At 46.8% G+C, this 69,885-nt stretch overlaps 5 protein-coding genes and 1 pseudogene across 19 annotated transcripts in view; 2 read left to right on the plus strand and 4 right to left on the minus strand.

Moving 5' to 3' along the window:
• The window catches only part of LOC120641809 (disease resistance protein RGA2-like), an 11,187-nt gene extending 10,412 nt beyond the window's left edge, over window positions 1-775 (minus strand). For 5 of the 8 annotated variants that reach the window (XM_039918059.1, XM_039918058.1, XM_039918054.1 and 2 more), the window contains exons 1-2: window positions 624-770; window positions 213-439 (exon numbers count right to left, since the gene is read on the minus strand). In XM_039918059.1, the coding sequence (XP_039773993.1) occupies window positions 213-224 (12 nt within the window). In that variant the 5' untranslated portion in view covers window positions 225-439; window positions 624-770. Of the gene's footprint in view, window positions 1-212; window positions 440-623 lie in introns of all 8 variants that reach the window. The other 3 variants (XM_039918060.1, XM_039918057.1, XM_039918056.1) reach the window with 2 other exon arrangements.
• An 8,263-nt stretch (window positions 776-9,038) lies between these two features.
• On the minus strand, window positions 9,039-13,191 carry LOC120640338 (annotated as a pseudogene).
• A 1,567-nt stretch (window positions 13,192-14,758) lies between these two features.
• LOC120641810 (probable receptor-like protein kinase At1g30570) lies at window positions 14,759-18,562 on the minus strand. Its single transcript, XM_039918061.1, has 3 exons — window positions 17,984-18,562; window positions 17,830-17,879; window positions 14,759-17,709 (listed from the first exon to the last, which is right to left on the minus strand). Exon 3 carries the CDS (start codon window positions 17,670-17,672, stop codon window positions 15,120-15,122), a length of 2,553 nt encoding a protein of 850 aa, XP_039773995.1. The 5' UTR covers window positions 17,673-17,709; window positions 17,830-17,879; window positions 17,984-18,562; the 3' UTR covers window positions 14,759-15,119.
• Window positions 18,563-24,227: 5,665 nt separating this feature from the next.
• Window positions 24,228-25,558, plus strand: LOC120641811. The gene is made up of 2 exons (XM_039918062.1): window positions 24,228-24,394; window positions 24,731-25,558. The coding sequence occupies exon 2, from the start codon at window positions 24,751-24,753 to the stop codon at window positions 25,189-25,191; it is 441 nt and encodes a 146-aa protein (XP_039773996.1). The 5' UTR covers window positions 24,228-24,394; window positions 24,731-24,750; the 3' UTR covers window positions 25,192-25,558.
• Window positions 25,559-38,710: 13,152 nt separating this feature from the next.
• LOC120641814 (BAG family molecular chaperone regulator 1-like) lies at window positions 38,711-43,272 on the plus strand. The gene is made up of 4 exons (XM_039918072.1): window positions 38,711-39,264; window positions 41,107-41,363; window positions 41,954-42,100; window positions 42,864-43,272. Exons 1-4 carry the CDS (start codon window positions 39,006-39,008, stop codon window positions 42,999-43,001), a joined length of 801 nt encoding a protein of 266 aa, XP_039774006.1. The 5' UTR covers window positions 38,711-39,005; the 3' UTR covers window positions 43,002-43,272.
• A 210-nt stretch (window positions 43,273-43,482) lies between these two features.
• LOC120641812 (ABC transporter C family member 2-like) lies at window positions 43,483-56,250 on the minus strand. Of its 8 annotated transcripts, none has more exons than XM_039918063.1 (29): window positions 56,093-56,250; window positions 54,785-55,168; window positions 54,354-54,535; window positions 54,196-54,235; window positions 53,952-54,111; window positions 53,738-53,852; window positions 53,585-53,665; window positions 53,480-53,504; window positions 53,301-53,357; window positions 53,020-53,085; window positions 52,849-52,923; window positions 52,358-52,465; window positions 52,095-52,229; window positions 51,001-51,107; window positions 50,820-50,913; window positions 50,504-50,671; window positions 50,056-50,196; window positions 49,564-49,770; window positions 49,389-49,487; window positions 49,029-49,181; window positions 48,108-48,502; window positions 47,783-47,963; window positions 47,372-47,695; window positions 46,314-47,070; window positions 46,093-46,214; window positions 45,463-45,708; window positions 44,790-44,891; window positions 44,285-44,606; window positions 43,483-43,927 (listed from the first exon to the last, which is right to left on the minus strand). In XM_039918063.1, the coding sequence occupies exons 2-29, from the start codon at window positions 55,115-55,117 to the stop codon at window positions 43,833-43,835; spliced, it is 4,890 nt and encodes a 1,629-aa protein (XP_039773997.1). In that variant the 5' UTR covers window positions 55,118-55,168; window positions 56,093-56,250; the 3' UTR covers window positions 43,483-43,832. The 8 variants fall into 8 exon arrangements, with proteins under 8 accessions (XP_039773997.1, XP_039774005.1, XP_039774003.1 ...); XM_039918071.1 differs by having other exon boundaries at window positions 54,785-55,165; window positions 56,093-56,242; XM_039918069.1 differs by lacking the exon at window positions 56,093-56,250 and adding an exon at window positions 55,820-55,893.
• Window positions 56,251-69,885: the final 13,635 nt, after the last annotated feature.

Below are 69,885 nucleotides of genomic sequence, written 5' to 3' on the forward strand. Positions count from 1 at the left end.
CGTACTTGTAGCTAGAGGGACTAACATATGTGGGCATATGCCACATGAAGCAACGCCAAAACTGAGATGAAACATGTGAAAGGCGATTTTGTATGTCCCAAATCCAATTCAGAAGTGGATTATAATTCATCACTCTGGAAATCGTGTTTGGCAATTGGCATTTGGCAGTGATTCCTATGTCTCAAATCGTGTTATAAGCTAGAGGAACTAACATATATGGGCATATGGCACACGAAGCAACGCCAAAACTGGGATGAAACATGTGAGAGGAGATTTTATGTCCCAAATCCAATTCAAAAGTGGACTCAGAGGACGACGGCAATTCATCACTCTGGAAAGCCAATCCCAGGCAAAGAACAGACGACCGGTGATGCCAAGGTAGTGCTGCATCGACTTTGCAGAGTCGATTTCATGAACCCCTACGTGACACGATTCTGAGCTGCAATGAATAAATAAACGATTGAAGTCCAAAAATGGAACATGAAATCCCTCAAACAAACCCCCAAATGAAGCGGACCCAGTGAAGCCAAACCACCCTGAGAAGAAATCCCCAGCTGCCCAGCGCCACCAATCCAGAGACAAGAGCTACTGCATATCAGTACATCACAGAGCGCAAGAATCACCTGCAGGTAGCAGCGGAGACGCAGCGGCAGGTCCCCGACCGGTACGGCGCGCTCAACCAGCCTAGCGAGACGCCCCCAGGTGGGTGGGTAACCGGAGAGGGGGAGAGAGAGAGAGAGAGGAGGAGGAGGAGCGCTCGGCTGGACTGCACGAACAGGCGGCGGCGGGCGCACTTAAAAGGCGAGCGCTCGGCTGGACTGCACGAACAGGCGGCGGCGGCGGTGGGCGCAATTAGGGTTTGTTTAGTTCGCGAATTTTTTTTATCAATTTTTACAACACTAATTAGAAGTATTAAATATAGATTAATTATAAAATTAATTACACGGATGGACGGAAAATCGTGAGATGAATCTATTAAGCCTAATTCATCCATCATTAGAGGTTATTTACTGTAGCACTACATTATCTAATTATGGTCCAATTAGGCTTAAAAGATTCATCTCGCAATTTCACCTGGGGGTTATGGAATGAATTTTATTAATTATCCACATTTAATACTCCTAATTAGTAGTTAAAGGTTTGAAGTTACTGTAGAACTGGGAAATTTTTGGAAACTAAACAAGGCCTTATAAGGCAAAATTTGCAATCGGACACATTTAAAAAGGTAATTTTTGCTACATGCTATTAAAAAAGCTTGTTTTTGTAAAAACACTATTATTTTAGAGTAATTTGCTGCTGGACATCATACATATTATTATATTTTATTTAAATGCAAATCAATTTAAAAGAATTACTTTACCCTTAAGGCTGAACAGACTGTTTGCAACTAAAAAATAATGGGATCGCCATTTGGCAAAGGATAAGTCCACTTTTGACCATCCAACTATCGCCTCAGTTTGGTTTTGACTATTGAACCGCAAAATCAGAAATTTTTGGCCACCCAACTCTTAAAACGGTTCATATTTAGCCATCAGGTTGTTTTGGTAGTGGTTTTGGTGGTGGTTTTGCTGACGTGGATGCCACATAACGGTGGGGCCCATCTGTCAGCCCTCCTCTCTTCTCTTTCTCTCTCCGTCTACCTCTCTTTTGTCCTATCCAACTCCGCTGACCCTGCGTTGGTAGCCACCTTCCTGTGCATGCTTCTCTAGCTCGCCCCGCCGGTAGCGCGGGTTCGCAGCGGAGCTCGAGCTCGCCCGGCCAGCGGCGTTAGCCCTCGGCGGAGCTCCAGCTCGCCCGACCGGCGGGTCAGGCTCATGGCGGAGCTCGCCCGGCGTGTTCCCGTCGGTGGCGAGACGTGCGGCGATGGGGAGTTGCACCTACAGCATGTACCTAGCGAGGCGAGTTCAACGGTGGATGATGTGCGTGAGAAGCAATAGCCGAACATGGCCGGTGGCGAGGAGGGGGTTTCGGCTGGCGGCGAGCTCCATAGATGAGCGCGGAAATCGGTGGAACATGGTGGAACGTGGAGGGCATGAGCTTTAGGAGGTGGATTTGAGCCGTTGGACAAGGATCTTCCGGAATATAAGATCTTGTTTAGTTTGCGAAAAAATTTGAGTTTTGGTACTGTATCATTTTTGTTGTTATTTGATGATTAATGTCTATATTAGACTAATTATATCTAAAATATTCGTCTCATCATTTACAGTTAAACTGCGTAATTAGTTATTTTTTCAACTGCATTTAATGCTCTATGCGTATATCCGAATCTAAAAATTTTAGGAACTAAATATAGCCTAAATCTGTCATCAGCTTATCTGTTCCTTCTAGCGGATCAGTTCCTTGTTTAAGTAGAGGCAAATCTTCAGGTGGTGGTTCGTTTTCCCCTGACACGTCGCGGATACAATTCCTCTTGGATGGGCCTTTTTCTCACTGCTCTCGGGCTTTACATGGGCATCTGCCTCTCATCAGCACCATCTTTCTGTTCTCTTCCAGGACGCCGAACCCTGACTGCTCAGTCACGAACTCCTGCGCGTTGGCGGTGGTCCGTGGTCGTTGCCTGCCGCCGCCGCGCGGAAGTCGATGCCATGATCCAAGATCGGCTCGTCGTCGGATGGTTCTGTTCAGCGGCGGCTTAACCACCACTCGTACTCCACTTCAGCCTCCCTGATCTGCCTGGCGCGGCCGCCTTCCCGCCGGACGACCACGCCGGAGCAGGTTAAGGTTGATCGGCGTGCAGGATTTCGGTCTCAGTCAGAGCGCTGCAGCTTTTCAGTCTAGCGCTGCCGGTTTTGTGCACTCTCTGAATCCTGGAAGATGTATGCCCGTCTGTCTGAGAATCATAACGACCACCGGCTGGTGACGCCGGCAATCCGTTCTCCGTCTGACGATCGCGGAAGGCATTGATCGGGCTCAGACCTCGCCGGCGAGCCTTACCTGTCACCTTTTCGTTCACGCGTCACACCTGTTTAGTTCCCACTCTATAAACCCCATAAACACAAAAAAACCGTCACATCGAATGTTTCGACACATACATGGAGTACTAAATGAAGTCTATTTACAAAATTTTTTGCATGGATGGGCTGTAAACCGCGAGACGAATCTAATGAGCCTACTTAATCCATGATTTGCAACAGTAATGCTACAGTAACCATTCACTAATTATTGATTAGTCATGGATTAATTAGCACCATTAGATTCGTATCGCGATTTACAACCCATCTGTGCAAAAAGTTTTATAAATAGACTTCATTTAGTACTTCAAATTAGCAAAATTCCAACGCAAAAATTTTTTGCGCCGGAACTAAACACGGCCTAATCTAATCAGAATTAATATTGCAGTGCAGTGATAATAACTGTGACACCCTAGGTGTTCAAAAGACCAAAGTATTCAAAATGGAGCAACAAGTGAAATAAAGTGAGTCAAATAATCATAAAAAGCATCCAGATTGGTAAATTAAATTAAGTTCAAATTATTGAACTCACTTTGTAATGGGAAAAGAAAACATATTCAACTCTCATTCATGTCAAAAACACCTCACAAAAATGTTGTACAGCAAAAACTAGTACCGTTAGTAACATGTGCCTAATTGAAAGTAGTCCAAATTTCAGCTCAAAAATACAAATATTACAAAGCCTTTTGCTGAAGTTATGAAAATTTAAAATAGTTTACATACCATAGCTCAGATGAAAAAGTATATGAAACAAAAATTGTAGATCTTGAAAAACAGAAGAAAATTGGTATTAAATTTTTTTTCATTTGAGACCAGGAAGATGGAGGAAATTTTAGATTACAGACCGATCTCTGAGTTTTCTTATATTTGCAACTAAGTCCCTATCTTCTCTCTCCCTCCACTCCCTGTCTCTCCCTCCCGGCGTCCGTACGCCGGCGGATGACGGGGACGGTGCCCACCTCCTGAACGGCCAAGTGGGCCATCTCGCCCATGGTTTTGCACCAAACCGCTCCACCCTAGCCCCTCCTCCACGCGTCACGTGCCCCAGACAGCGCGGAAGGGCGCCACGCCGCTGACGGCGTCGCGTCGCGCCGCCACCTCGCCATCAAGCTCCCCTGGCCAAATCCACCTCCCCCAGGCGCACATTCTCGATGTGTCACACCCCCAGGACCCCCACTCGCCTATAAATAGGACCCCAGGCCGTCAGAGTCGCGTGTGCCCCTCTTTCCCCTCCGCCGCCCGCCATTACTCTGACGAGCTCGAGCTCGCCGTGGCCAGCCCTCCCTCGACCCACATTGCCCACCCAGACCTTGCCAACACCTTCACCTCACTCTGCTATAGCTCGAGCGCCCGAAGCTCGATGCCCAGAGCCACTACAGCGACCTCGCCGCTGACGACCATACCCGTTCCGTCGCTGCTCGCCGACGACACCCCCTTCCCGACCACCCCTGCTTCGACCCCGTACACCAAAAGGTGCGCACGGACCTCCTCTACCTCCTCCACCGCCCCAGGAACCGCCGCCGGCAAGCCCCTTCACCGGAACACCACCGGCGAGCTAGCCCCTGTTTGGGGAAAACCGGCGAAGAACCCGGTTGTAATTTCAAAACTTGATTTCAGGGTTAAAAACGCAAAAAGAACATGAATTATTAAATCCATTTTAGTGAAATTTGAAAATGCATAACAAATTATAGAAAAATCATAAAAATACAAACTCAACAGTTCTGAAATCTGTGAACTAAAATCTACAACTTTGTTCACATAGCCAAGAACTGAATCTGAATATATTGAGCTCTAGGTTTAAATCCAGTTTTAATTGGGAATAAATGTTCTAGGAGTTACACTCATCAAATCAGGTTGATTTTTGGTAGGTAGGTACACTACACCGTGACTAGCTTTGTGTAGAAGTTTGGGAACTAGAAGATGACTGAAACTAGAAGAAATTCTATTTTTGGCTAGATCTAGCATAGAACTTCACATATTATTTCTGGATGTTTTGCTAGGATAATTTGCTTAAAACTTTTTCCACAAGTTTTAGGCACTAAATGAACACCAATGCGCAAGTTTGACTATTTTTAAATCTGTCTAGCTATATATGTGATTTAATCCTCATGAAGTAGCACTATGTCATGATAAATAGTTGTAGTATCTGGAAAAATCTAAAATTTGTACCATTACTTGTTCTTGAGTATATGAAACTTCATGCAAAGTTTGAGAGTCAAATGCTGAGTAGAAACAGAGATACATTTGGTTCATGTTATTTCTATGTATAGCTTGTTTATTTTGCACTGGTCCTTATACTTGATATTATTCTGTGAAACTTGCGCATAGTCATGATAGATGTATTTTTAAGCTACAGAAAAAGTTTGGGATTTATTACTTAACAAAAACTAGCTCGATTAAATATGCACATGCTAAGCTAAGAAAATACAGTACTCAATATTCTGTAGGAGAAGTCTGATGATATTTTTACTAGAGCACTTGCATATTTAGAATAGGCTCTGGTAAAATTTTGAGACTCACAAACTCTCTGGAAATCTCTGTAGAAATAAAAAAAAATTATTGTAAATCTAGATTGAATAATTAATAACCTCTGGAACTTACATGAGAAAAAGCTAAAACATTCACAGTAGGCTTATATTGGATTCTGTAATGTTCAGAAAAAAAATTTAGCATCAGCACTTGCATACTTTGTTCTGAGTAATTAGATCTTGCTTCCAATGGTATTGGTTTGTTTTATTTTGCATGATTAATCTACTCAATAAAATTGGCTGAAAATTTTACAGTACACTTTTTAGTATATTCGCAGTCATCTGTAAAATTGTGAGCACCAGCACTGTTATACATTGTTCTGGATAAATTGACCTTGATATTAGACTAATCTGGTTAATGTATTTTTCATGCCTAGATGCTTTATTGTTTTTAGCTGAAATTTTTACTATAAGTTCATGCTTCAATTTTCTACCCTATGTAAAGTTTGTAACACCAACAACTGTTCCTAACTCATGAAGTAAAATTGTTCAATATCTTTATGAATGTTAACTTAAACTAAAACCATCCCCACACTTATCCTATGAAGTTAAGTTAATAACTACTCGATAAACGATTGCCCAGTAAATAAGAATAATTAAGTTCACTCCACAAAGTAATTGTTTGTTGAACTACAACTTTATAGTGAAGGAAAGAAATGTAATTCATCCAGTGTTGTAATAAAGATCATCTTGCATTCATATAAAATCTGCACATCTCGCTGACGGTGTCTACGAGTTGGTGCCCACGAATGAGAACAATCCTGCCAATGCGCAAGTGAACTCCTTTGAAGTGATTCAAGATCCGAACCAAAGTCCGGAAGAGCCCAAGGCTAACAGTGCCCAAGAGGGCAAGCCCCAGTGCATTTAAATACATATTATTTTCCCATATATGCAATCTATGTTGTAATTTATTTTATTTATGCATTTAAGTTTCCAGGAGTTGTTTGTAACCCTATATGCATGTTTCTAGGTACCCATGTACTGATTACCAAGTAGCTAAGCTCGACTAGATGCTTTGCTAATTAAGACTGGTAAAAGTCGAGTGGTTTTCTGCCATTCGTGAGAAAATAGGATCTAACTGAATTATTATATACTGCAATCATAAGGTTTACGAACGGAGTCATGAAATGATATGGATGGTTGAGGCCCCATATCGGTGTAGCGGAAAGATACTAAGGTCGCAGTGTGTGGTAGTGGTGTTAACCGTTTGAAAGTACTAACCACATACCGAGAAATATGATAATCGGTAAGCATAAGTACCTAATTGGATCTGCGAGTGGACTTTACTTTCACCCTCTTTGAACGTAGTTCTCATGCGGCCAACATGCGGGTGCAGAGTAGCCGTACTCTGTAGTCGAGAGGGGTGACCCTAATCCACAACCGGAAAAGAAATGGGAAATGTTGTGTGTGTGGGGGGGGGGGGGACTTCATTCTCCATACGTGTATGTTAGGTTTGCCTTGCAAGGCTAATAAACTCGATTCTAATCGTCCGCTTTTTATGGTTTGGGACTGCTTAACACTTCTGATCACATAGAGTAACAAGTGGAATATGATGATGATAATATGGATGTATATTAAATATTTTATCTACCATGCTTGTTTAGTGTAGATGCTCATCTAGAATGGTTAATCAACCTAGAATCTTGAAGATAAAATCTGAATATAAGGATTTACTTTTTGTTGCTTTTAAGCAAAAGAAAGCCCAGAGCTTTATAGTCTTACATGTTTAGTTAAGTGGAGTAAATATATCCGTTGACGGGTAAGCCTTGCTGAGTATTAGAATACTCAGTCTTGCTTGTGGTATTATTTTTAGGTGAGGTGTTTGAAGAAATGATTGCTTGTTTGACTTGTCCGTGTACTTTACCACCGGGTTGGTCTGTAGAGTGAAATGGATCCTCAGCTGGTGCTGATGTTTCTCTTTCTGATTGATGCCTTGTATGGGTTTTATCAGGACACCATGCTACTGTTAGTTACCGTGTTTTTACCCTTTCGCTGAATAAATGAACTCTGAAAAATTGTTGTAGTTGGAACTTGCTGTAGTACTTGTCTTACTTTCAGAACTGGTTTGTAATAAATTCCGCCGCAAAACTCTGAGATGTAAGAAATGCGTGTTGTTGTAATCTCTGGACTCGTCTTCGTGTGAGTCGTTGCTTGTTTGATCCCGGTTATCGTGGCTTTACTCAATAATTTACTCGAGGAACTGCCAAGTTTTGTGCGAGTTGGATCATAGTTGCTTTGCAACCATGATTAACGTATTCAAATCCGATTATTTCGGATGGTTCCGCCATAGCTTATTCTCTGAGCTCGCATTCGTGTGAGTCGTTGCTTGTTTGATCCTGGTTATCATTGTTTTAATCGAGAATTTACTCAAGAAATTGTCGAATTTTATGCGAGTTGGATCATAATTGACTTACAATCGTGATTAGCGCACTCAAATCCGATTATTTCGGATGGTTCCGCCGTAATAACATTGGCTACCACTGCTTATATACAAATAAACTAGTGCTTACTACTAGTTTCGCTACTGATCCCCTGATCTGCCTGCCTATAATTTCCCGATTAAACTAGCGTGCCTTCTCCTCGACGAAATCCTCGTCGTCGACCAGGACATCCTCCTCGGCGTAGCCCTTGGCCTCGAACTGCTCGAGGATGTCCATCTCCCTGTCGTACGCCGCCTTGGACAGGGCTGCCATCTCGACGATGCAGGCTCGCAGGTCCGCTTCCTCCTGCGACTCGGGCGGCCGCTGGAGCATCTCCTCCGAGAGGCCGCGGCACTTGAGCGGGAGGCGCTGCTCCGAAACCCTCACCTTCACCAACTTCGTCCTCCTTGCGGGTTCGCCGCCGCTGACCACCCCCTCCGCCTGGCTCGCCGCTCCAGGCCTCTCCACCGCTGCCATCCCACGCTCAGCACCGGGAAGCTAGCTGCTTGGTGACGCCGAGCTCGCCACTGAAATCTCCTTCAACTTCAGGGGTTTGGTCGGTGCTTTCGCCTCGATCGGAAAGAGCCAACCGGAACCAGGCGCCGCCACCAGCGGCGTAGTGTATATATGTATATATGGCCTCGCATGGGGGACCTTCGTCTCGGTCTTGTTCTCGTGGAGACCTACCTGGACTCTGCCTCCGAATCCAACTCCGTTGCGATCCCCGCGCCGTTGATCGATGCGGACGCGGATCCATCCAGCACCGCACTGGCAACGGCCATCCCCGTTGATGAGACGGCTGGCGGCCGGTTCGAGTGGTTACACACATCTGTTCGTGCTTGAAGTTCGTCCCCATGGCTACTTCTCCTACCGTACATCATCACACGGAACTCCCCCTGTTCTAAATGCCCAGTAGTAACATGTTGCATGAACGTTCTTATTTAACGATAAATCTCAAGTTACCCGCAATGTAAGCACGACGGTACAAGCCAGCACAAATCCAGATGCTAGTTCCCTACATGGTTTTAATTTGGAGTCTTGTCGTCACGTCGTGTCGACAGACACATTCCTCCACCACACCCTTATTTTTCATACTCACAGCGCATAGAGCATACTCGTAGGAGGCCGGCAGGAGGACCTTACTTCACGTACTCGATCCTGACGCCGCCGACGGTGACCGTGTCCCCGGCGCACCTCGGCACGAGCGACACGACGATAGTCTTGTCCCCGTCGGCGCCGATGTCGTCCAGCAGGTCGCAGATGCCGAACCTCGCCGCGGTCTTCACGGCCTTCCCGGGCCGACGTTGCCGTGGTGCGCGAAAAAGACGGGGTCGCGCCCCGCCGAGTAGAAGATGCCCATGTCCTCGCCGTTGGGCTGCCTCGGGTCGCCGCTCCAGAGGTGCACGGGGTTGTGCGGCACGCTCTCGATGCTGCCCGCGCCAGGGTCGGGCTGGTCACCCTGCCGGTACGGCTGCCCGAAGAAGAGTTCCGTCTTCTTGGCACTCGAGATCATCTGATGTATTTATACGAGTTTATTAATTGCGTTGTCATGGTGCACAACTACATAGTACTCCCTCCATTCACTTATAATAGATATATTACCAAAATTGAAAAATTCATATATGATCGATATATTTAGGCTCCACCTCGAGTTTCCACGGCGCCGTCTGTTCCGCTTCGTCTTCGCAATAACTCCGGCGCCTCGAATGGAGAGACAACGGTGTCATCCCTCCGCTTTGGCGCCGTCTGTTCCGCTTCGTCTTCGCAATAACTCCGGCGCCTCGAATGAAGAGACAACGGTGTCATCCCTCCGCTTTGGCTCCGTGATGTTTAAAATCAGTTGCCCACATCCCTCCGGACCCATTCAGGAGTGCACCGGCGACTCGCGGCCGTCGCTGCCGCTGCCTTCGTCCCCGCCGCTGCTGTGTCGCCACCGCTGCCTTCCCGCCACCGCCGCGTCGCTGCCGTCGCCGTCGCCGTCGCTGCCGATCCTAATGAATCAGCGAGTTGCCACTGGAATTAAGTTACCTGCTGCAGCTATTCCATCGTCAGTAGCTCCATCATGTCCAGTAGGTCCTCCATCAGCTCTTGCATGTCCAACAGCCCCGGCAGCTTCGTCAGATCGTTGTTGTCCAGCAGACCCATCACCAGCAGCTACGTTGGCTCTCCGTTGTCCAGCAGCTCTTGCACGTCCACCACCTTCTCCATTACCACCAGACTGCTCTTCTTGCGAGGCACCTACGGCAAGAAATCATCAGATGTCATTAGAAACATGAACGAAACTAGAATCTACCAAATCCTAACAAGCAAGAACCAATACCTTCATCAGTCCACACCAAGTCGAGTTCATATGCAGGCCCTTCCCACTCGCTAATTTCATCCCAGTCTATAGGAGGCTCGGCATTGAGGTCTAACCCATCGGGCATCATTGCTACTGAAATTGGTCGAGGCTAGAAGAAGGCAGGGGAAAAGTTGCAGACTGCTTCTAATGCATCGGGTATTTATAGATGCATTGCTCAAGTTTTGAAGGGAAGCCAGGGCATTAGGGCGCGTCGTTTTCATCTTGCGATGCCAAAAAAATCAAACGGAGAGGAGAAGGATTTGGCGCGGGTGGAAGAGAAAAAATAGGCGGAAGACAGAAATTGAAAGCCTAGGCATAGGGCGCGTCGTTTTGATCGGGAGATGGCAAAAAAATTGAGCTGCGGAGGAAAGGAATTGGCGCCGGCGAGGAAAAAACATGGCGCGCAGAAAAACTTTTTGGCGTGGAAGAGAATTGGCGGCAGCAGAGTCCGTTCGTTGGCGGCAGCGTTCGTTGGCGGCAGCAGTCCGTTGGTTTTCACGGTGGGCTACAGAAACGAGGAGTCCTTGGTTTTGAACGTGGGCTGAGATGGCTAATGTGATTAATTAGATTGATAAGCACACTTGGTGTCCTCGGTCATTGTGCCATGTGCAAATATATCTATAATAAGTGAATGGAGGGAGTATATATTAGGGAAAAGTCCTATTTTCAACCCTCAACTATCACGATCGTCCGATTTTCAACCCTGAACTCCAAAACCAGACATCATGCGCCCTCCAACTATCGAAACCGTGCAAAATACCCCCCCTAAACCAAATCCACCCCGGTTTTCAGCCACGTCACCCGTCCACGTGGCGCCAATGGCCACGTCAGCTACCCTCTCCTCTCTCTTTCTCTCACAGACAGGTGGGCCACCACCTCTCCTCTCACTACTCGTTGCCGTCACCTGCTCTGTCTTCCTCCTCCGCCATCGCAACCACCGTTGGCGAGGAGGGGGGAGAGGGAGAGGGAGGAAGGAGGGAAGAGGAGGGGGCGGTGCGCTCCATGGCCTCCGCGAGCTCGAGCCCGCCGCCGCGCTCGGCGCGTGCCCGCCGCGGGAGGGGAGGGAGGATGGAGGTGCGAGCCGCCGCACCGGAGCTGAGCTCGAGCTTGCGGCCCGCCGAGGCCCCCATGGGACTGCCTCTGCCGGGCCCGCCATGGTCCTCCGCCGCGTGCCTCCGCCCCCGGCATGGCCGCCACCGCGCGTCTCCGCCTCGCCATGGTGCTCGAGCTTGCGGCCCGCCGAGGCCCCCATGGGACTGCCGCCGCCGCGCCCGCCATGGTCCTCCGCTGCGTTCCTCCGCCCCCGCCATGGCCGCCGCCGCGCATCTCCGCCTCGCCATGCCGGAGCTCTGTGCGCCCCTCCGCGTGGCAAGGAGGTGGCGGCGGCGGCGGGCCAGATCTGGCCGCCGCGCCCGGCTGTCTCCCGCGCCCGGGCCGGCGAACCAGCTTCGCCACGCCTGGCGTTGCGCCTGGCCGCCACCGGCACGCAGGCCGGCGAACCAGCTCCGCCACGGCCCGCGGCCGGCACGCGAGCCAGCTCTGCCGCCTGCGCAGGGAGGAGAGGAGAGTGAGGACGGCGCCTGGCGCCGTCGACGGGGGTGCGAGGAGCGGCGCCGGCGAGAGGGGGTGCGAGGAGCGGCGCCGGTGAGAGGCGGGGCGAGGAGCGGCGCCGCGACGGCGTGCGTCGGGAGAGCAGGGGGTGCGAGGAGAAAGACAGAAGAGAGAGGAGTGGTGGTGGCCCACCTGTCTGTGAGAGAAAGAGAGAGGAGAGGGTAGTTGACGTGGCCATTGGCGCCACATGGACGGGTGACGTGGCTGAAAACCGGAGTGGATTTGGTTTAGGGGGGTATTTTGCACGGTTTCGATAGTTGGAGGGCGCAGGATGTCTGGTTTTGAAGTTCAGGGTTGAAAATCGGACGATCGTGATAGTTGAGGGTTGAAAATAGGACTTTTCCCTATATATTATTATCAGCAAACTGCAATATATATATGTTATGACCTGACGGTACATGATCCTGAGGTTCTGATCGATCGGCTGATCTGTTGGGATGGTCGTGTCGTCGGTGCCATTGTAGTCGAGGTCCAGCGTGAACGGTGGCTGGTGAGCAGGGTTGCACCTCTCGTCGTACAGCGGCGAGGACTGGGCGGCGTAGATCGCCGGCAGCGTCATGCCGCCGGGCGCGTCCCAGTTCCAGAACGGCAGCGCGAACGTGTCGTCGCCGATGAGCTTGCCGAGGATCCTCTCGTCGAAGTAGAGGTAGAACCTGCATGCGTCCAGTAGTACGTTTCGTCAGATCATCATCAAGCATGTAGGCGCAGTGGATGCGTGCAAGCACTGTGTACCTGTGCCACGGGAAGAAGAGCCAGCAGTTGTGGATCTGGAGGTCCAGGCCCGGGAACCCGACCTGGTCGTACGCGGCGTCGCAGTAGGCGCAGTGCACGCGCCACTGCTGCGCGAAGCTGCGCGGGTCGTCGTCCGGCAGCGCCTTCATCAGCGCCACGGCCCGCTCGTACTTGGCCAGGTACTCCTTGTCCACCAGGTGCGCGGCGGGTCGCACGCGGAGCGGCGAGGACGCCGGCGGCGGCGTGAAGTCGGTGATCGCCGTGCCGGAGCGGTACGGGAGGCAGCAGCTGACGTCGGCAGCCGTGCTGGGGATGTCGGGAGGGTTGCAGTTGGCGAGGTCTGGCGCCTGGATCGGCGCCGCGAGCGCGCCGTGCGACGTCGTCGTCGCGAGGCCGGCAGCCGCCGCGGCCCCGCCGAGGCCGAGGAGCACGTCGCGGCGATCGACGCTGCTTCCGCCGGCAGCCTTGCAGCAGGAGAGGCGCCGCGGGTTGCTCGCGTCCTTGGTGCGGAGGAGGAGGCCGAGGGGGTGGCTGCCCCGGAGCCTCTGGAGGATGGACGGCGTGCGACGTGCGGCGGCACCTCGCGGTGGCATGGCGGCGCTCTCCATGGCTCCGGGCCGCTCGAGGTAAACGTGCTAGCTCGTGCTGCTGCGTGAACACTGAACTTGCGATGGGCACCGTGGCATGCATGATGGTTCAGGGGGTATATGTAGAGCGTGTGGGTGTAGTGGCTGCTGGCTGTTTGGTTTGACTGTTTGTTACGTGATGAAATGTGCCGTCGTGTCGAGGTTTGGTTCGTTGGCAAGCACGTACTGCTACTTACATACATACATCTCGCTCCTCCCAAGACGAAGACAAAGTAATGCGATGCACGCTACATCCTGTAAATAAACCGAGAAAACTTTTAACCTACTGCACACACCAGGCAAATCGTGACGACACACTCAAGTGCTCAACTGTCATATCAGATCCGATCCGCAGAGAATTTTGGCAGTAGTAAGTACAGTGTGCATCATGCAGTAGAGGTAAAGCAAAAGGTTAGCGCTCCATGTCAAAGAGGGAAAGCGCGCGGTAAGTGGTGAGTGGTGGCGACAACACACATTCTCTTTTCCTGATCCGTGAGGTTATCTCCCGATCGTAAGGTCTCTTTAGCAGCTCTAGGCTCTAGCTAGCTGCTGTCTTTTCATCCTGCGCGTAAACGTAACAGTCGAGGCACGCCGCTGGACTGGTAAGTGGCGACGGTGCCCTTTTCCCGATCCGTGCGGTTAGCTTAGCTCCCGGCCGGAGTCGGAAGGATCAGATTCGTTTGCAGCTAGCTAGCTGCTCTCGCTCTTCGCATCGCATCCCACGCGTAACAGTAGTCGAGATGGAGAGCATCTGCAGACTGCAGTAGAGGGTAAAAGCTAGCGAAAGGTATTGGACGGTGTCGAACCAGATCGATCATGGCTACTACTACCTGCTACGGGAGCGGCCGATTGATCTGGTGGGCGATGCTCCACCACGGTTGCAGTGCCTGCTCGCCTTGTGTTCTTAGTTCTCACCCTGCGAGAGCGCCGAGAGCGACCCGCCGCCGGTGGCCCCGGTCGCCGTGTGGCCACCAATCCTTGCCATGGATGGCGCGTGCAGAGGCAGACCTCGCGCCATCCCGGTTCAGGCGGCCTTCGTCTACATCGGGCAGGCGGACAGCGACGGCTGCCAAAGGGCGCGCCGAGCCACCTACCCTCTACTGGCCAGTCCAGTTGCAATCCAATCCAAGCGTCCAGCAACTGGCATGTGTGCTTTATCCTTTTCTGAGTCCTAGCTCGATCGCTTGGTGGTACTGGTACCTTGTTAACTTGTTCTGTGAAAATGCGGTCATGCGTCTTGAATTTAAGGTACAGAGGTGGTTACGCTCGAGGGAGACATCAATGTACTGTCAAGAATGGAGGCAATTTTGTCGTTTCACAAGAACAAGCATTATATAGACCTGAAACTGAGTTCTAACACCTGGAGACAGTCCATTCGGTTACATCGAACTTCAAGCAGTCCAACAGCCGTTGCAACATAACTCGCGCTATGGCCCAGGCTGCAATTGAAGAAACAACTGGTTATAACATCCAAGTGATTGTTCACTGAAATCATGTGAAGCAAGAAACAGAAACAAAATGGTACTAAATCAGAATTTACCGCACAGCATTTGATACAAAGAAGCCGGGTCAACAATGTATTCAGCAAGTCCAAAGATAAATCAATAATATCAGTGCCATTTATACAGGTCACACAGGCAGAAGTACACACGGCGGTTATGCAAACTGCATCATACATATGTTAAGGAAAACCCTGGCACTGCTGTGTCCTTTTTTCCCGGTTTGGTAATCTACACACACACACACAAAAAATCCTATTATTCTACACTTGTCAAGCAGGTGAACGCCCAAAAGAATTAGAAGCAACTTACACCTAAAAACCTAAGAGAACGATACGACACAACTTTACATCAAGACCATGGCTAATACAAAGCAAGATTTCTCGGTGGGTTGCCAGGATTCAGAAAATCTCAAGTGTCCGGTTCCTCCCTGATACTTGATGGCTTTGAGTGATGTTCCTCTTCTCCCTCTCTGATGTGAGGAAGGCTGAAGGATATGTCATCAAATCCCATTTCGCCGCTTCCAAATGATTCAGAATCTGCATTTCGCTTGTAAGCTTCATGAAGCTGCAGCACATACTCAAGATGCCACAGGACCTCGCCCATTGATGGCCTGCTTCTCCCATCATCAGCTAGACATTTCTCCGCGATTTCACCAAACTTCTTCAAGGATTCTGATGAAAAATCACCGTCCAGCCGAGGATCCATGATTGCTTCCAGCGAACGCTGGCGCTGCCATCTCATCGCCCATTCTGCCAAGTTAATTTGATCCTTTGGCAATGTGGGGTCTATCACCGGCCGTGCACAAGCAACTTCAAAGAGCACAACTCCAAAAGAATACACATCGGATTTTTGCGTGAGTTGTTGCCTCCGAAAGTACTCAGGATCTAGGTATCCAAAGCTTCCCCTGACTGCAGTACTAACATGGGTCTGATCAAGTGTCGGCCCGGTTTTTGACAACCCAAAATCTGCTATTTTTGCAACAAAATTGTCATCCAACAGAATGTTAGTAGTTTTTACATCTCGGTGGATTATACCTCGGTCTGCTCCTGTGTGGAGGTAGTGAAGCCCACGGGCCGCACCAATGCACACATCAATCCGTTGCTTCCATGTCAGAGGAGGGAGGCCACTCCCATAGAGATGGCTTCTCAATGTCCCCTTAGCCATGTATTCATAAACCAGAATCATCTCCTTCTGCTCTTCACAATAGCCAATCATTGCAACAAGGTGCCGGTGCCTAAGCTTGGAGAGCATCTCAATCTCCGTTTCAAATTCTTTCAGACCCTGACCACATAATGTATTAGCTCGTTTGATTGCCACAGTAGTGCCCTCATCGATCTCGCCTTTGTAGACCTTACCAAATCCCCCAGTACCAATGACTAAGGACTCATCGAAGTTCTTTGTGGCAGCCCTAATCTCAGCAATGCTGAATCTTCTTCCCATCCTATGACCAATGGAAGAGGTATTTCGTGTCAAGGATGATTTACTGGCTGCACGGGCATCTGTAGTGCTTTTCATAGCCTCATGGAGGACCAACGGATGCCAACCGGGAGGAGCCTCCTTCTTCACAGCTTTTCGTTTCTTTCTTATATAACACCATGAGAACAGAGCAACACTTGTAACTGCCACGGCAGATGCTGAACCAATACCAACTTCTTCCCATAACTCTTTTCTCTTCCCCCATTTTGAAGAACCCCTTTGGTTGCCCATGTCAATATGACCAAGCACATAAGCGAGTGTACCATTCCTGCTGAGCTTGAATATCTCCAAACCATTCAGAAGTGCATCAGTACCTGAAGCACTGGTCATGGAATCAGCGCCTAGCTGAAGCCAAAGTGAGTCTGCCTGCTGTGCCAAATAGTCAAAAAAGTCCTCATGATATGCTTTGTTAATTCCCCCAGCCCTGGCATACACGTCATAGTTCTCCGCAGCAGTCTTGTTATTGATGTAGATCTTGAAGATCCTCTGGCTAGGCTTGTCATAGACAAGCTCACAGAAATGAAGGCGGATCAAGTAATCAAAGTTTGGGTGGACATAGAATCGCCATGACACGTTGAACCTCTTGTCCACAACCATGTTATTGCCCATGATTCTTGCAGTCTCATAGACATCAATAGGTGCAATGGTGGAGTCATTGCCTGAGACATACATTATGCTTGAAGTATTGGAAACAGTCTGAGCAGCATTTGTAGAAAACATGAATGCTTCATCAGTGTACCATGGCCTATGGAGATACTGATCACTTGCCGATTTAAGTGCAGGACCTCCAATGTTCAGCCGGTACATTGTCTCGACACCTCTGTCGCTCAAGCCAAGAGGAAGCTGCCCGCCTGCAGCACCAACTTTGCTCACTGTATCGTTGAACAAATTATCTGGGGTGAGCATGACCTCAATTGCATTCACAAAGGCAAATGACCCAGGGCTTGGATCAAACTCAATCTGCAGGCCACGAGAACCAACCACAAGAAAGTATTCCTTAACAACTGCATTGATGACTGAATTGCTCGCAGAGTTTCTCCAAACAATCTCCTCTGATACATTGAACTTTGAAGCAAGCTTGAAATCATGTGCAGTGACATCAAACACGGAATTGTTTGCACTGAAATTCCCATATGTCGAAGGGAAGAAATGCAATCTGACACAGTAACTTCCTGGCAGCACACTAATGGTGTACCAAGTCGTCGTTTTGAAGACACGGGCAGAACTGTAAACCGGTCGGAAGATTTCATCAGAAGTGCTCTTTCCAGCCAGTGGGGTGGCAAGCCCAGGGCTACTCAAGGTAAAATTGCCCCCAGGACCCATGTCCCCGATCCATCTCCGACCATCAGCATCAAAAGTGCCGTTTGAGCCACAGCTCAGAAGCAGTTCACTTCCATGAGCTCGTAGGAACTGCAAGCTGAAAAATGCAATGCTTACTACTGCTAGCACAACTGGACTCATCTGAACAGCAGCGACTGCCACCATTTAGCTCTTGCAGGTGTCATCTAGTCCAAAGAGCAACCTAAAATTAAACAAAAAGAAACTTAAATACAAAAATTTCGAGAGGTGGAGCTACTGCAATATGGGGAGAGTTCATCATTTCCCCTTCAGATCCAAATCGCCAAAGAATCAAGATTCTTACCAGAATATAAGCAGAATTCACCATCTCCCGGTACTCCACGGCCGCTCAAACTGAGATCCCAAGCAAGAACGCGCACACTACATCAGCTCGGATCCCACAAGATCTCAAGAAAATGACAGGTTAAAAAGAATAAACCGAGCTACAGCCTTCTTACCTGCATTTGGCTAAACACGGAGAAGAGGAACCAGCAGCGCCCGAATGCTGCCTTCGTCGGATCGAGGAGAGCAAGAAAGGCGGGATCTTCCCTTCAAAATCTGCTGATTTCTGGCGTCTTTCACTCCGGCTTCTCGCAAGAATCTTTTTCTCGCAAGAATCGAGGGGAGACGACACCGCAAGGATAAGGCCTACCGAGGATCCAAGTGGATCGCTTTGTCTTCTGGGGATGGTCGATTTCTGGGCGGATGGATTGATCTGCTGGGCTTGGGCTGGGGAGCACAGGGGCGCCAACTATTGTGGAGCAGACGCTGCTGGAGCACAGTAGCTGACGCTAGCGATCGAGCCCAAGAGGAGGAGGAGACGAAGAAAAGGCTGGAAAGGTGCCGTGGCCGTCCTCTACAGCTGACGCATTCCGCGGCCCCAAGCAGGCGGCGCAGATGTCGGCGAAGCAGCGCACGGGTGTGCGGTACCTGGCTATGGTTGCCACGCGTCGCCCTTGGCGGCGGCGCCGCTCCGGGCGAAAGGCGACGGGGGCGGAGGATCGAGCCGGCGGCGAGCCGGGATCGATTGCTGGGCGGGCGGGCGGGCGGATGGACGGATTGGTTTCTTGGAGAGCACAAGAGAGACAAAAGCGCAGCCAGAAAGAGGAGGGAAAACGCGAGGGAAAAAAAATGGTAGAGCAACTGGTGCGGAGCAAGCGCCACTGGAGCACTGCACTCCCCTGTCTCCTCAGTCCTCACCCGTGCTCGCTCGCTGACGTGCGCGCGAGGAGCAGTGTCCTGTGTGATGATGTCGATTTTTGGTCAAGTAGTATCATGCAGCTGTTGTGATGCGATGCGTTTAACAAACGATTTCGCAAAGCCAACCCAAGTGCTTTGGTTAGTTCAGAGTTTTCCTTTTTTGAAGCAAATGATTAGTTCAGAGTTTTCAGATTTGTAGAAGACTACAACTAGAAGTAGCAGCAAAAATGCAAACAACCACACTGACAGTTACTCCCAACAAAATTTACCGTGAGATGGCTGAAGTAGAAGTAACCATTTCGAGAGCTATGTTTTCTGCAGCAATTGTCTCATGGCATCCAAAGCAGAGTTCGGATTGTGAGAAGTCCAACAATTGTGCACTGATGAAAATGCTAGATAGTTTTTCTCATCCTCCCTACAGCTCCTACTCCGCTTTCTGCTCAGTGGGCCCTCTCTGGTTCAGCTAAACTGTTAGCTCCCTTTTCCTATCCTGAAAAGTGGGGATCGCTGCACACTTGGAGAGAGCGGTGGTTTCATGGTTTGAGAGAGGGGAAGTGAGCCAGAATCCAATTACATTCCATTGGGTGGGATGGTGGTGGTGGGTCACATGGATGGAGAGTGCAGCAACACATGGCCCTGTTCCTTCCTCCTCTCGTACCGTGCCTCCCACGCGGATGCAGATGATGATACCTCTCTTGCTCCTCGTCATGTTCACATGAACGGCAAGGCAGATCACATCACTGGCCTGTGATCGCCATTACAGGATTCCCCCCACGCTGCTTCACTTTCCTTAGTTGCACGGCAGAGAAGTTACAGTACCGATCAATTCGTTGCATCGACATGCTGGACGTTGGCATCTTACTGTTACTAATTGGAGGCTCCTTTTGAAGTCTTCAAGTGATACCACCTAGAATTCTATGTGGACAGTCTAAAAAAATAGAGAAATTCTACAAATTCTCACAAAAATTCAGAAACATCTAGCCATCAATTCGGCAACTCTAATTATAATAGCCATTAGATCTATTATCTGTTTCTAATAAATTACCCACATTTGCCATTATGAAAATAAACTAAGTAACCCTTACACATGTATCTAAATTACCCACCTCTGCCATTACAAAAATAATATAAAGTAACCCCCTAATCTTCATGTAAATTACCCACTTATGTCATTATAAAATAATATATAATAACCCCCTAAATTTTCGTATATATTATCCAGTGATATCATTATAAAAAATTAAAATAAACCCCAAATTTGAATCAATATTATATTATTATAATAAAATCTTAAAGTTCATCAATACAAAATTCTAAATTACTATTTTTATCATCATTAGTACATTATCAATGTTATTATTTATATAAAAATACTAACCATAATATGTGTGTCACCATATATTCATATATAAGAGAAGAGATAAGAATACCAATTTTCATATTGTTCATATAGCTCAAACAAAGTGTTCAATTAAATACATATGAAACATATATGGAGGTATGATGCAAAGTGAGAAAAAAATTGTTAGTAACTAAACCTATCACATTTATTACAATTACATAATAATAAATATATTATCTTTATAATATTGGATTATTATAATATTTAATTGGTTAAAAAGAACGAGAGATAGATAATTATTAGATATCTCTAACTAGCACGCACGAGTTGACAGACTAGTGTCACTAATTGATACCGATGTTCAGAAGCATAGTCAGGCAGAGTCTGATCGCGAAGGCAGTGACAATTGTTGACCGACACTTCATAGTTACAGTTAAATAATACGTCACAGAAAAGAAAGCACGACGTCGAGAATCGAGATTCTAAGCGCCGACGCGTAGGGAACAAGATTTGCCAACCTCTCACATCAACGCTGCACTTTCATCTCCAACGAAAGGCAATAGCTGCATGGATTGTTTTTTTTTCTTTTCAAGTGGAACTCAGCCCTGATTTGACCCATGAGAAGAAAATAAACAGGCACACCAATCACAATCCGAGCCCGGCTTCCTCATCAGATCATGATCCCGCCGTTCAAATGATCACAGTCCTGTAAACGAGCAACGGAAAAGGATATCTGAGAGTCAATTCGGGAAGGAAGCATCGAGGAAGCTTCTTGGGCGAGAACAATGCAAAACTCCCCTGCCCTGAAAATCCCCAGTTCCTGATAAAAACCAGCGGCATGTGGCAACTGCATGGCCTGTCAGATGCAAGCATTTGTTTATCACACAAACAATGGAGGTGTAGGGCGCTGAATTGTTTTATGGCTGTGTTTCTGCTAAAATAATAGCAATAATTCAGACAAAGCATAAGTTGACAGGCATTGAAAATTGGTGCGTCCTGACAGCTCCAATGATTCATGCCCTGTTTAGTTGTCTTCAAAATTTCAAAACTTTACAAGATTTTCCATCACATCAAATATTTCAACGCATGCATAAAATATTAAATATAGCTAAATAAAATAACTAATTATACAGTTTGTCTATAATTTGCGAAACGAATCTTTTGAGCCTAATTAACCCATGACAGAATAATAATTACCAAATACAAACGAAAGTTTACACCCAAAAGTTTACACATCTAAACAAAGCCTCAGAACGTTGGGTTGGATTGCAGCCCGGAGAGGCAGAGATTACTGTCAACAGTCCACCCATCACAGGGACTGCTAGAGGGTAGTCTCACTGTCTCAGCATTCATCACCACGAAAAAACAAAACAAAAGGCAGCAACCGATTCGTTTTGAGGCATTGACAAAGCTCTGAAAATCTACGGCACCTAAGCAAACACTAGTATTTTCATGTATCATTCGTGTACCAAAACCACGTTTAGCGAAAACTAAATTCCTGGACCGCCAGGAGAACAGAGCATGCATAAAAGTTAAATTGCATCAGCATGCAGAAGGTGGTGGTCGCCCTCGGTCGGGGATCTCCAGTTTCCACCGCCAGCGCGGAAGCCGCCGCCCGCTGGTCCTTGCGTCCTCGTCAGGACACGGTGCTCGTCGCCGGCACCGGCGCACCGCCGTGGTCACTCGCGCTGGCCGTGCCCTTCTTCGCGGGCGCCGTGGCCTCACCGGCGCGCTGCTCAGCTGCACGGCCACAATGCTGCTGCTGCCGTCAGGAGTCAGGACCAGGGAAAAGGTCGCCGCCTCGGCGGGCCGTCCGAGAAGGGCGTGGCTGGAGACGGCGGCCTGCGCAGTGCGCACGGGCGGCGCGGCCTGGAGACGTTTTGTGGGCTGGGCTTTCTGAGAGACTTTCCTTTTCTTTTCAGGAGTTAAATGTACAATGGGTTGGGCTGTTAACGCAACGATCCGCTAGCTTCTTTTTGCTGGGCCGACATAGTCTGAATTCTTCGATCAAATTGGGCTTATGGGCTTCTCCAAGGCTGCAAATTCGCAATTCTCAAGATCCGCTGGCACACCAGGGCAAAAAAAAAAAGGAGGTTCAGCGCCATCGTCACTGGCTTCAGATCACTGGCCGGTAGTCGTAGTGGCTTTTTGGTTGGGCGTGGTGCTGCTAATTCCTCTTGAGGAGGCCAAACTTTAGCCAGCACATTTCGTTCCCCAAAAGCTTCTTATTAAGGTGACAGACAGGCCGCATCTCTGAAAAATCACACTTGGCGCGGTAGATTCCAGCTACGAGTTTCCCATGCTGGTGACTGTTTTACCGAATTACCCATGGTTATTACTGCATGCAAGGGGAGAGGGCGGCAAAAAGCAGAGAGGCAACTGAAAAAAAAAGGAGCAGCAACGGCAACTAGTTGCAACCAAAAGAGGCTCGACACCATGTACTCAACACCAAGTACAAGCTTACAGCTACAGCACGTGTGTTTCATCTCGCACTAGACAAGTGAAACTCTGACAGCAAATTAATCCAACCATGCACAACGCATCAAAAGCACTGTCACCGCTGAACAGCACGCTGGGACAGAGGTGCCCCCAGCTACCAGCCTACCACACCGCACCCATTTAACGTCACCTCGCAAGAAGCCAGATTCCCGTACAGACAGGTGTTGTCCCGTCATCAAAAGATAATGCACGGCCGAAGGTCCGTGGTGAAACTCTGTCGGGCTACGGTCCGGCGGGTAGATCAGATTCCGCTGGAGTTCACGCGGCATGGTCAAGAAAAATCTTCGAGGTTAGTTCCATCAGAGAAGAGTTTGTTCTATTAGACTGATGAACAGGCAGTAGATTTCGACCGTCTCTGAAGAATCTCTGAAGATAGCAGGAGCCATGGCCGTTCAGTCATCGGAGCATCCGGCTACACTTACCAGCTGCCACAATCTCTGTCCTGATCCATATGATGATATGGTGGTAACCTTTATGGATTTATGGGGTTAGGTAGCAGGAGCAGCGTCCAAAAGCTGCCAACTAATATAATCGTCTGGGTCTGGCCCGTGCCAGGCCGCCGTTCTGTGTCATCTCTTCTCTCCTACGCACTGGACCAGCAGACACCAGACCTACCCTGGTCTCTGGTTTACAAGATTCCTTGCCTGTTCATGTAGATCCAATATGCAGATGAAAGTTGTTAGCTGCAGAGACACTCGCACTTTAGTAGTAGACTGTAGACTTTCGCTAGCTCACTACTGTCCTGAGTATAGGAGCAGATGACCACTTGTCCATTTTCCATTTCCATGCATCGTAAACCCCAACAAGGTCTTGACTGGCTAATCGTCAGTAGTCAGTCAGTAAAACGATTCTGATGGGTGCATAGGCCGCTGCAGGCTACGACGACGAAGAGGTATCTGCTGCTGAAGCTTAATCCAACGGCAACAACCGATGTAGCACTGGTGCCCTGTGCGTCGGTGTGGATCTCGTCGCCGTCTCACCGGCCGGGAACGGGAAGGCGTGGAGTGACGGGAGTTCCGTCCGTGATTGGACGGGCGAACGCCAAGAAAGCCGTGACTGCCCGGCAGGAGCAAGCAGGCGACGCATGAGCTAATAATCGAGTTAACGCTCTCGTGGCCTCATTAAGCGAGAATCTAGGCCCTAGGGAGGGAGACAAGATTAATGGCTTCCCTTCCCGTGCACGCCGCCGTCGTCGTCTCCGCCGGAGCGGTGGCTTGCTTGTCCGTGAATCCCGGCATCTCGATCGCATTAGCGATGAATGGAGAGGAGGTGGTGGCAGCTCGAACGAGACCGAGGCCAGTACGGCTGCAGAATCTCAACACGGGTGGCGTATGTGGTAATAGTAGATCGAAGCAAGCCGACAGAGGTTGGTAATGGCTCACATGATCACCTAACATGGGCCCCTCTCTCTCTCTCTCTCTCTCTCTCTCTCTCTCTCTCTCTCTCTCTCTCTCTCTCTCTCTCTCTCACACACACACACACAGAGAGTCCCGAGTCCCAACCGTGGTCATTCTAGCTTTGTTCTCACTCCAGAGTCCAGACTCCAGCACGAGAAAAAAGAGTGAGCCCTACATACAGAGCAGCAGGCAGACAGATCCTCACCATTTTCTCACTCTCACGCACAACGCATCCCCCCCCCCCTACACCCCACCCAAAAAAAACGCATACTCTTTTGGTTAAGAGATAGAGAGTGAGAGAGGGGGTTACTTACCAGGGATCGGAGTGTGTATAAAAGGCCCTACTAGGTCTGAACCTTCAAGTGCCGCCCCTGTGCTCCTCACTAGTCCTTTCTCCATCACGAGCGTTAGGCTTCCCCTCAGCTGCAAAGGTACGTCGTGTTACTGAAAGAAAGCAACCTTTTTCGTCTGCGCTCTAGCTTTGTGGAATTTGGGAATTGCGACTGGACATGTTTGTTTGTAGCTTCAGGAGCGTACTCAGATCCATATCCATCGGTGTGGGACCTCGATATCTCGATTACAAAATTAGTGGGTCCAATTCTCGCCCCTACAATTCGTTGAAGCAACTGATGAAATCTATCTGCATTTCTTGAAATATGCATGGAAATTGGAGGCTCTGCATCTTGATGAAAGGGGGAAAGAATGTAGTCGTGCCGCAATTTACTAATTGGGCTGTTTTTCTAACGCTTGTTTGGCAACGACGACAGCTCGACGACTGGAAGCAGCAATGGCGTCCACGAGGCCGCTGCTCGTCGCGCTCTGCGTGCTGGCGCTGTTCGCCGTGAGGTCCGAGTCCCACGGCCTGGAGGACTTCACCGGCGGGAGCGCCGAGGCGACGCCGGCGATGCAGACCTTCTTCAAGCCCGAGGCCGCGGCGCTCCCGGAGGCCCTGGACGGCTCCATGCCCGCGGCCAGCAGCATGGCCGCCAAGCCGGAGGCCTCGGCGATCCCGACCACCACCGCGACGGGCGCGGCCGCAACCACCGGCGCCGCCGCCACTACCGCGGCGCCCGCCCCGGCGCGCAGGTCCGTGTCCGTGGCCGCTGGCGTGGCCTGCGGCGTCGCGGCCGTGGCCGTGGTCGGCATCGCGGCCGCCGTGGCGTACGTGGTGCGCGGCCGGCGCGGCGCGCGGCGCGGCACGGAGGTCCAGCTCGGCTCCTCCCCGTGAGCGGCCGCCTAGCTAGCTAGCTAGCGGGACCCACGTCACCCACCCACCAGGCCTCTTGTTATGATAGGCCATCATTATTAGCTGGTCACGAGCGTCAATTTAGCTTTGCTTTTGTACTATTGATTGATGAGGATATGGTTTGGTTTTGGGGTTAGTAGTTTGCTTCATCCGGTCATGCCGGTGGCTATCGTCGGTGAAGGATGATCACAGGCTTCAGGCCAGCCAGCAGCGGTGCATTGTAACATAAATAATGCTGGTGGTAGCGTGATGTGTGGTGTCGTGTGTTCAGACCTTTGTTATATATTGCTGCATCAGGATTTCAGGATACTACGTTTGCTGAAAGAATAATGTTGCCGTGTTTAGGATTTGTTGAGGCACTCCGGACTCCTGAACTCTGTACCTTCCTATGATCGAGTTGCTGTGTCGTGCGAACCTACCAGGTGACTTGATGACTGCAGGTGGTACTACCTGCTGCCAGGCTGCCCGTGCTGTCCGGACGTGTGGGAACGGGACAACGCGGTGGCGCCTGCCGTCGCGATCTCGCCAATGGACCATGCACGGCAGTGTCAGTGTGGCGGCGTAGTGCGTTGCGTGCAGGCGGCGATCCAGCTTTCCCGTGGAACATGGCGGCGCGCGCGTGCCGCCGCTGTGGGCGCCGCTTCTCCCGCGCCAGCGAAACCGACGGCACGGCAGACAGGGGGCTCGCGGATCGAGCTGTAGATCCGTGATGATCCCGGCGTGCATCCTCCGGCGACGTGGTGATCCCGGCGTTGTTCTCACCTCCCCAGGGCCAGACCCCCCCGGAGGCGAGGGCAGCTGGTGGGTGGCGCTCCGCTCCACCTCCACAGGCGCGTGCTTGCATAGTGTACTGTCCGCTGGCCCAGGTGGTGTTGTTTACCACCACCGCCAGTCGCTCGTGCGGTGTCGGTGGTCCGCCGCCGGGTATGAACGGGCCAGAATTAACCGAGAGCCCTGAAAGCGGGAAGTCGAATTAGAACGCAAATGTTAAAAAATATTAAATCATCACACAATGTCCAATAATTATTTTTTATTTCAAAATATTTTTATATTGCTGAAACAATTGTTATTATTCGAACAACAAAAAAATGTTCTGAATTTTTTTTTATCCTAGCAATAACACAAGTGAGCCGATTTATTGGCTCAATTTTAGATTAAAACGCAGAATTCTGGAGAGGTAGGAATGAGTGTGACGGGTCCACTCACGATCACACACATGCACACTGCAATAGTTAGGGCGTGTGATTAACCACCGTTGGAGATGTACTAGAAGGCCAGAAGGGATGATGGATGATGCGACGCCACCTAACTCTCTACAAACCCGTCCGGCCCAATAATATAGTATGGGCTCATCGATCCCCCTTTTCCTCCACCTCTCTCGAGGTCGAGGCCCGCCCCGTCTGTTCACGCTAAACGCCTAGTCCAATAAAGACCCAATCACAAGTAGCCCAGTAACGCGACCGGCGGTCAGACCCATCGGAGTGCAGCGCCCCTATGCTATGCCGTCGGCGGACACTCTACGTGCCAAGCCATGTTTGGTTTGGGATGGAAAAAATTTTGTGAATTTTTTTTTACTTTTGACTATTAATTTAGGATCCCTGGTAAATTCGCGAGACCAATCTAATGAGTCCTCTGACCGCACGATTATAGAATGGTTACTATAGTACCACTGTAGCAAATTGTGGATTAATTATCGTCACTAGATTCGTCACGAAAAGTTACACTCATCCCTGAATTTTTTTGCAAATAGACTTTATTTAGTACTTCATGCGGATATTTATCTTTTCGTGTAATTTTAACGTGACTTATAACCAAACAAGACCTAACATGACCAATGACTAACCTATCAGCTCCTCTTCTAGAACAGGGAGGATCTGCATGCACCTTCACCCCCGGAAGGTGAATCTACCTCGGTTCCGGCGCTTTGGCGCCCACGTGGGCCTGGGCTCCGTGTGACCGTCTCCAGCCGACAATTATGGGTGTGTTTGGTTGTTGGACCAGAGCTAGCCTGGCTAGCAAACTAAACAGCTCAAGTCAGGGTTAACAGATCCAATAGATCATGTTTGGTTGCATGACTTACCGTGGCCTGGACTGTGTGCTACTGTGTTTGGTTGGCTGGCTATAGTAATACTATAACCGTGGGCTAGATATGAGGTGAAGTTACCCCGCCACCGGATGCAACTCTCCTAGAAACTAATTTCTTTTTCTGCATCTCAAGCTTGCTGAGCTTGTCCGATCTGCATGTAATCGTCTTAAATCAACATAAAGGAAGAAATAATCGCTGCATCTTAAATCAGACTAGATCTCACTCGCCACCGATCGATAAAAATTGAAAAAAAAAGAATACAAATAGAAGGATTGATGCGACACCGGGAATCCTCCGCCCCCAATTGCGCTCTCGAGGAGCAACAGTTGGTTCGCATCCCTCGAGAAATGGCATGTCCTCCACCAATCAAAAAATCGATGCAAAAATCTCAGTACACGAGTAAAAAATCTGAGCACACGAGGTGAGGAGAATAAAGACCGGACTGGATTGGGATTGGGATTGGATGCAAGCTCACCCCTGCGCATAGAAGGGCGGATTGCCGCGATGAGCAAACGATGATGTGAGGGGGGCGATGGCTTGTGGCGAATGGGATACGGCCGCGGCCGCAGCCCGGAGGGCGCTAAAGCGTGCAAGCGGGGGAGGCGCGGAGCTGCCCGGCGTGGGAGCGAGAGGGAGCAGGCCCGTCCTGTGGGTGTGCAGCAGGTTCGACCGAACAGGGCCCCCAATTTCAAGGGGTCCCAAATTCTCAGGCAACAGCTCATTAGACCTATTAGAATTAGGCAATCAGCACATGTTTTCTTGTTGCTAGTGCTCGATTTGCCTTTCCTGTGGCCGCAGCGCACGTCTCGCCTTCGATCACGCAGCTCACACATCGTCGCGATTAGGGCCGGCCGCCGGCGGCTCCGCAGCGCAGGCCGTAGGGTAATAGCCTAATAGGGCATCGCCGCGACGCAACGACGGCACACCATCTCGACGACTTGACTGGCTGACTCCACAGTCCGCACGCCTGCAGGCTCTACCTCTACGTGTTGATTGCCTGAACCTGAACTTCAACAACCGTAAGTCACTACTACTTGCTGGTTACTGCTACTAATGCTAGTCTTCCACAACCACAAGTCATTATACTCCTTTTGTTTAATGGATAAATGATGATTATGATTTATGAATGAATCGATAATTGATTGATGTTTTGTATATGTGTGCATCAGTTGATCTAGGTGTTTATTGTCTCAAGATCAAATCATGTCTTCTGCAAATCGGTCTAGAAAATATGATTCGGGTTCTCAAAAGGTAAAAGAAAGCAAAGAATTGAAGATTAAATATGTATGACTTGTTTCCTGATGCTATTTCATATTATAATGTACACGTTAATTTTATGTTATATTTTTGCTAGTCAAGTAAGTAGGCCCCACTCTAGACATTTGTACAGGGCCTCCATTTTTGTCGAGACGGCCCTGGAGGGAGGCACGCGGCCGAGCGGAGGGAGGAGGAGCTGCCCAGCGGAGGGACGCGGAGGGTCCGAGCTCCACCACCGCGTGCGGGAAGCCGGGAACGCCGAGCCGCTCGGCGTTCGCGCGGGCGCTCCACTGGCCACGTGCGGGGGACTCGCCGCAGTGTCCTTGCAGGTGCTCGTCTGACTGCGCACGCGGGAGCCGGTGAGCTCCGCCGCCGCATCCGCACTGATGATTGGTGAGCTTCTCCAGAGCAGGGTTCACCAAACCGGTGGGAGGTCCGGCCCGGTACCAAACTGGCTCAAATTTAAAATTCAAATTTAAATTTAAAAAAATAAAAAATTCCTAAAAATACTTCAAGGTGTGATGAATCTAATGGTGTCAAATTTTCTCAAAAATTCATTCATTTAGTATAGTTTGCGGGGATTTGAAGTTAAACAAAAAAAGCATGCATATAAAAGTATACAAATACAATGTAAAAGTATTACAAAAGAGAGTTGGAGGGTTCATTAGGCTAAAACATGTTACACAAACATTCATTTAGTATACTTTGCGGGCATTTGAATTTAAACCAAAAAAGAAAAGAAAAATAAATTTGACCGGTTATCAATCAAACCGACCGGTATACCGGTACGAACTGTTTGCATAGAGGATTTTAAATTTAAATTTGACTTCGACCGGTTTGAACCGGTTTTCGGCCAAACCGATCCAATATACCGGTACCGGACTCCACCGATTTGGCCGGACCGGTTGGTAATGTAAACCTTGCTCTGGAGGTGAGAATATACAAGTACTTGAACCAGCGAGGCTTGTGCAAGCCTGGCTTGCTGGAAACGCTAGCGACCCGCGTTTCCAGCAAGCCAGGTTCCGGCCCTCTCTCGCATTGCTGGAGCCTGGCTTAAAAGCTAGTACAGGGAACTAAACGTCTGAAACCTGCATACCGCTAGCCTGTCCAGCCTTTAGCCAGGCAACCAAACAGCCCCTGTTAGGACTAGGACGCTGCAGACTACCTCTCTCTCGCTCCGATCCCTCCCTCCGCTCGTAACAAAGCCTGCACGTTCCCCTGATAGCGAACTGTTTGTTGTTTGCGCCTTCCCATCAGCTGCTCTTATCTCGTGACGTACATTAGCATAACATAAATATTGTTTTTTGGCATTGCAATGATAAAGGGTCTGGTATTTGGATGGATTAAACTTGAGTGGGGCGCGCGCATGTTGGAGGCGCGGCCCCCTCTGTGTGGCGCGTCCCAGGCCGCCACGGTGGCACCGGTGGGCCTCTCTGTTGGCCTTACCTAGTGGGGGAAAAAATTAGCACTCGTATCTTATGCTATTTTTTTTAATTTTTTGGCTAAAGTTTAGTGCATCTCACTATCACTTCTTTTTATATGAGCAAATGCTAAAATTTAACATTTTCATATACTATTAGCATTTGGATCCAAACACTCTTAAAATCTTATATATGTATATATCATCTATATGTCCCTCTCGCGACGACGACGATGACGACTATAATTGCGCATCCGTGTCGCTCCCCCAAGCTCTCAGCTTGTCGCCGCCCATATATTGTGGTGTGTGATACGCCCCAGTTAGTGACCCTAGCTAGTGGCTCATGGAAGCTAGTAACTCGGTTTGCTGCATGCCCTACAACAAAGGCTAATGGATGCAGCTCGACCCATCATCGAGGCCAGCCACACAAACGCTCACTCTGATGATCAGGGAGGAGCTAGACTCGTGAGGCTCTCTCGGTCTCGGCCGATGATAAGATCGATGATGTACATGTGACACTGGATCACTGATGATCCCTAGCGCGGATAAAGCTGAGCGATCGATACAGATCCAGCCCAGCTTTAATCACCACGAGAAATGTCCGGTCCATTTGCTATGTGCCACTATCGAACCTTCTTCTCTGTGCACCAACCAATAAGGCAATAAGTCCGGCCGACAGGACGGTGGTTTTCCATTCCATCATGGATGGATATGGTTAGTTCTGATTCAAGAGATGCCTGCCAGGGCCGGCACCATACCTAAAACGCACTGCAGGAAAAAGGGCCATTAGTACCGGGCGCATGGCGCCTTTAGTACCGGCTGCCGCACACGGTACTAAATGTACCATTCTTTAGAAAAAATACATCCGGATAAATGCGTGTACGTCGGGGTTTAAACTTGTGACTTGTGGCTTCGCGCGTAGTCTCCTTTACCATAACATCCACACAATCCATGTGAGTGCATGGAAGATGTTATTCTTTTAAAGTAACCTAGGTGAACCATTTAGTACCGGGCCATAACACCATCTGGTACTAAATGCCACCATTTAGTACCGGGTGGTGTTAAAAACCGGTACTAAATAGTTGCGGGCCCTCGGGAGACATTTAGTACCGGGCTATAACACCAACCGGTACTAAATGGTGGCATTTAGTACCGGGTGGAGATATGACCGGTACTAAATGGCTCCGGGGGGCACTGTGTTGTAGAACCGGTACTAAATTGACATTAATACCGGCTTTAAAGTGAAACGAACATGGCACCATTTATGACATTTTCGAGTGATTTTGGTGATCGAATGACAACACAACACTTGGACTAATATGATTGTTAAGATGACCATTCTCAGACTTTTAGGTTCAAGTGATGACAAAGAGAAAGAGAAGGGCCGAATGGCTGCCCCTACGGGGGTTCCTTCAGCACCGGTTGAACCGGTGATGCATCGGAGCAAAGCACCGGTGTAATGACGTCAGCAGAAGAAAAGAAGGCGTTGAGTGCTGTGAGTGACCGGTTTAACCGACGGTCAAGCATCGGTTCAACCGGTGGTCACTGTGTCATCTGTCAGGAATTCAACGGCTACTTCGGGCATAGAGTGACCGGATGAACCGACGCTACCCCAGGTAGAGGCATCGGTTCATCCGATGATACGCAGTTTTCTGCTGACCGTTGGAGCAACGACTACAAGACTTGGTGGCCTATATATACGCCTCACCCCGGCCATTTGAAGATTGCTGGAGTCCAAGGAAGTCACATACACACCCAAGAACCACTCCAAGCCATCCAAGAGCTTAGTGTTCATATCCTTAGCCCTTATCACACTTTGAGAGTATTGTGTAAAGGATTAGCTCTTAGTGAGTGAGATTGCAAGGCCTTGAGCCTTTGTGCTGTGGTTTATTAGCGAACCAAAACAAGAGCTTGGTGCGCCGGCATCTTGGAGTGTGAAGCTCGCCGGCAACGTCATCGACCCTCCGACTTGGTGTGGAGCGGCGACGACATCTTTGTGCGGGGGACGTGGAGACCCCCATCCTTTGTGGAGAAGCTCCTTAGTGGAACCCGGGGCCAAGGTGACCGTGATTGTGTTCACGGAAGAGACTTGGTGGCCGAGTAGCAATACTCTTAGTGAGTGCTACAACAACGTGGATGTAGGTGTGACTTTGTGACTAACCGAACCACGGGATAAACACCCGCGTCAAGAGTTTGCTATCTCCTATCCCGCTCTTTAAGCTTCCGCATTTCATACTTGGAATTTGTGTGCCTTTAATTTCATAGAATAGTTTCTTGATAGGAAAGGCTATAGATTGCTAAAACTCTTTTGGGATAGGGGTTTCACACTAGAACAACCTAGTTGTACATCTAGATAGCATGTTTTAGTTTAAGTTTTGTACAAACTAGTTGGAGCCATAGATCTAAGTTTTTAGAGTGCCTAATTCAGCCCCTCCCCCTCTTAGACTAGAGCACCCGATCACTTTCAATTGAAGCAACCGGTACTAATCGGAGGTGGACGAATGCCGCTTTTTCTAGTAGTGACGGTTTGGCCCCCAATTCGGTGTGGTTGGAAGAGGTCGGCTGCTGGATGCCTTCTGCCTGGACAAGGGGCACGTACCGCAATAGTACGCTCTCATCCGTTATAAAAGCTTGGCACGGCAGCCGCCTTTCTCAAAGCCATGTCGATCTGTGGTAACGGAACGTACGGCCATGCTGCAATGCCATCTGCTAACCTGATACTAACCCAACAACTTGTGTGCACGGGATTGGATCAGAAAAAAACCTAATTCCATCTGCTGGACTGGACCACGGCCGGCCGGTGATTGATCTACTCCCATGCACACAAACATGCCGCACTAAACTAGCGCGACGACTCAGTGCGGCACCGATCTGATATCACCTCCAACCGCAGCTGACGACGACGGGCTATGATGGCTCGAGCGGCCGTTTCCGTCGGGTCGATCACCCCCCGTTACGATGGTGTTTTGGACTAGTCGTCTCACAGGATCGTCATGAGCACGTGGGGCCCGCCCTCCGGTCACTCGCTACTAGCTAGAGTAGTAGCTCCCAACTGAAACGCACGGAAGAGTCAAACAATCATACGTCCAGGTGCATCGGCATCATCAGTGTCAGCCTCGTCCAACTGCACCGTACGGACACTGTGAAACCGACGATGAGGCTGACAGGATGGTGTTGGTAAGCGAATGGAACGAACGGTGACGCGAAAATACATCTCCCGTTCCTCGTACGTGACCGCACGTTGTTCGTGTCACACCTTTCCCATGCATTCTACCAGAATAGCAGCACTTCTTTCTTGGGGGTTCAGAACTCATCACGCAGAGGTCATTAACACGGCAAATGTACTACCTGCGGCCTTTTTCATCTACTAGCTAGATTGCTGAGACTAGGGATGCAAGTCCCACATTTTCTGGGTCATTGGATCGACTCAAAACTTGATAAAAATAAACTAGAATTGTATGCTACATAATTAGTTTGTGAGAGAAAATAAACTAAAATGACAAATCTAAAAACACCAATGGGTACCCATTTACATCCCGAGCTGAGACAGTCAGCGAGGTGTGGCCTATTCTAGAACGAGCCAAAGAAAGGCGTCATCGCTCATCACCACAACATATACTCTCAAGTCTCGCCGATCCAATCTACTTGTATAATCGTATCAGTTTTCGCAAAAAAAAAGTATAATCGTACCAGTTAAGCTGCTACTAGCTACTAGTACGACATTATTTCCCCGTGGCTAATGATGGTGTCAGCGACATCAACCGGCATGCACCAAGCACAAAGCTAAGGTCTCTCTCTCATTTAATTTGGAGCCGAGGTCGAGCATGATGAGCAGCACTACTTGCTTGGAGATCCTTGCCTGAAAATGGACGCAGGGGAGGACGATTGCCCGTCCGGCCCTGCCATTTATTATGCGCCAGGCAGCCTTTCGCTCCCCCTTTTCGCCCGTACTCGATGGTGCGTGCTGGTGCCGGCCGCCGCCCGGCTCTCTCCTCTCCTACTCCCTCGTCGCCTGCCCAATGCAAGCCACCCAGGTCCCAGGTCGCCAAGCCAAGCCAATGGAGAGAGAGAAATGGGTAGGGGATGATGCGCCCCGCGTGCCCACTCGCGTGGAGATGGAGCGCGGCTGCACGGGGGTGGTTTTCTCGGCTCCGGCCGTGCCGAACGCCGATTCCCGCGGTGCCTCGGTTCTTGTCTTGCCCGCTTGCGGCGCATGGCGCGCTCTGATCTGCTGTGCCTGTGCACGCCATGTGCTGGGGTTTTGGAATCACCGGGCGCGCGAGCGCGCGCTCTCTGTTGCACGGTATGGTGACATTCACTGCGTTCGGCTGGTGGCTCCAGCTCCAGCTCCAGCACTACAGTATTTTCTTCTCACATCGTTCCAGCTCCAGCCTCCAGCCACCAGCCAGTTAACAGTGTTTTTCTCTCACACAACTCCAGCTCCAGCCTCCAGTTCCAGTCTGCCGAACGCAGTGATTGAGGGGACGCGGCCGGGGACGTGGGCCGTGGCACACAATTCGCTGGGACAGGGTGACATGCTACTCCTCCCAGTCTATATCCTCCTTGAGATCAGTGTCACTCTTGGGGCACATGCTCCTGTCCAGGATATGTTGCAGGCCAGCCACACGATTACATGCACATACACGGTGCAAAGACGACTAACTGTACAAGAGTAGTTCTAGTATCAGTGAAGAAACTTCTCAAAATTTTATAGTACTAAAGGAAGTCATCAATATTTCTATAGCACTGAGAATTTATTCAATTTACAAGCTGCTAACAAAGCAGCATGAGTCACAACTCAAAAGTTGGTTCGACAAGGATAAACTTGGTCTTAGAGCATGGACAGTCCTGGTCAACCTACCATGACGCGGGTATTCAACGACAAGCGGGTTAAAAAAGCCAAAGGTTCCTAGACCAAGTGGTCAAGGCTCTCTGGCGGCACCCCACAGGTCCGGGGTTCAAATCTTGGCTAAGATGAACTAGTCTATCAATCCGTGCTGCCGCGAAAAGCTAGTTAAAGATATCTAATAATTATCTATTTCACGCTCTCTTTAACCAATTAAATATTCTAATTCAGTACTGTGAAGATACATATTTATCATTATATAATTGTAATAAAGGTGATAGATTTAGTTACTAATAATTTTTCTCACTTTGCATCATACCTCCATATATGTTTGATATGTATTTAATTGAACACTTTATTTAAGCTACGTGAACAACATGAAAATTGATATTCTCATCTCTTCTCTTATACATGAATATATGGTGAGACACACATTATGGTTAGTATTTTTATATAAATAATAATATTAATAATAATATTAATAATGATAGAAATAGTAATTTAAAATTTTATATTGATGCACTTTAAGATTTTATTGTAATAAAATAATTTTGATTTAGATTGGGGGTTTGTTTTAACTTTTTTATTATGATATCATTGGATAATATATATAAAAATTTTGGGGGTTATTTGGTATTATTTTATAATAGCATAAGTGGGTAATTTACATGAAGATTAAGAGGTTTTTTAGATTTTTTTTATAATGACAGAGGTGAGTAAATAATTTAGATATATGTGTAGGAGTAACTTTAGTCTATTTTTATAATGACAAAGGTAGGTAATTTATTAGAAAACTATAATAGATTCAATGGCTATTATAATTAGAGCTGCCGAATTGATAGCCAGATATTTCTGTTTTTTATCAGAATTTGTAAAAATTTTCTATTTTTTTAGACTGTCCACTTAGAATCCTAGGTGGCTTCACCTGGAGGCTTCAAAAGGAGCCTCCAATTAGTAAAGATTTTGATTCAGATTTGGGGTTTATTTTAACCTTTTATTATAATATATCATTAGATAATATATATGAAAATTTAGGGGGTTATTTTATATTATTTTATAATGGCATAAGTGAGTAATTTATATGAAAATTAGGGGGTTACTTTAGATTATTCTTTATAATGGCAAAGGTGGGTAATTTAGATACATCTCTAGGGGGTTACTTTAGTCTATATTCATAATGGTAAATGTGGGTAATTTATTAGAAAAAGATAACAGATCCAATGGCTATTATGATTAGAGTTGCCGAATTGATGGCTAGATGTTTCTGATTTTTGTGAGAATTTATAGATTTTTTCTATTTTTTAGACTGTCCACCTAGGATCCTAGGTGGCATCGCCTGGAGGCTTCAAAAGGAGCCTCAAATTAGTAATAGTAAGATTTCCATTTGTGGGTTAAAAAACCCTCTCGCTGTGCTTGCCATGAGGCATGGCTCTCTCGGGCATGGGCCAGAGTTCGAAGGGTTTCTTGACCGGATAAGTTTTCTCTTAATGAAAAACGATGGGATCCGTTTCAACCCCCGGTCAAGTTTTTAAGCGGGTAAAAAAAATGCAAGTGACATGAGGCCGCACGACGGGCCACCAAGTTCCCCGCCGCACGCGTCGGGGGCCTAGTCCTCCTCCTTGTCCTCTCCAGGGTTAAAAAAACCAGCCGGAACCGGTCCGGTAACCGCGGTTACCGGTCTAACCGGCCCGGACCGGTTCCGGTTCCGGCCTGTTTCAAACCGGCCCAAATTCAAATTTTAAATTTGAATTTCAAAACATGGAAAAATCCCAAAAAATTCTTAAAAATACTTCAAGTTGCGACGAATCTAATGGTGTCAATTTTTTTCAAATATTCGTTCATTTAGTATACTTTTGCGAGCATTTGAAGTTAAACAAAAAAAACATGCATACAAAAGTATACAAATACAATGTAAAAGTAGTACAAAAGAGGGTTGGAGGGTTCATTTAGACTAAAACATATTATGCAAACATTCATTTAGTATACTTTGCGGGCATTTGAATTTAAACTAGAAAAGAAAAAAATTTGAATTTGGTCAGTTACCGTTCAAACCGACCGGTTACCACTCAAACCGACCGGTAACCGGTCAAACCGGACCGGTAAACCGGTCTAACCGGCCGGTTAGCCGTTCGAAATCGGTATAACTGCGGGTTTTGAATTCAAATTTGAGTTTAACCGGTTTTTACCGTAACCGGTCCAACCGGTCCGGTTAACCGGAACCGGTGGCCGGCGGTTCGGTGGAATCGGTCGGATAAAAAAACCTTGGTCCTGTCACACAACACCAACGCTGTACGGTAACCATCAAGTCGTCGGTACAGTACGCAGGCTCGGCCCGCAGACAGGTGGGCCGCGAAAGCCCCGCTCCGGATCAGGAGATCAGCAGTGCCCGTGCAGCCTGGCGCGGGCCCATCCTGAGCTGTCTCCCGCGGATGGAGCCCACTTGGCGAGCGCCCATTGCCCTGCTGCCTCTTCCCTGCTCTACCTTAGTAGGGCACTTGGGCCTTGTTTGGTTTGGGATGAAAAAGTTTTTATATAAATTTTTTTACCTCTTTGATCACTAATTAGAAATATTAAATAAAGTCTAATTACAAAACAACTTTCATAATTATGGTACTGTAGCATGTGCTGTAGCTAATAAGACTTTTGATGCATGATTAGAGGATGACTAGGGGCGGTTACTGTAGCATCACTGTAGCCAATTATGGTGGAACTTGACTCATTAGATTCGTCTCGAAAATTTACACCCATCCGTGAAAAAGTTTCGCAAATAAACTTTATTTAGTACTCTATGCATGCATTCGTCTTTTTGTGAAAAAATTGGGGTTGTAACCAAACATGGCCTTGATCTCCGTACCAAGCATTCGTCGTGGCCTTTAGTTTGGTGCTTTGGCCGTGTTTGGTTTACATGATGAAGATTTTTTCATAAAAAGATGAATGCGTGTATGAAGTATTAAACGAAGTTTATTTGCGAAACTTTTTCATAGATGGGTGTAACTTTTCGAGATGAATTTAATAAGCAAAGTTTCACCGTAATTGGCTACAATGATGCTATAGTAACCCCGCCTAATCATCCCCAAATCGTACGGTCAAAGGCCTCATTAGCTACAGTAAGTGCTACAGTACCATAGTTTTGGAGATGATTCGGTAATTAGACTTTATTTAGTACCTCTAATTAGTTGTCAAAGCGGCTAAAAGTTTTAATGAAATTTTTTTCACCCGCTAACCAAACATGGCATTTGTTTCTAATCTCCATGCTATAAAATGGTAAGAGAGACAGTCATGTTGCGGCCCCGCATCCTTCGTAAAGAAGTGCCGGAGGAACACATGTGGGAAGGAAAGGACCAAGATGGAGACATGTGTTGATGTTGTATATACTAGTGGAAAAGAGAAGACCAAGAGGTCAATTAATCAGGACTTGAGAATGGCACTGTTGAGAGAGTTTACTCTCTGCAACGGTGAGAGGTCAGAGGTTGGTCGGTCCATAATTCTGAAAAACGCCCATGGACAGCAAAGACACGCACAAAGTAGCTAGAACCTTTCAGTTTTTTGTTTTGCCAGAAAGCTTTGTTTAGTTCCAGTGTTTTTGCCCCCCAAAGATGTCTTCAGTAGAGATAACATCATGAAACAACTTCATGGATCAGTGGTTTCATCATGAGATTAGTACAACGTGAGTTTACATCCCCGAAGGAAAAGGGATGTTGCCCGTTCTTGACCATGAGGAGACGAGAAGCAAAGGTTCTTCTTACCAAAACCAACGCCCCTACCCGCAGACAGGCAAATACGGAAACAGTATCGACGTAGTATCCCCGGACGCCGTAGGGGCAAATCCGTCCGCCCGCCCGCGGCAAAGAAAAGGGTCCATTTGGATACGTGCAGTACGAAACCGGAGAGAGAGAGAGAGAGAGAGAGGCGGAAAACGGGCGGGGAACAATCGAAGAAGCGCGTCCCCCACCCGCGTCGTGCCGTGCCTCCTCTCCCCCGCCGCGGGTCTCCGCCGTCCTCCTCCTCTCTCTTCTCTCTCCCTCTCCCCCACGCCACCACCACCACCCACACTCCACGGCACTGCACCAACCGCGCGCACCCCGCATCAATTGCCTTCCCTCGCTCGCCGCCCGCAGAAGCTTCCTTCCTTCCGTTCCGTGGGATACTATCGGAAGAAGCAGGTGCGCGCGCTCCTCGGTCCACACATGGCGTCGGTGATGCACCGGTCGAGCTCGGACGGCGGGTCGAGCAGCGGGTGGTCGGACGCGGCGGCGGCGGTCGCGGCGGCGGCGGTCGCGGCGGCCGCGGAGGAGCGGGCCGGCTGGGAGGTGCGCCCGAGCGGGATGGTCGTGCAGGCGCGGGAGGACGGCGCGCCGCCGAGGCCGCCGCCGCCGGAGATCAGGGTGCGCGTCAAGTACGGCGGCGCGCGACACGAGGTCCCCGTCTCCCCCATTGCCACGTTCGGTGAGTCTGTGCCTCGTCCTCGTCTCGCATTGGCTTTCGTCAAACCGCTTTCTCCATCTAGAGGAGGAGGAGTAACCGCGCGCGCTTACTAGTTGATGCTCTCCATTAACTTGGTTCGCTGCCGCCGCCGCCGCCGGCGTCGTCGATGCTTTCTGTAGATGAAGACAGAAACTGAAAATTCTTTCGTCTTCTTTTCAGACTTCAGTTTATTTCAGCGCGTGTTTTTTTTTCCTTCCTTTCTTGCTTGGGCGGGTAAAACCGGCAAGGTAGAACCGTTACCCTTTGCTTCCTGGCTAATCGCGGCGATTAATCTAATTACCCTAATCAAGTAGTAGGCCAGAAACCATTTTTTTTCTGTTTGTTCAAACTCTTTACTTTTTGTAAAAGTTGACCTCATGATTGGTTTAAAACTCTTGCTGGTAAAATCGTGGCTTACACGAGATATTTTTATAACAAAAAAAGAATCTGGGATCCCTTGAATTTGAATTGGCTTTTAAAAAACACCATGACCTCCGGCGGCAGCGGCGCCGCGTGGAGGAATTAACGCCGCCGCGATGTTCGGGACAGCGAGCGAGAGACAGAGACATCGCCCCGTTTTCTACTCGTATCATTTCCTTCGTAGATAGAATCTCTCTTCTTATTCAGCCGGAAAGAAACAAGGCGCCGGGAATATCTAGTAGTACATGCCACATGATCTGCTGAAGAATTCGCTTCGTGAATGGGGGAAAATTCCCTGCTCCAAAATCCAAATCCTTCTGTCCTTGGGCGCCGGCTTCGGTGCCCCGCCACGCAGCCCGAGCGATCCGAATCCACCGGTTTTCCTCTCCTGAATCCTGATGAAAATGTGCCTGGAGATCAGTAAATCATTTGATGCTGAGACTTCCAAAAATCCGTGCTTAGGAGCGGTAAAAACAAATTAAGCTGAAGTTATTCAGCGGAGCCGTACTTGGATGATTCCTTCCGTGAAATACCGGCATCAACTGTCTGCTCCAATGCAAGCCTTCAAGGGGATGCAAGCACGGCTACTTAGTCGCGGATCACGAGGCTAATTAATCAATCAGTTTATCTGGTGATCAGTGAGGCTGGGGGCTTGCTTTGCCATCACTTTGCTGGAGGCCGGAGCGGAGCGCTCGTCGGTGACGAGGAGAGGAGGCGCCTTTCCCCCGACAAAGCGACGGGGCGCGGCCAGGGCGGAATGCGGGGAATCCAGGGGCACGATGGTCCCACGTGTACGGGCGGCCCCATCGGACGGTCTGGAGGTGCTCTGGAGACTCGGTTGTCCCGTTGCACCGACACCTGTGGCCGCAAGTGATCGCCACGCTGCTTCGTTCACCGCGTAGACTGTTGTGTCCTGCAGAGGAAGGGGCGCACGTTGTAGGCTTCTAGCATCATCTCTCGTTGAACTCGAACCCATACATGTGCGCTATCCTTTTTTAGATCCTGCAAGTTTTTTCGGGGGACAGTGGAAATGGTCTTGCAAATTTGCAGTGCTTTGTAAAGCGCAACGCCGCAAAAAGCTACAGTGCCTATACTTTTGTGATTTATCAAAAAGAAGTTCCAGTTTTTTTTTTGCAAAATTTTGGCGTCATGAAATGGCAGACCTGGATCTGGTCCCAAACTGCCACTGACAGAATCCATCGTGGGTGTTAACCATCACCTGCAGAGCAAAAGTACCGAGCAAAGCCACCCGCTAGCTTGAAGCCTTGAACATTGATCGCACGCGTTAATATCAGCACCAAAATGTTGGTGATGAGTAGGCAGTAGTTGCAGATCAGGAACAATAAGCTGCATGTACGGCACTGTGCTAACAAATTGCGCCATCCGTATGATTCGTGCGTGCAGGGCAGCTGAAGAAGCTTCTCGCGTCGAGGACGGGGTTGCAGCCGGCGGACCAGCAGCTGACCTACAAGGGCCGTGCGCGGGGCAACACGGAGTACCTGGACGCGTGCGGCGTGAAGAACAAGTCGAAGCTGGTGCTGGCCGAGGACCCCGCCAGCCTTGAGCGCCGGTACATCGAGCGCCAGAAGAACGCCAAGATGGAGAGCGCCAACCGCGCCAGCGGCGCCATCGCGCTCGAGGTCGACAAGCTCGCCGATCAGGTTAGCCTCACCGTTCCTTCTCACCGTTGACCGAAGCTGCTACTTGCCTACTTCTGTCAGTGCCAATGGTGGCACTGATTGATGAAAAACTTCAGGCGATTGAAAATTAGCTGGGCTACTAAAAATAAAAATAATAGGCAGCTTATTTAGAAGTTTACTAGCGTGTATAAAGGAGAGAGAGAGAGAGAGAGAGAGAGAGAGAGAGAGAGAGAGAGAGAGAGGGAGGGAGAAGGCATGCTGTTTTCGGTGGAGTCATGGTGCCAATCCCTGCTGCTTCGGACATGTAAGCATGGGGGTGGGGGGGGGGGGGGTGCATTGAATGGCGAGTTGAGTAATCTGTCCAAGGAATTTGGTGAGCAAATTGATTTTGCATGAATGGATGTCCTGCCGATGTGGTCATGTAGAGCCGAGCAGTGAAATTCCCACATGGTCCCTAGAATAGCTAGCCACCCATTCCAACAGGGACACAACTTGAATCCCTGACAAGGATATGCTCCTGCAGGGTGCCATTATATTGCTCGCTCCTCTGATGACGGTGACGTGATTCTGATAATGCTGATCAGGAGAAATGTTTCCTTTTCTTGTCGTAGGTAACCAGCATCGACAAATCGATCTCCAGAGGGAACAAGGTGGCCGAGGTGCAGATCACGACGCTGATCGAGCTGCTGATGCGGCACGCGGTGAAGCTGGAGAGCATACCTGCAGTCGGGGACTCATCTTCGCAGAGGAACATTCAGGTACACCTACACTCACTGCAGGGATCAGGCTACTGACTAGCATGAGCACCCAGATCCAGACCAGTTTCAGGGCCACCGGCCTATTGGTTACAGTAGCGGTGTAGCATTGGTATCTGAAAATATCTGGCCTGCGAGTGGCCAAGCAGTGCCATGGCAAGCAGTGCAAGTGTTCCATGAGATAGGACTGTTGGTAGCTGTCTGTCACACCTGTCACCGGTTGGTGAGTGAAGCGTCACAGGTTCCATCGGCTTGGTTCTAGAAAACAGTTGGTCCAGGGGCAAGAATTCCACATACAGCCTGCTGCAAATGTGTAATGCCGGTCATGCAGTGCCTCGGCGCCAGCTAACTCTGCTCCTAGGTTGTTCTATGGTGAATTCAGTCTCTAAAGCAGTGACTTTATCATTCCCTTGGATGGCGTTATCAGTCTCTAAAGCAGTGCCTTTATCATTCCCTTGGATGGCCTTTTATAGGTTTACAAAGAGTGTATGGCAAGAAAAGCAAACTGCGACGACAAGAAAGATAGAAGCCGGGGCAGGCGGGGCTTCGTGGGCATGGATGATTAGAGATGTAAAAAGTGCAGAGACTTTGTCATGGTTGTGATGGTGTATTCATGCCACCTCAAAGATTAGGATGGGGAAATTCCTCTACATTTTCTTTTTGTATGAAACCATGGCATACTGGAAAACGATCTCATTCAGCAAGCCTAACACATCACCGTGCGTGAAATAGTGCCTTCTAATTCTGACGGGCGTGTGTTTTGCAGGCGAAGCGGGTGCAGAAGTGCGTGGAGACACTGGACGTGCTCAAGGTCTCCAACGCGCGGCTGCAGGCCGTCGTGGTGACGACGAAATGGGAGACGTTCGAGGCGCCGGCCACCACGCAGTGGGAGCTCTTCGACTGAAAATCGTCGACGATCAGTAAAACGGATACGTGTATACGTGCGTGGCGTTTGTTCTTTTCTTTTCTTTTCTTTTCTTTTCTTTTCGTGCTGTGTTGTCTCAGTTTTGGTGCCCATTCGTTGTGATCGTGGTGAGCCGGTAGGTTAGGATGCTAGGAGAACCAAAACCCCACCATTAACTGTCTGTAATCACACAGCAAATCATTCCTCCCCGCCGGCTGTAGTCGATTGATCGGCCTTAATAAAGAAAAGCTACACCGTTCTTTTTGTATCGAAGAGACTACAGAGTCCATGCCCATCGGATGAGTGATGACGGTAGACAGTGCGTGCAGAAACAACTCTGAAGATTTGCATGTAGCGGTCGACGACCGCTTTGAGAGTTCAGGCACCTGTGCTTCCAGCGCCCCGATGTACCGTGGCGGTAGCACACAGGACCAAATTACAATCCTTGCGGACGACGGTACAGGAAATTACAATCCAGATATTAACCATCGACGTGCAACTGTCATTTCACGAACAGACTTGCATTGGCACAAGTTATCAAAATCTGGCATATAATGATGTCGGAGTGTGCACAGGAAATTACAATCCTTGCGGACGACGGGTACAGCAAGTCGTGTACCGTCCTGCTGTGGCAAAACTAGCTCGTTATTCATTTTCAAAACGGCGTCAGGGCCGTGAATCTACTACTAAAAAAAGCTGGCACGTCGTCTGTCCGTGGCAGCACCTCCACAGTAGGGACAACCAAATCCTCCAGAAATAACTGCACCTCCAACCTACTCCACAACCAGACTTCAGGGAATGGGATCAGTGTTCTACTCCAGAGTTCTACATCTACATTTGGTCCCAGTCAATAGAGCCGTTGTTCTCAAAATTGTAGGAAGGTTGTTGGAGGCGGTTGCGGCCCAATCTGCTCATCATGGCGAGGCCTGAAAGCAATACGTGCAAAGTGCGTCAGAAAAATGTAGAAGCTGTTGATAAGCAGAGCAATTGCTTTTCTTGTAATCGAAGGCTAGTTATGAGCATATACAGCTGATTCCCGAGTAAAATTGGCATGGCTGATACAAAACATTTCATATAATTTTGGCAAGACATGACTATGCTAATTACATGTCGGTTTTACCAATATTCCTTTTGTATTATTAATTCCAAGGAACTTCACCGTTACCAAAATATCATATTACTTGGGTTCTTGCACACAGCATAATTTATACACAAGCCAAAGCATGACTGAAAGAAAGCTATCAAAGCTTTGTCAAAAACGTGTGTATTAGAAACAACCATACCTTCAATGACTTTGTAAAGCGATGACCACCACCGATCAGCTGGGACCTGATACTGATTTAGAGTTTCGTCAATTTCAGTGTTGTGCTTCCCTTCTAGAACACTTTGCAGAGTGATTACAGCATCCTTTGTTCTCCTGAGGATATTATTTCCCTCAGCAGCTTCTAGGACGAGGAGGTCACTATGTGATGATGTGAGGCTTCTAGCAAGCGCAAATTGGGCAGCTTCTGCCCATCGATTAGAAGCAACCCATCTCCTTTGAATATCTTGCAGCTTGATTTCTTCCCTCCGTGATTTCTCCTCCCCACTTCCAAATACAAGACCCTGTGGATAATTTTTCATTCACAACGAAAGAAGAATCAGCACCCCTCCGAAGCCAATGGTGTAGATTAGCACAAGAGGGGGGGGGGGGGGGGGGCAGGATTGCATTAAGACACGTGATAGTTTTTGTCACTGGTACAACATGGCAAGATTACCAAAATAAATTCAATATTAGATACAAAGTACCTTGAGGTATTCTGCGTTGCTAGGTCCTGTGCTCTGCACCATCTTGGAGAAAGCACTCTCCTCATTGCTCAGAAGATTCTCGGGTGAGTCAAATTCCAGAACCTGAAAAACACAACATTACAAAATATTGAATTGCCACCAAATATAACAATGGGATGAAGTGTGCTGCAATTTAGTGTGTGTTCGTGTCTATGTAAGACTCCTCTTCTATTAATACAAATGATACGCAGCTCTCTTGAGTGTTCAAGAAAAAAAAAAGTGTGCTGCAATTTTGCTTTAGGTATCTCACTGATGAAAAAAAAGAAATGACTGATTCTTACACAGCAAAATAAAGACCTTTACAATATGAACAAGATATGACGAAGGAAACACATTACCAACTACAAACAGTCCCATCCAAATTGTGAGGGCTACCTAGCTTCTTTAGTCCTGATTTTAGTCTTTTGAGAACCTAAGAACTAAATTTGCCGTGATTAAATTTAGTATTTGTTCAGATTGATAAAGAAATGACACTAAAATGGTCTAACAATTGGTATCCATCCAAAATATGCAAGTACTGATAACTTTAAAAATTGCAATAATCAGCACATGACATGAAAATACTAACAAACTTGCACGGTACGAATCAAGCACGACAACAAAGACAAAAAAAAAGGTTTACTCAATAACATACCTGCCCAGCACTTAGAATAAGCAACCTATCACAGTCAATGACAGTGTTCAAACGGTGGGCAATTATGAGCATTGTGCAACTCTTGAATTCTTCACGGATGGTTTTCTGAATAAGAGCATCAGTCCGTACATCAACTGCTGCTGTCGCCTCATCAAGAACAAGTATCTTTGCTCTTCTCAGCAATGCACGAGCTAAGCTCAACAGTTGCCGTTGTCCAACGCTAAAATTTTCACCAGCTTCAGAAACCTGTGCCAATAAAACAAAGCTCATGTTAGTGAAAACTTTCCGCATTGCTCATTATGAAAAATGAATAATCTTTAATACAAATGCAAATGATTTTATTCAGGATTACTTTCTAGAGGGAAACACAACTATATTGTTTAGCAATTACTTCAATAAAACAACGTTTCATTGACATCATATGCTCATTCACAGGTGAAATGATGAAAATTAGAGTAGCAAATGCTGTCACATGTCAGAATTAAAAGTCTCACTGAAGACTGTCTTTCTTAAGCACAACTATGGCATATCTGTACAAACATACATGATACATTATTTGTACAAGAAATCAACAACTAAGAAAAAAAACTAATGGACATGAAATTTGACAAACAAAAGCATGCGCCATACCTCAGCATCTAGTCCTAAGGCATTCCTCCTGATAACATCCTTTAGATGAGCTCTTTCCAGAGCCTCCCAGAGATCCGCATCATTGTGCTCATTAAAAGGATCCAGATTAAATCGAACAGAACCTGAAAGGTCATACACAAACATTTGCGACATAAAAAGCTAGAAATAACAAACTTACATAAAGCACCTCCAGTGCTAACATTTATATTTCAGCAACATACCTGAAAATAGAACTGGTGTTTGTGGTATTATTCCTAGAACTTTGCGCAGGTCCCAAATTCCAAACTTGGAAGTGTCACAATCATCAATCAATATCCTCCCTCGTTCAAGCTCCACGATACGGAACAAAGCATTAAGCATGCTAGATTTACCAGCACCTGTTCTGCCAACAATTCCCACCTTCTCACTTCCATTAATAATGAAAGATATGCCATGAAGAACAGCGGGAAGTTCTGGTCGGTATCGAAGAACGACATCTTCAAACTTGATGACACCTGATGATGGCCAGCCAGGGGGTGGTCTATGGTCCTCAATGACAGGAGGAGCTTCAGACGGCAACTCAATATATGTTCCAACTCGTTCAACAGCATTTAAACTATTTTCAGCAAGACTAGCAAGACGAAGGACAGCTGTGAGCAAATTGGTAATATTGAGAGTGTAAGTAAGAAGTAGACCCATTGTAGATGCAAAAGCCTTCTGATTCTCTGCTCGTTGATTTTGCATAACAGCAAAAGTTGCTGTGAACCATATCATGATGCCGCCCAATGTTTCCAGACGAATAGCTAGCCACCTATTTGAACTCATGTTCACCAGTGTGAACCTAATGTTGTTGTCCATTGATCTCCCATTTATGTTTGCCATTCTATCATAGGCTTTATAAGCACGGATTGTGGACAGACCATTCAAAACCTCTGAAAATTGAGCGTACACGGGAGATCTTGTGATGGAATCCAGACGCTTCACCTCGCGAGATGTTGTCTGAGATGAACACGTATACATAGTGTCAGCAAGGAAAAAAAAGGTAAACTATAAATTCATTTATACTACCGAGGAAAGGAAGCATTTGAAATTTTTTCCTTTTATACATGCCTGACTGTTCTAAGCAATCTAAATCATGCAATGTAGGGAGCTGAGATTGTTTTAGTGATGATTGGCAGAGCTTATTTCTGGGTGTTCAGATCAGAGCCGTTCGCATGTGAATGTCACGTTGGTGATTATTTTTAGCACGTGTTTCATAATGAAACTTTGATTTCAGTCATATAATGTTTGGTTGGCATACCTGGTAATAAAGGTAAGCTGCATAAAACAAAATCAGGAGCGGCATGATGGCCCAGAGAGACATAGTGCTGACAAATCCGATGAGAACAAAAGTTGAGAGCAATTGAGATATTTGTGCCATAAACATATTGACAAAGACAGCAACATTCCTGTCAATGTCACCCAAATCCTTTGAAAATCTGTTGATGATCCGTCCAAGTGGGTTGGTATGAAAAAATACCATGGGAGCTCTTAATATTGATCGGAGCATGGCATCATGCAGCCTTTTTGCTGCCCGAAGATTTGATATAATCAACCAGTAAGAGTTTGAGAGAGTGACTAGAACCTAAAAGAAAAATATTTCGCTTTATTAGCTCAAACCTATCAATCATAGACACAAAAGAGAGCACAAAATATCGAAGGGTATAAATACCTGCCCGAAAGAAAGAATTCCATAGATCAAATTATAGTAACCAGCACCATGAATTTTCAGAGAACCCTGATCAGTCCAAATGCTCAACCATGTGCTACTTGAAATACGGAGAACTTCAGTCAGTGCATAGCAACACAAGAGTATGGATACCACCCACATCCCTCCCAGTGCATTCTTGTAACTGCAAGATAATGATACTGAGTAAGCATATATTGCAGACCAACATAATCAGTAAAGACACTTTACAATATGCAGAATGCCTCAAGTGTCAATGAATATTTAAATTTTAAACCTAATTATAATCACAGAAAATATTAACTTTTACCGTGAAAGGACCTTCCCACTGACAACCCCTGTTTCCCTTTCCTCTTGCTTAATAAGAACAGATTTCCCCGGTTTTGTTTTGTTAGAATCATCCTGGCTCTTCTTTGAACCTCCATCAACTATTACAACGTCCCCATTCTCAGTTTGTTTTGCAACATCCTGTGATTTGCTTTCATCCTGCTTCTCTTCTACTTGTTCCTCCATTTTTCCAGCATTTTCCATGAGCTTCTTGAAGAGTTCACCACTATTGCTAAGTTCATCAAAAGTGCCCTCCTCTTTAATTACACCATCATGAATCAGCAGTATTTTGTCAACGTATGGCAGAAAATGCAGCTGATTGGTAACAAGAACCCGGGTTTTGTGCTGTAGTTCATCTTTGATACATTTGTCAAATACCTGCATGTGCACTCATTTCAGTGACAAGATTCTTAGTAGCACATGTAAAATAGGAAAACTTAGGAAAAGAACAAATAAGTCAGAAAGCTTAAGTATTTTCTAAAGCATAAACCTGAACTGCAGTCACTAATATCAGGCAGTGCTATACCTAAAGACTAAATATGATTATTACACGATGTGATACACGGAACATCCAATTGATATGAGCTGTATGAACTATTTGTCACATAACTCTGAATGGTTGAGTATAATCTATTGTCAGGTAGAAACGAATTTTGGATGTTTGTTGATGTCAAATCATACTTTGCACAAATCCATGTGTCAAGGGACATGAATTATTAGTATATGGGGTCTGGGCTCTAGACTCTCTATGCTTCCTTCATAGATGGAACCTCAAAATAAGGATCACGGACATCCTATGTAGAAGCATCATTTCCAACTATCAATAGCTCACTGTTTCCAGTATGTGAGTAGATCATAAATAGATAGCATGAACAAGATGGTATATAATTGATAGTCAATGTACCTGACGGCCAACATGGGCATCTAATGCACTGAGTGGATCATCAAATATGTATACATCTGAATCTGAATACACAGCTCTTGCCATTGAAACTCTTTGCTTCTGCCCCCCGCTAATATTAACTCCTCTTTCACCAATCTCTGTGAGATCGCCACCCTGATAGAAATCCATTGTTTGTTAATTTGCAACAGAAAATGAAAGCACCGTGCACCAATATTAGTAAACAAGAAAGGGGTGACTAGATTACAACATGAGATATAAAGGAACATGTTCCAAGGAAGCTCCCTCTGTATCAAATGAATCCTATAATTCCAAATTTTTTATCTGAACAGTGAAATCTGAATACTTGCATTTAGAACTTACCGGAAGTAGGTCAAGGTCATGCCGCAATGAAGTTACATCTATTGCTTTCTCATAGCGTGGAGCTTGAAAGGGAGACCCAAACAATATGTTGTCCCTGACCTGTGAGGTCATAGTTAGATTGCTGAAGAAGTTGTACAAGATTCAACGCAGCAGACTTAAGAGTGGTGAATCTCACAGTAGCATTGAAGATCCATGAAACTTGAGGAACATAGGCCACCGATCCACGAATAACCACTGAGGTATCTGATCCCGACACTGGTGGTATTTCTCCAAGCATGGCAGATATGAGAGAAGTTTTACCCTCCCCAGTGCTTCCTACGATTGCAACTAAACTTCCAACAGGTACATCCAGATTGACATTTGATAAAGTTGGTCTCTCAGCCTGCCAACATTTAAAAAATTGGTTCTCAAGAAGCATCTTAAAATCAGATGGAAAAGGTAATGTGAACAGCTTTATACTAATCTTGAAAGGAGGATATCTCGATATAAGACTATAAGAGATAAATAGCACACCTTGAGTCCTATGATGTACTAGGAAGATATCTACAGAAGTCATCTACTTTCACGAGACAAGAAGTCAACTACTATAAACACTAGGGGTGCAGTTGCAATAGTGCAAAATAAACTAATGCAGGTGGCAAGTAAAAATATACAAACATGAATTTACCTGTGATTCCCATGAAAAATACCCATTCTTGATAGAAATAGCCGGAAGCTCAGGATCAATAGGCGGATTTGGCAGAAGCAATCTCTCTTCAGCCAACAGGAGATCTTCAAGACGCTTCAATGATACCTTACAATTAACCACCTGTTGAATTTACAAGAAAAACAAAAATGGTAAGCAGCCATGAGTACCAAACATAATAGCACAGTCAATGAGAGCATCATTGGTATGAATCAAAATTCCAGTCCAACTATTTAGCTAGATAATTTTTGTAAGCCATATCTATTTAGCTAGATAATTTTTCAAAGCCATATGAACATGTAATAAGGGGAAAATGCATGGCCAGCAATCTAAGAATCTAGTAATTACATATAGAAATTGGGATGCTTTGTAATTTCCAAGTAGCTTTAAAAATATCTTATAAAAGGAAAGAAAACATTATCCTACACACCTGAGTTATCAGATTCGGCAGCATAAAAAGTGGGAACCTTAAGACTGCAAATAATGAAAGAGAGGTAAACGCCTTTGCTGGTGTCAAGTCACCTCCCAGTAGAGAATATACACCAAATGAAACAACAGTGACAATAACTGGGATACTGTTCAGGATAAAGCTATTCAGCTGCAACAAGCAAGAAAATGATAAGAATAGGCGCAAATATATCAGAGTTCTGAAGGCAGAAATATGATGCGCAATAAAACTTCTCACAAGTCAACTTATGTACACAAATGTCAATTTCAAAACTTATGCAAAGATATAAGAAATATACCGCAGCAAGCAACTGAGCCCTGCGGAACCAAGAAAGTTCATCGTCGCGGATGTCCTGCACCTTTGACTGGAAGCTTTGCTCCCAAGCATAACACCTAACAAAAGAAGTTTTTGGAAATTAAAATAGTTATAATCAAAGCTAGGTGTTACTAATAACGAAATAAAAAATAAATATAGCATACTTGACCGTATCCATAGCAGCTAATACTTCATTCATGAGACTTATTCGCTTGTCGGTCCTTTGCAAACCCTCCTTTGTAAGTTTTTGCATTTTGCTGATGATGACTGTCTGAAAAAAACAGAAAAGATAAACCATACGAGTCACTTTTGACGTCTGAAAGCAGTATCTTACAGAAAATTCAACGCTCACTGTTTATTTGACAGAGATGTGTCAAGTTTACAAATAGAGTGCTTAAGATGATACAGCTAAAACTGCACCATCAACCTTAATTGGGAAATGAAAGGAATAGATCCATCATAAACATTTAGTTCCAAGACCAGTTCATCTATATATAATGTGAAATAATTACTCAACAACCACAACTTCAGGTTATTAATTTATGGCAATTGCAGTAGATTGGATAGAACACGTAGACAAACCATTACCAATGGGTTTTCCATAGAAATATCATCATATTAACAAAATAAATGCTTATTATAATTTTTTCCTCAATAAGAAAAGCATACTACATGGTAACAACATGAACATGGGGGCTAAAACACCAACAAATAAATAGAAGGTTCACAACTGCATAATTACTGATGGACTATGGATAAAAGCCCCCACCCCTCCCACTATAACACCTGGGTTTTATGGTCGGGTTGGCTAGGTGGGACGCGCTAACATGGTACCAGAGCCGAGGTCCCGGGTTCGAACCCACCCGGCCACGCATTTCCGCTGCGCGATTTCCCCTGCGCCTCTCGTGTGCTGAGACCTGCTGCAGGCTACGTCGGGCACTAGAACCTGCTGCGGGCTACGCCGGGCTCGCACGCCGTAGGGGGAATGATGGACTATGGATAAAAGCCCCCACCCCTCCCACTATAACACCTGGGTTTTATGGTCGGGTTGGCTAGGTGGGGCGCGCTAACAATTACAAAAAATACATCAACTCCATATACGACACAAGAATGTGTATATGATGGACATTTTTTCTCTAGCAAATCCAGCAGCCAATTCACTAGTAACAATGGAATTGTCACTAAAACAGACAGCATAGACACATGGACATGCAACGTAGGAAATTTCAGGGCTGCATGTTCACAAAGAGAAATGTACCTGAACTGGAAACAAAAGAACCAACATGAGCGCACCGACTAATGCTGCAGGACCAAGCTGTGCATATAGAAGGACCATGGAAATAACAATGCGGAAAGGCGCAGACCATAGACTGTGAAGCTGCTGGCACACTTGCTGCAAAGGTGCAAATGTAAATTAGAAGGATGCAAAACACACAACAAATGGCCAGGACACATACCATCAATACACACTTCTCCCTCCTTCCTAACAGTAAGCCAATCCAATAACACAAAGGCAGGTACCTGAAGGGACTCCGCGTCAGTTGAAATCAAATTAGTAATCCTCCCAGAAGCAAACTTCCTACGACTATCATTAGTCAGTCGCAAGGACTTGCGGAAAACAGCTGCGATCTGCGCGACAACAAAAGGTTACACTTTGTTGAAAACTTTGATGACCATACATAGAGGAAACATAGGAAACAATGTAGAGACCATGTAAAGAGTCCTTCTAGATGCTAAAAACAAATTCCTATAAAGTAATACAATAACCGAATAAACCAGATAATGTAAAAGGAAAATTTGGAACAAATATTTCCCATTATCTCACTAAATTCCCTACAATTATCTGTTAAGGCTATTTTGCTTATCCAATTTGCTTATTATCTGACATATCAGGATTTCATAAGTAGAAGAGTGATCTCAAGAAGGGAACAAGAGATTCTATGGATGCCTGCTGATTGCATAACCTCTTAATAGAAGGGAAATAAAGTTCTTGATATGCAAGAAACACGTACCAATGTGGACCTCAACCTGAAACCGACACGCATAACATTCTGAAAGTACTGTGCCTCAGCAAGAACTCCCAGTGACTGAAAATTGAAGTGAAAGGGTTACTCAATTTTGAATCACTAGGACCACAATTGTTGCTTAGAAGTTCAAACACACTGAAACAAAATGATCCATACCACTCCAGCAAAGATTGAGAAAGCGTAGATGTACCCGCTCCAAGATGGATCACCATTTTGCATAGACTATCAGAAAAAAAAAAAAAGAGTTTAGCTCCTTATAGTGGTGGAAAGCAAATAACAGTGTGCTAGATTTTCACATTGCATGGTCTGTTCTAGAATCAATGCACTTACTAGTCTATTAACAATGGTTACAGGTGATTAATGAAAAGGAACATATTAGGATAAATGAGCACTTCTATGTTATTGACTTTGAAATGTCACAAAATCAGAAGCAATACCTCTAACAACAGGTTCAATATGAGTGGACCAACAAATTGAGAAGCATCATTGCCAATCTACAAAATTGAGGGAAACATATAAGCTGCTGAGAATAACACAGAATGTTTATAATGGAACAAATATGAAAAGGAAACACAGGGAAAATCGTCTAACGAAATTATATGGACAAAAAACTGACCTTAAAAAATCCTCCCAGCCAAAACCTGAAAGTGAAAATAATTAATCACTACACGCACAAATATCAAATTAGACATATAGGTATCAGGTTTACAATTGCACGTACCTTCCCCAAAGGCTGCTGTGAAGAGCTCGTAACAACCAAGGTTTTGGTTTTCGAAGTTCATCATTCCAGCATTTCTGGAATCTGAGATAGGATTGAGTTGTTAGGATTTGCAGGAGTATTTGTCATTTCAACAAGGAGAATGGGAAAACATACCGGCTATACAAAGTTTCAGTCTCATCCCAGCTGTCTAGTTTCCAAATATCCTTATCTGTGATAGGCCTTTTATATCCTTGTTGCATTAGAGGAGTCATCCATGAAAAGAATATCCCTAGCAAAGTACGATAACAAAATATATCATTATTCAAACAGGGATAGAAATTTAGTTATGTATGTATCTGATAATGAGGAACAACTTCCTATCACTTACTGGAAAATATGTTGACATGTCTCTCAGGGCAAATCTGCTCTCCACCGGGAAGAGGTTCATAATCAGTATTGTCAACCAGTGCCTCATTCCTGATAGGGGTATAACCCGGATAAGGATCCAAACTAGGCAGATAAACCACCATGAGAATTCCAAACAAGAACTGTACAAAAAAAAAGGTTTAGCATATAACAGAGATAACACCAAAATATTATTATTGGACAACTATAGAAATGAAGACGCAAACCTGGCATACAATCTCACTGCAGTATAAGTAAAAGATTGAACTGCATAGGGGAAAAAACACCAAGTTAGCCTATTATAAAATTCTTACCATGACAAAAATTGCGAGTCACCATAAAAAATAATTTAATCAACAAAATAGATGTTACAAATGTACTGTACCTCGATCTGTAGTACTGTCTCACTGAGAGCACAAGATTAAACATAGCAGCTTCCCCAATCAACACATAAATGACCACAAACCGGATGTACCATCTAAACTCATAGATATAAATTCTTGTCTCCAGCAGAATCATTACAAGCATACAGCACCAAGCAGCAGATTCAATGATCAATGAGACAATCTGTAGAATTGCAGATTTTTAATAACCCGAAAAGGCCAAAAATGTACAAGAATATATAAGTAAAGGACACATAGTAGTTTACATGATTCCATAGGTACAAGAATATCATTAGACGATACAGTATAGTTTACATAATTCCATAGCTAGTTAGCTAGTACCACATACTAGGACTCAGTAAATATACTTGCCAGAGCAACATATAAAAGTAAACAGAACTTGGTAGTAATGGTACTGTATTAGCCCTCTCACCTCAAATGGAGCAAGGCCTGGCTGCCCATCCAAGTTCATGATGGAGGTACCAGTGGCAATCCGGTATAGTGGTTCGGCTATGCAGTACACCACAAGTAGCCCAAGCATATAATTGTAGTACGGTGAGCGTAACTTGTATCGCTGCACTGTGTAGTCCCTCGTTGTCCTCCATATACGATAGAAGCAAACACCAAAGAGTGCAAGGAATGAGATGCACACCACCAGGGTGTCGATGCCGCATGGAGTGTAGGCACCGAATGCGTTCTCCACCACATGCGACCAAGCACCATGCTTGACTGGCTGGCAATACCAATCCAGTGGGTCAAACCCCATCTCGCCCCCTCCACTTAACAAACCTGCTCTTCACACAGTTCTGATGTCCTTCTGAATTCAAGAGAAAATTCAGCAAATGAGCATTGTAATTCAACATCAATCTACCAGGCCAGGAATCTAGTCTACTAACCCAAAGGACAGCTAGGAACAAACTACTTTGGTTTCTAAACAGTGTAACACTGATAATTTCACCGAGCAAAGACATACACAGGGGCAGCTCAATGTCAGCATGGAGATTCAATTGACACCCAAAAATTTTCTGGAAAGTGAACTACGCCTACCATAATCAGGCACAAGTGTGGCCCAACTTGGATGGCTCAGTAGGCTGAGGAAGAAGAAGTAGCATCACCTAATCAAAACAACAATGGATGGGCTGGACTGGACACGGGCACCACGCAGCAGTAAGTTCAGCACACGAATAGAAAACCAACTAAACGGGCAGGGAGAACACGTACAAACAAAGCTAGAATTACTTGGCAATGCAACAAAAAGGAGAAACCAAAACCCACGAGCGGATGGATCTCCGCCCCACTCGCCACCTCCACTCACTAGCCTAACGGAAGAGCGGTGGCTGCAGCGGCGCCACATGACAGCCCTCCACTACATCAGGCCAAACACAAAAGCGCAAAAGGGCGATATTAACAACGAGGGTTTTATCATCATCCCGGCAGAACCGAGAATCCGCACCACGAATGGCCCAACCTCGCGGGATCCTCCCGCGAAAGCTGCCGCGAAAGGTCCGAAAGGGGGAAATAAAAAGCTCGCTCGCAACTCCCTCCGTAAATTTTGCGCTGGGGACCTGGGGTTTATCTCCTCCGCTCGCGCGGCGCACAACGAGCCACCCCCCCAAACCACACGGAGCTACGCGACAAGGCATCCGAGTCTGAGGAACGCGCGCCGCAGAAAAATCCGAAGCACGGCATCCGCGATCGGAGGATCCGCGGGCGGGGGCAGAGTCGGAGTCGGAGAGCTCACCTCGGTGGCGGATCAACTGGAGCGGCGGAGGCGGAGGCGGAGACGAGGTGTCAGCATCCCTCGCGGTCGCGGGCACCTCTCGCCTTCGTGGGAAGGAGCGGCGGAGGAGGTGATACGGAGTAACAGAATGGTAAGGAGAGGTTTATTTATGAGTTTGGATTCGAACACGCTGGCGCTTTGGGACCTTTGGGGTGGGGGACTACTGTGTTTCAATTTGGATTCTTCTACAAGCCTTTTGATTTGAGATAAAAATATTGAAATTGGTTGGTTTCGTCACTGGTGATGGTGTCTGACTGCCTGCTGCCCGCTGCCCGCAGCCGCTTTCCTTTTTGGCTGTGGCTGTGTTTAGTTCCACCGAAAACACTGTAGCGTAGGAAAATCACTGTAGCGTACTGTAGCATGTACATCAAAACTATGCAATTAGTTTTTTTATTTAACTACATTTAGTACTCCATGCATGGGTTATTTGCTATATTTAATGTTTCGATGTGATAGGGGATGTGATGGAAAGTTTGGAAATTTTGTGGGAACTAAACACACACATCACATCTCCATCATATCTCCATCACATCGAAATATTAAATGTAGCAAATGACCCATGCATAGAGTACTAAATGTAGGTAAATAAAAAAACTAATTGCATAGTTTTGATGTACGTTGCGAGACGAATCTTTTGAGCCTAGTTAAGTCATGATAGGACAATATTTACCACAAACAAACGAAACGTGTGTGATGTAACTTTTCGCATCCCTTTTCACATCATCTAAACACAGCCTTTGTAATTTTCGGCATTAGCAGTGTCCTGTGTAGACCGCAGATCATGGGAGGACTATGGCCCTGTTTGGGGTAGCGGCAGCTTTTGCAAAAGCTGCTTTTTAGAAAAGCTCCACCGGCTAGTCCAAAAGGCTGTTTTTCAGAGAATCTAGCAGGTCTGTTTGGGGAGCTTTTGCCCATTAGCTTCTTGCTTATCAGGCCGGCGAGGAGCAGAGTTGCCGGCCTCGACCGCGCGAAGAGAAGGGCAGCGCGGAGCAGGGCCGCCGGCGGGGGCCGCGTGGAGGCAAGGCGACGCGGAGCAGAGCCGCCGGCGGGGGGTGCGCGGAGGGGAGGAGATCCACTGGCGGCAGGTGGCCGTGCGGGGGGAAGGTGGCGACGAGCAGAGCCGCCAGCGAGGCCGCGCGGAGGGGAGGCCGGCAGGGAGGAGATCCGCCGGTGGGTGGGCCATGCGGAGAGGAAGGTGGCGAGAAGAAGAGCCGCCGGAGGGGCCGCGCGAAGGGAGGGCGGCGGGTGGCGACGGATCTGGGGCGGCGACCTCGAGGGAGGGGGAGCGGAGGCCACTGGCGGCCGATTTCCCCGGCTGCGCGGGTCGCCGGCGGTTGGCCGAGACGGATCTGGGGCCGGCGGAGACGGGCGGCGCGGACAGGCGGAGGAGCGGCAAGACGGGCGGTGCAGAGGGGAGGAGGGACGCGCGGAAGGGAGGAAGGACGCCAAAAGCTCGGGAAGCTGCTCCGATGGAGCTTTTCCGCTTGTAGTGTGAAGAAGAGCTTTTGGAGCTTCCGCGGTTTGGAGAATCTGACCCCGTTTGGGGGAGCTTGTGGTTTTTGGAACTTCCTGGAGAAGCAAAAGCTCCAGGAAGCTCCCCCAAACAGGGCCTATGATATTGTGGGTATTACGCTTTTGGAAAATTTACATCAAGGTCCTTTAATGAATTCATATTGGTAACTTGGGTCCCGAGATCCGTCTCGTGGCAGGTAGAAACCATTAATCCCAAAAGGGTCCCATGTAAACGGTTGGTGTGCTACTCATCTTTGCGAGGACAACGCCTCGTATTATTCTCCTATCCACCACGCAAAACAAAATTTCACTCTAACAATCACGCTAGCACCCTTTTCATTGTTGAGTGTTTGTTCGAAATTTCAGCCGGGGTCTGCATATAAATAGGAGGGAAAATGAGGGCAAGAAAATTTAAGTGATTCAGGGGTATTTTTGCACAAACCACATGCCGTCTCTACCTCTTACTTGTTTATTTGTTCTTGATGAAGTAGCGCTGCTCTTAGATCCTGCCATGGCCGATGGGGCCTTCCTACCTCCACTTTCTCCACAAATCAATTAAAATATGAAGTGGTTTTGGTTTCCCAATCGCGACGCGACCATGCGCGAGATTCGGTGGCGGCTTTGAGGTTCGGTGTGGACGACGTCACTGCTGACGAGCGGCCGAGCGATCTATGAGGGACTGGGCCACTGGCTCTCAGTAACACGAGTCAAACAAAGGAGCTATCGCAAGGCCCCATGTCTCGGCGCACTCCGAATTTGGCGGAACAGGGTCGTTCCGATGCGCACATGACAGTATGACACAGCTCTGGACTCTATCTAGCACTACAGCAGTCTAACGCCATTTGTTTTGACAAAATAGCTAAAATCGTTCCGAATAACGAAGTTTAGCTCAATTTGTCATTGAATTATGAAAACATCCTATTAATCCATGTACTATTTTAATCGGTCACTCGTCCTTGAATCCAACACGCCACGCCACGCTATGTAGGCTTCTTCCATCACTGTCCAACTCAGCTTGAGTTATGAAATACTCCTTTTACCCTCTATCCATAAAACAGATTTAACATAGGCAGTTTTCAACTCGCATTGAGCCAAACCGCTCATCCTCTGCTAGGTCGCCGCCCCTCCCAGGTGGCGAGCTCGCGCCAGACCCTCCCAGCGCGCCGCCCACTCCCAGCCACCTCGGCTCACCGCCTCTCACCACCCTGTTCCTATTAGCGAGCATGGCCTCTCCCTGCTAGCTTGGGTCGCCGCCCTTCACCACCCTCTCCTTACCAGCAAGGCCGCCGCAGCCAGATCGCCCCTGACTACTCTCCCAGCAGCTCGCAACGATGCGGGATGAAAGTTGCATCCGTTAAACCTACTATGTGGATGGAAGGTAAAAAGGGTATTATTTCATACCCCCAAGCTAATTAGATGGTGAGTGGAGGAGCCTACATGGTGTGCCATGTCGGACTCAAGGATGAAGTTAAGCCGATTAAGATGGAAATATATTAGGTGCAAATCAACATCTCCATGCAAACTATGAAAACTTCAATCTGGACCATCAGATCAACATCCAAGGGGAGGAGCGCAAGGAGGTGGGAGGGGGGATTTGCAAAAGTGTGATTACCCAATCAAAGTGCGCGTTCAGAATGTAAAAATACTCAATCCCCCATGACCCTTGGATATTAATCCGATGATTTAGATTGAAATTTCCATAGTTTGCATAGAGAGATTGGTTTGCATCTAATATGTTCTCGGTTAAGATAGTTCAGGGACTAAATTAGATAATTAGATGTTTTTATAGTTTAGGGACTAAATTGAGGTGAGCATCATAGTTGACGAGAGTTTGACTATTTTGGCGATTGTTTTCTGTTCTGTATTTGGCTGAAACAATTGGGCAGCAAGAGTCACTGTGGTAAATATCAAGCGGAGAATGTCAAGGTGATGCGTCAGCGTACTGATGCTGAGATTCACGGTGTCTGGTGTCAAAAGTGACAGGTCACATCCCAAGAAAGGACAAATAAATGGATACACACTTTGGGAAAACACCCTTTTGCACCCGGCAACCGCGAGTGACTTTATCCTGTCCACTTGTGCTGTACTGAGATCTGTACTTTCTTGTCTTATTTGGCTGTATTCTCTTGTATTTTAATTTTTTTATTCCTCGGATTTCCATTCTACACTGCGAGAGGTACAGGTGAATAGACATAAAGTGCACGGAAGCCTAGAGAAAGCATGCTCCTTTGTGCACTGTTTTACTTTTTGCAGTTGCAGCTCCGTCATCCGTGCTCATTTTCTTATCGTTACCTCTCCACCACTCATTTTTTTACCATTTCTTCACACATCTAAAAAAGACTAATTTTATTAGCTGCTCAATCATGTACTGCAGCTCCAGCCAATAATAATATTTTGTTGGTAGTGGAATAATCATGTACCGGTACTGGTACCTTGTCAATAAATATTTTGAATTTTAACTACAAGTAACACTGGAAGAAAATGTTTAGTATTTTTTTTTGAAAGATTCTGTCCAAATATAGTAGTACTGTCATATATATATTCATTTTTTTCTCACTTCATGTGCCAGCTGGTATATCATGTGTACAAGAACTCATTTGCAATTATATATATAAAAAATATCAAAAAATTTACTATCCGTTAAGCTGATCCTCCAGGGCATGTATATAGGCTTTTTATGTACCATGATGTATATGCAGCACATTATTCAATTTATCTAGTACCACCAAGTACCCGAGCCTAAGCACAATGATTTTTATGGATGACAAAGAAACGAAATTGCCAGGAATTTCTAAAAGAAGGTCAAAGAATATCAAAGTGTGGTACATGTACCTATACATATTGTGTTTCGACAACTAGCTTTGAAATAATATAAAAGATCATGTGCAAATTTATTTGAGAACCAAAGCCCCATCCAAACAAAAATGTACATGGTCACGGCCAGTGTCTATCTTAGAGAAGCAAGGCCCTAATCAAAACACTGCTTAAAGTACGTGTTCATGGGATTTGAACTTCGATATGGAATTATACATCGTATACCTGCTCCACGAGCAAGGGAGCTTGCTGCCGTTTGCAATGGTTCAGGTACGTCAAGAATCTAAGGAACTGTCATAGATCAAAGAGTGAGGACGGTAGGAGACGGAGCAGACGAGTCAAATTGCGAGAGGTTTTGCCCAGCTGCACACACATCAGAACAAAAATTAGAATCTCTCCACTAGTCCACTCAATAAAAGCAATTGGCAAGAAAAAATAGATCAGCATATCACAGAAGGTGCAGTTTTGATATCAGCTTATACCAAATATTGATTTAGCTAGTAATATAGTCTACAAAATAAAACACTACCCTCGTGGCAAGAACAGAGAAGTGAAGGTTGCTCGTAGAAGTACCTATTGACTGCTGCTCGTGGAGGAGGACACGGATGTAGTACGATGACCACCGAGGCACGCGCATACCGCACAACGCTACCCCCGATTGCCGGCTGCCCCAGTGTACCTACTATAAATGAGAAATATTTTTGAAACTCAAGAGTAAAGATAAATATAGAAGAAACTCAGTACATGTGTACAACTTTATTTAAAGATTAACATGTACTACTACATGAATGCACATATGAGATTGTACAAGAAGACAGCAATAATGCAATTATTGTCAAAACAAGCTTGTTTCAGGGTTTTTCTTTTGAATGATTAAGCAAAACAAACGTGCATGTAGCAATATGCACAAACATTCTGAGAGCTAAAAATGGGAACTTGGAAACAGGCAGGATGCATTTACACAGCAGAAGTTTTGAAACAAGTATTCAGAGTCTCCCTGCTACTAAATGGCTCTAAACAAAGCGTTAAATAACAAGATTAAGATCTTGCATTTTGCTATTGTTTTTTATTGAATATATATCGTCCACAACCTTCTAGCTTAACTATAGCTGTGCGTCAAACCAACCTTGTCAAACATGTACTGATAAAGAATTTCAAATAAGATAACAAAATAACCAGAATAAATACTTTTGTTATCTGGGATTGTTACCTAGAATCACTAGAAAATGTTTTGCTGTTTGCAAGTTGAATGGTCTTTTGCTAAATATTAGTCAATTTTTCTGACAGTTTAGGTTAACTTTGAGATACATATGTTCAGAAATGTGCCTAAACTTATAGAGCGAAATGGAGCAAATGCAGATATAGTAACCTGCAATCTAGTGTAGTTCGATTATGTTCATCATCCAAATAAAACCAAATTGGCATTTTGGTCGGTCCCTACTGACTACTGAAGTCTGAAAATGCAGGCCCAATTGAGCACATTTGAAGCAATCCCATTAAACAGTCTAATTCACATACTAGAAAATGGAACCCATGCTTCCAAAGAGAATCGTAACAAAGAAGCAGAACGCACATAATGGGTACTCATATTCAGTCACGAAGCCAAGATTAATCAGTGAGGAAATTCTCTTGCTGTACCTCGATAGAAATGCCAGAACTTCCATTGTGCCGTGCAAATCGTCCTCTGCCCACCGCCGCGCGCGGCTCCCGTCCAGCGGCCGGTCGTCCTCTGTGCTCCGGTAGCGACGCAGCGGCGAGGGGCCATGCCGTCGGGGGGCTGGGCGTGGATGGAGAAGGTGGCGGCCCCGCGGGTTGGGCGTGGATGGCGGAGGTGCTCGTGCTGGTGGTGGTCGCCGCCGCCCCCGTACCGGCCACCCGCCGCCCCGGCCTCGTCCTCCGCGCCCACGGCCGCGCTCACCGCCGAGGTCCTCCCGCCCCCGCAGCCGATCTGGAACATACCCGTCTTGGCCGCGCTCTGGAACGTACCCGTCTCGGACGGCGGGAAACGACGGAGTTGTCCGGCGGCGGCACCCAGTACAGGTCGACGTCGACAGTTTTGACCACCCTACAGGGCGGCGCCCTTGGCTGGCGCCGACACGGCGTGGGACGCCCGCGCTCGAGCCTTCGCCGCCGGCACGCCCACACCCTAGTTGTCGTTCCCGTCGTTGTCGATGTAGTTGTTGCAGCGCATTGGCAGTTTCTGCTCCGCCGGCGGCATGCGCGGGGGCGGCGAGTACCGGAACCACGCGTCGCTGTAGGCCTCCGGCTCCGCGTGCCGTCGTGTACCACCAGGCAGGGCCCGCCGCCGCCGCGGCCCCGGAGTGCGGCCGTCGCGGCCCCGGAGTGAAAGCTAGCAGCAGCAGCAGAGAAGATATGGCCACGGCACCCGCCGGATCTCGGCCCCGCCGCCGGATCCGGTCTCGCCGGCCCTGGATCTGGTCCTCGCTGGTGCGGGCGGTGGAGAGGACGGAGTCGCTGCCGCCGAAGCTGTACCACGTGTGGGAGGGGAATGGACGGGATAGTTGGTCCCGCCCCGCCGCCGCGCGCAGCACCGCCGGCCGAGGGGGACACCCAGATCCGCCACCACCCAAGTAAGCCCATCGTTTGACTGTACCAGATCGAGGGTCTCGGCCGCTACAGGCGAGGGTCTCGGCCAGTGGAGCTCCTCGGTGCGAGCTGCACTCTCGCGGCCGTCGACACCCCTTGGTACAGGGTCTGCTCTCTCGCGGCCATCAACGCCGCGCTTGCCACAGAGGTACCTCGTCCATCACCGGCTGTCGTGCTCGCGGCGACGCTAGATCTGCTTGTGGCTTCCCCGCGGTCCACGGTCGCGCCCTCCGGCCGCGCGCTTCCTCCCGGGCGGCGGTTGCGCCCCGCCGTGGCGCGTAGCACCGCCGACCGCGGTATCGCCTGCCTCCACACGCAACACCGCCGGATTTGGGCCCGCCAACGCCGGATCGGGACACGCCATCGCCGGATCTGGCCGCGCTGCCGATGGTGCCGCTCACTGGCTTCGGGAGCACCTACCGTGGGTTGAGACGGAGGGGATGAGAGAGAAAGCAAAAGGTTCAAATGATTTTGAAATGGGGTGAGGGGGAGTCTACAATTTTTATTCTGTATACTAGCTGTACATGTACACGTATAGAATATATGATTTGATATAAACCTGTTCCATTCTGACACCGTCCAAATCTCGAGGTAAAAATGGAAGTACAGGATAACACCTACGGGGGTACCCGGCTCCTAGAAAATTTCATTCCACACTTTGCAACATAGATGTTAATCCGGTGGTTTAGATTGAAGTTTGCACGGTTTGCATGAAAAAGATTTATTTGCACCTGATATGTTCCCCATTTAACATATCTTCTAATTACACTCTGTTCGCTGCATCCAGCCAGCAGTATTTTTCTCTCACAATAAATTAGCACCAGCCACCAGTCACAGCGCTGCGAACAGAGTGTTAATCAACTTGCGAGGCAATGTCTAATCTCAAATATCAAGTATACAAATGTGGAATCAACATGGGATACAGCGTACCGTACGTGCCAATACTCCCGCAACTGATATGCACTACACAAGTACACACGTTTTCTGTTCCATCTATTATCTTATTATTTGGCCAACAAACGGAGCCTCCACGTTCGCTCTCAAGGTCTAGAAATTTTCACATTAATCGAAAAAATAGAAAAATAAAAATTACCCACAATTGCCATTACGATAAAAATTAGCCTAAAATACCCTGTGCCTAATTAAAAATCACCCACCAATGCCATTATAAAAAATTAAATATAAATACCATTTAGCTATGTATCAGTTATAAATATATACTATTAATAAAAACTAAAGCTAACAACAATCAATCAAAATAAAATAAAAATAAAAATAATTATTTGCATAATAATATTATTAAAGCTCAACAAATCAAATTGTTATTATAGGTAGATTATAGTTTTAATCAACAATAAGACATAATTAGCGATAATGAACAGGATGATGTATGGTAAAAAAATATTATAACCTTTAAGTAAGGATACAACGACATTCAAATTTTTGAATTTTCAATACTAGCCGCGCAAATGCGCGGGCTATACGCCTAGTTATTTTTTGTTCAGGGAAATCAAGGCCAACCAGTCCCATCCCATGGCATAAATACAGTCTTGACGCAGCAACACTTGGTACTCATTGCAATTAGTCAGATTAACCACTTGTCTTTCTCTTTTGACCTGCCATTGACGTCTGCTCTTATAGCTAAGGAGAAAAAAAAGAGTGCTGGTTAAAAAAATAAAAAATTCAGTTGATTAGTTGAATTAAGAAATAAAAAAGGTACCTCACTGGAAGTCCACAAAAGGATGACACAGACAAAGATATATTTCTCCTTGGAAAAGATCGCCGGTTCCAAACAAGCAGCAACAGAGCAAAATCGTTTAGTGTGACTGCGACCTTTCGTTATTCGTTTTTGTCGCAAAACAGCAATGGCATAAAGTCATAGAGATTAGAGATGTAAATACCACAGTTACGCTTTCGTGCTCGCTTCACGTAAAAAGGTTAACTTGAGAATTGAAATGCACTTGGCACTTCGATTTATATGTTGGTTAGACTCACTCTCAATTTGCAAGATGAGATAACTCTTCCACACATGTTATATCACTCACACTTGGATCATTAGTGGGCTCAAATTTATTCTTGATGAACCGGGATGTCACAAGAGAATCAAAGATTACCCGTACCCAATCCTCTGCGATGCACCTGAACTTTAACATATCAGGGTGAAACGTGAATCGCTGACCTGTGACCTGACACGAGAAAACCCAGTCTTTTTCTTTTTGAAAAGATAGAAAACACAATAGTCACAAGTCAAAGTCAGAACTGCGAAGAGAGTAAAAACAGCGCTCGATATTCTAGCTTTGACCAAGTTAACGAACAAAGCGTTAGCATGGATGTGTCGTCCTGAGCAACCAAAGTTTTCTGCGGGCATTCATAGGGAAAAGCATACTGCACGATTCGTGCCAATATGTCACTGTTTCCGTGTCTAAGATTGGCGTCTGCGCTTATCGCAGGAGCAGAAAGTCAGTTGGTTTGAGGAAAAAAAAAGATTGCCACTTGAGTCTGCAGCTCTAGCCGTGGGCATCGACAAGGATATTTCTTGTGGAAAAAGATGCTTCTTCGAAACAACCGGCACGTTGTGCAGTGTGTGTGACAACGACTCCTCTTCCTTTGCAAGCTCGATTTCCAGACTGACTGCTGCACGAAATATTCATTAGCAGCTGACTTTATGCGTCTGGTTTCTTGATTAACATTTCATTATCTTCCAGGAGCAAGAAGATTCATGCAGATGAGAGAAGCAAAAAAAAATCACCTACCTATGTCAGAATTGTCTAGCTTTGACCAGGTTGATGAACGAAGTCGTCAGCATGGATGTGTCCCGAGTGGGCAAAATCCTCGGCCGGATCTTCTCTGCGGCTGTTACTGCATATGCTGTCTGCTTTCAGCTTAAGCTGTTATTACCCTATGCCCAATTTGGCTTAACTTCAGGCTACCTGTTATTCTAAGGCCTTGTTTAGTTTGTTAAAAGTTGTTGATTTTGGTAATGTAGTACATTTCGTTGTTACTTGACAAATAATATCCAATCATGGACTAATTAGACTTAAAAGATTCATCTCGTGCTAATCAGTTAGACTGTGTAATTAGTTATTTTTCAATTGCATTTAGTGCTCCATGAATGTGTCCGAACATTCGATGTGACGGGTACTGTAAAAAAAAATTTGGAACTAAATAGGGCTTCAATAATCAAGTACTACATATGTTAAGGTATATATATCAAAATCTAGAAAAGCTAAAATGATTAATAATTTATGATGGAGGAAGTAGAGTTAAAAGTTGAAATCAGGTAGAGAACACGTGCTTGTCCTGAAGTTGTTCGTAGGACAGAATATGTTCCAAAGAATTAGTACCAAATGAAATGATAACGCGTCACCAGAACCACTTGCATGGTCTTCATTACATATAAAGTAATCCCTCAAAGTGTGGTCATGCTTCCCGAGCCATTGAATTGAATTCCCGGATCAAAAGCTTGGGGGCAGGTTAGGTGCCGATTAGGTCCCGCATGTAACGGAAACATAGGTGTCAGAGAACAAAAAAGGGGATATATTTTCCGTGCTCTGCAGAGATACGGCACGACCGTGATAGGACTAGGACTGGAGTCAAGAGAGCTTGTAATCACACCAGCAACTTGCAATTCACACAGGCTATTCTGCAATGCACTTGATCCATCAAGTGGACCTCCAAGCATCTAATCAGTCACTGGATCAGAAAAGTTTACTTGCATAATTGATGGGCCTCGTAGATTGAAATCAGGACATGACGGGAAATCGGGGAATATACTAGATGGGCCTTTCAAACTTGGGCTGAATTTTTATGGGCCGGAAGATCCAACTGTTTGCTTAAAAAATGGGACTGGAGGTGGAGGCCGCCGATAGCGTTACCTGATGGATATATTAGCAATGCATGGGCCAGATGCAGAAAGAGAAGCTGAGAGTACATGGTGGATTACCAATTTATCTCCTCACAAACCTGGAGGGTTATTTCTCAACAACAAAAAAAGCGTTCTCATCGCAGAGTATTGCAAGAAGTAAAGCTGAGACTATTCTGTCAAATATTTAGTACATGGAGATGATACGGCCGAGCTCGATTGCTCGAATCCAAACCGGACACTGAACGCCGACATGAACGAACACCTTCAGGCAGCGGCAGGCTTCAGCGCAGCGCTGCACAGGAAACTGTAGCTTGGTCAGCGGCGTGCACGGGAATAGAATCCTGACAAACCAACCCACTGCAACGTTCCCCTGCTAGAAAACCTCATCGCCATCGATCACCGGTTCACCCTACGCCAAGAAAGCAAATCTACCTTTGCCAATCGCCATACCTCTTCTGAAAAGGCCCTGCGCGCGCCATCCTGCAACGCTGTAGCTTTTCACCTTTCACCAGCATTCCCAAGCACACAGCCGCACAGGCACAGCTCGTCCTCTGACCTCCTCTTCTTCTTCCCTCCTCCTCAAGATGCTCCCAGCTTTTCAGGCTTGAGCCCTGCAAGTCACTTTGTTATGCTGCGCACATGGGAAGTTTTTTTGAAAAAGGCACATGGGAAGTTCAGAGAGACGGTAGACAGCAGCAATGTGGCTAACAAAAATGGCCAGAAATCTTTCATCGACAGCGGCACGGGATTGGAAATAATGCAGCACGGCGCGTTGATTGATCCAAAGGGAAAGGCACCATTATCCGTGGCCTGTTTTATGGCCGGGACTGGCATATCTGTATTTACAGCAGTAACAGCGGAGCCAGTGCAGCTGCTGGGCTTCACATGCCAAGTTCACATGAACCGCAACATAGCAGGGACACGTGGAGCCCGCGCTCCCTGATGAGTGATAACGATAGCTGGTAGTCTGGCTGGTATGCTCCTGTCGCCTTGTACAAACATGTTAGTACATCAGCTTCTCAAAAGATGAGGTGATTGATTAGTGGAAATGTTTTGGATTCCTGATTGAGTAGTTCAGCTAGCTTGGTGACAGTCGAACTACGTCATTTACATGTAAAGGGAGAGGTACAAGGGCAACATTCATCATACCCTTGAAGTTCTGACTGGCTGCAGGATAGGCAGCTCCTTCTGCAAAATCATCTGAGAGGAGCTGGCTTCCATTTTTTATTTTTTTAATACAATATTTTTACGGTAATTTTGGATTAATACTCCTAATACAAGGAATTCCAGAACTAGACCTGTATTGCCCCAGACGAAATTTGAATTTCGACCTCCCAGCAGACGAAATTTGCCTATTTTGAAATAAATTTCGTCCAACCATTAGACGAAAATTATATTTTCGTCCACACACTGCGCAAAATTGTAATTTCATCTAATTTATAGACGAAAATAGATTTCGTCTACCCAGCAGACGAAATTTAGTTTGCTTTATTTATTTTTTCAATTTAGACATTTTTTTTGTTGTTTTGAACATTTGTCATCGTTGAGTTATTATTTTTGCATACAAACTTCTCGACCTACATGTAGGTTGATCACGCGGACGATAGACATTTTGGATAGTTCTTTTTTGTTGTATACTCCTTATTTTGTAAGATTTTTTACATTCAGCAGCCTGAAGTTCATATTTTTTAGTTGGAACTTGAATTGGTTGATTATGTTTCCAAAAAAAATAAATGTATTTTTCTCCGCAAAACCGGTGGACGAAATCTCAATTTCATCTTCCGCGCCCTGCTGCTGCACCCGCCCGCCGAGAGGAACAGGTGAGAGAGAGAGGGAGCGGTGAGGAACAGGTGAGAGAGAGAGGGAGCGGTGAGAGAGGAACGTGTGAGAGAGGACGGGATCACGGGCCGTAGTAACGGGTGGACGAAATCAACAAAATTTGCATTGATTTCGTCCAATCGGAGGACAAAATTAGATTTCGTCCACCCATTGGATGAAATACTGTGGTCCACGTTCAAATCGTATGGTCAGAAGATGAAATATAAATTTCGTCTAACGGGAAGACGAAATTACCTAATTTTGTTTGCTGGGTGGATGAAATTTAAATTTCATCTGTTGGACAGATGATACAGGTCTAGTTTTGAAATTACTCATATTCAGAGTATTAATCCATAATTACCTTAAAAATCGTATTAAAAAAATAAAAAATTCAGTTGGCTTCCATCTCAAGGGAGGGAAATAGTGGTGCCGCTGGAGGAGTCTTGGGCCTAAAACGAACTGCTATGTTTGACAATGGGAATGAAACAATGGATGCATCCGGATATTATTAAAATTAGAAATCTCTATGGTTTTTTTACCAATCATAATCATGCTTTTCACCATCTGGGAGGAGGTAAGAGTAATCCCTCTTTCCTGAAGGAAGCTTAAACTTGCGACCATCTCCTAAATTCTGTCAAAGAAGCAATGCACCCTCATCAGATGATCTATTCTGGAAAGCTAATTAGTTGCCCATTTTCTTGATTTTTTTTAAGACTGTTCCAAACAATCAGCCAAAATTCATTCGTGCAATGTTCCTTTCTCCTTGACCTCCATATGGCATAAATTTGTTTTCTTCTGTTTTGACCTTGGCCTGAAGGCCATCCCTAATGGTTTCCATATGACGTTTTGGCAGAGGCGTGGACGCATGGCGTGTCAGATTCAGAAATCCGAATCATGGAGAATTAAACAGGAGCTGGAAGGTTCTTCACGTCTGATTCTCTTCTCGCCTTGACGTCTTCCCTTCTAGGTCCGGGCTGGCGTTCGGCTTCTCCCGCGCCGCTCGTGTCTTCATCTAGGCCGGTGCCGACCACGAGAGGTTGCAGCTTCATCTCAAAGAGACTAGATACCTTCTCCATCAGCTCTTCCAGGAATGGCCCGTCGATGTCCTGGGTTGCGCGTGCGCGTGTTCTTCAGCCCT

This window comes from Panicum virgatum, chromosome 7K (assembly GCF_016808335.1).
Source record: "Panicum virgatum strain AP13 chromosome 7K, P.virgatum_v5, whole genome shotgun sequence".
In the NCBI taxonomy this organism is placed as follows: domain Eukaryota; kingdom Viridiplantae; phylum Streptophyta; class Magnoliopsida; order Poales; family Poaceae; genus Panicum; species Panicum virgatum.

Bases quoted from the DNA above. Each gene is read 5' to 3' on its own strand.
- LOC120641814 (XM_039918072.1), top strand. From the start codon at position 39,006: ATGGCGTCGGTGATGCACCGGTCGAGCTCGGACGGCGGGTCGAGCAGC. The intron at 39,265-41,106 runs GTGAGTCTGTGC...TCGTGCGTGCAG, and splicing joins CTCCCCCATTGCCACGTTCG to GGCAGCTGAAGAAGCTTCTC. The intron at 41,364-41,953 runs GTTAGCCTCACC...TTCTTGTCGTAG, and splicing joins TCGACAAGCTCGCCGATCAG to GTAACCAGCATCGACAAATC.
- LOC120641812 (XM_039918063.1), bottom strand. From the start codon at position 55,117: ATGGGGTTTGACCCACTGGATTGGTATTGCCAGCCAGTCAAGCATGGT. The intron at 45,709-46,092 runs GTATGGCGCATG...TTATTGGCACAG, and splicing joins CCTTAGGACTAGATGCTGAG to GTTTCTGAAGCTGGTGAAAA. The intron at 43,928-44,284 runs GTATGGTTGTTT...TATTGCTTTCAG, and splicing joins GCTTTACAAAGTCATTGAAG to GCCTCGCCATGATGAGCAGA.
- LOC120641811 (XM_039918062.1), top strand. From the start codon at position 24,751: ATGGCGTCCACGAGGCCGCTGCTCGTCGCGCTCTGCGTGCTGGCGCTG.
- LOC120641810 (XM_039918061.1), bottom strand. From the start codon at position 17,672: ATGGTGGCAGTCGCTGCTGTTCAGATGAGTCCAGTTGTGCTAGCAGTA.